The 72089-nt window shown below is 43.4% G+C and overlaps 1 protein-coding gene and 1 long non-coding RNA gene across 4 annotated transcripts; both read right to left on the bottom strand.

Moving 5' to 3' along the window:
• Positions 1-800: 800 nt before the first annotated feature.
• On the bottom strand, positions 801-38383 carry LOC132513513 (uncharacterized). Of its 3 annotated transcripts, XR_009538490.1 has the most exons (9): positions 38209-38383; positions 35752-35791; positions 32207-32340; positions 28698-28773; positions 24422-24511; positions 22510-22609; positions 11292-11345; positions 2594-2667; positions 801-2035 (listed from the first exon to the last, which is right to left on the bottom strand). It is a non-coding gene; the product is annotated as an uncharacterized LOC132513513 (long non-coding RNA). The 3 variants fall into 3 exon arrangements; XR_009538492.1 differs by lacking the exon at positions 35752-35791; XR_009538491.1 differs by lacking the exon at positions 24422-24511.
• An 11374-nt stretch (positions 38384-49757) lies between these two features.
• Positions 49758-53010, bottom strand: ZCCHC12 (zinc finger CCHC-type containing 12). Its single transcript, XM_060137571.1, has 4 exons — positions 52802-53010; positions 52396-52447; positions 52027-52166; positions 49758-51600 (listed from the first exon to the last, which is right to left on the bottom strand). The coding sequence occupies exon 4, from the start codon at positions 51489-51491 to the stop codon at positions 50280-50282; it is 1212 nt and encodes a 403-aa protein (XP_059993554.1). The 5' UTR covers positions 51492-51600; positions 52027-52166; positions 52396-52447; positions 52802-53010; the 3' UTR covers positions 49758-50279.
• Positions 53011-72089: the final 19079 nt, after the last annotated feature.

The raw sequence follows: 72089 nt of genomic DNA on the forward strand, positions 1-72089 counted from the left end.
CTTGGCAAAGAGAAGCTCAGGAGGCTTTGCTTTGGTTAATATAACAAGCTCCCAGTTTGGGGGGGGGTTTGTTTGTGTGTATGTGTGTGTGTTGTTTGTTTTTAAGGAAGGCTGGCAGAGATCAGCCCTGAAGGAGCAACTGTGTTACAGTGGGGTAACTGTGTTACACTCTTGATAGGACGCTGAGTCAGCTGTGGATCTGCCTTGCCTGTAAGATACTCCTGTGCCACTGTACTCACAGGATCAGATTTTGAGGAGTCAGAACAACCAAAGTTTGGTATTTCCAGACAGGATGGAGGCAGAAAATAAGATTTTAAAATATTCTCCTTCCTTTGCATAAAACCTTGGCATATCAGTGTGTGGCATACTCTGTGCAGCACTGGTCCTCAAGGAAAACAAGATGCCACTGGAGAACACTGCCTGTTATGGTAGGCTGAATCATGATTCCCCAAAGATGTCCACATCCTAACCCCTGGGATCTGTGGAAATGTTACCTTACATGGTAAAAGGGACTTTGCAGGGGTGATTAAGCTAAGGATTTAAGAGGGGGACATTATCGTGGTTATCCAGGTGGGCCTATTCTAATTACAGAGTCCATATAAGAGACAGACAGGAGGGTCAGAGTTAGAGGAGGCAATGTGAAGCAGAGGTCAGACAGTGAGAGAGAGGTTTGAAGATGCTACGTGCTGGCTTTGAAGATGGAGGAAGGGGCCAGGAGCCAAGGAATGCAGGTGGCTTCTGGGAGCTAAAATATGGCGGATTTTTTAAAAAATAAATTTATTTATTTATTTATGGCTGCCTTGGGTCTTTGTTGCTGTGCGCGGGCTTTCTCCAATTGCCTTGAGCAGGGGCTACTCTTCGCTGCAGTGCGCGGGCTTCTCACTGCGGTGGCTTCTCTTGTTGCGGAACGCGGGCTCCATGTGTGCGGGCTTCAGTAGTTGTGGCTCGTGGGCTCTAGAGCGCAGGCCCAGTAGTTGTGGTGCATGGCCTTAGTTGCTCCGTGGCATGTGGGATCTTCCTGGACCAGGGCTCGAACCCGTGTCCCCTGCACTGTCAGGCAGATTCTTAACCACTGCGCCACCAGGGAAGTCCCAAAATGGCTTATTTTAAACTTCTGATCTCCACAACTGTAAGATACTAAATTTGTGTTGTATTAAGCCATGAAGTTTGTGGTAATTTGTTATAGCAGCAACAGGAACTAAGACACTGACAGAGGGCAAGTGACATGATCAGGGTAGGAGGCCAGGGGGTATCGCAGAGTAGTAGGAACATGGCTACTGCACAAGGACATGCTGAAAACATGCGACTTCAATCTGGAAAGGGGAAACCTGAGAGGAGACTGATTCGAGGTCTAGACCACTGCTGAAAAACAGAACTTTCTGCGATGATGGGAATGTTGTGCACCTGCATTCTCCAGTACGGTAGCCACTAGCCACACGTGACTACTGAGAACTTGAAATGTGGCTAGTACTACTGATTTACTCAATTAATTTATATTTAAATTGTAAAAGCTTCATGTACCTAGTGGCTACTTGTATTGGACAGAGCAGGTCTCTACCATTAAAAAGAGTGTGGATAAGGTAAATACAAACTTATTCATTAAATCCTGCAATGCTAGAAAACTAGCCCCAAATAGCTATATCATATTAAAGAAGCACCGACACTTCTCTGGAGATCAGATTTCTCATAACCTCTGCCATAATATAACCACAAACCTAGAAAAGAAAAAAACATCTAAACAGCATGTCACATGGCCATCATAAAATCCATGAACTTCACAGGAGGTGTATGGGGTCAGTCCTTGGTCAAACACCTGTACATTAGAAGAACCTAGAATACGCTGATCTCAGCCTCTGACACCAAAAAGAGTAAAGCTGGAAAGTAAACGAGATAGAATTTCAAAAGCACAGAAATCTGGGACCCATTTAATAGGGAAAGACATATTCCTACATGCCTCAAAGGCCCAGGGCAAAAGCAGATGGTCATAATGGCCATTCTGAGTCACAAAGGAAGGTTATATTATGTTCTGAATTATCTGTTAAAGAAGACAAACAGTGAATGATGTAATCTTTTTTTTTAACATTTATATGGGAGTATAATTGCTTCACAATGGTGTGTTAGTTTCTGCTTTATAACAAAGTGAATCAGCTATACATATACATATATCCCCATATCCCCTCCCTCTTGCGTCTCCCTCCCACCCTCCCTATCCCACCCCTCTAGGTGGTCACAAAGCACCGAGCTGATCTCCCCGTGCTATGTGGCTGCTTCCCACTAGCTAGCTATTTTACATTCGGTAGTGAATATATGTCCATGCCACTCTCTCACTTCGTCCCAGCTTATCTTAGAAAAAAGAAAGAAAAACTCAACAAAGGAAATGGGTAAATGCAAAACAAAACAAAACAAAACTATCTTTCCAGTGTCATGCAAAACCCCTACTTTTAAGGTTCCAGCCACTATGCTGTATCATCCACTCCAGCTCCTCTTCACTGTCACTTACACAGGAATGATATGCACCAGCGTTGGTAACTCACTTCAAGAACTCTCTCACCATTACCATCAACACCATTCTCACCTCATCCTCCTGCCTTACCTGCCACACAACTTCCAAATTTGGATCAATGCAGTCATCGACCTCTGCTGTTTCTATGTCCATTGTGCTGAGCCCTGGGGGAGGAAACAACACAACAGTGCAGATAGGATCATCTTGAAAAGCACAGTCTCTGTGGAATATTACATAGCACTTATATACACAAGAAATCTATATGTGCTGAAATGGAACAATATTCAAGGCACCTTAAATTCAAAAGCAAGTGATATCACAACCCTGAGTATGGCAATCACCAAAAAGATAGATTGTAACAGGTGTTGGTGAAGATGTGGAGAAACTGGAACCCTTACAGGCTGCTTGTGGGAATGTAAAATGGTGCAGCCACCTTGGAAAACAGTGTGGCAGTTCCTCAAAACGTCAAACATAGAGCTACCATATGACCCAGCAATTCCACTCCTTGGTACATACTCAAGAGACATGAAAATATACGTCTACACCAAAACTTGTACTTGAATGTTCAGAACAGTATTATTCATAATAGCCAAAAAGTGGAAACCACCCGGTGTCCACTAACTGATGAATAGATCAACCAAATGTGGTCTATATGCACAATGGAATATTATTCAGCAATAAAAAGACTGAAGTTCTGACTCATGCTATAACATAGGGGAACCTCAAAAACATGTGCTAAGTGAAACAAGCCAGTCACAAAAGACCACCTATTATATACTTCCATTTATATGAAAGTCCAGAATAGGCAAATCTGTAGAGACTGAAAGGAGATTAGTGGTTGCTCAGGGTTATGGGTGGGGATTGTGGATAAGGGAGTGATAGCTAAAGGGTACAGAGTTTCTTTCTGAGGTGATGAAAATGTTCCAAAAACTGATGATGGTGGTGGTTGCACATATCTGTGAATGTAACTAAAAACCACTGAATTGTACACTTTTAATGTGTGAATTGTATGGTATGTGAATTATAGCTCAACAAAGCTGTTTCTTTTTAAAAAAAAAAAGCAAGTGCTAGAATAATGCATGTACTATGAGTTCATTTACATAAAACCCCAAACTACATATGCATGTAATATAAACATTTGTGAATGTATGTAAATATACAGAAGATGATTTGGAAGGCTACCCACCCATCTGTTAGCATTGGTTACTTCTGGAGAGGGAAACAGGATTGCCTTCTGTACTATCACACTTTCCTGTTTCTCCTCCTACCACCCTAGTTGTTCCTTCAAGTTGCTTTTGTAAGCGTTCCTTCCCCTGCCCGTCTCTTTTGAATCTCATTCTACTCTTCAGGCTCTTCTTGAAGTAATCCTCAGATCATACATTTCCTATGGCTTCAACAACCTCCATCCGTATCCTGACTCATTCATTCAGCAAATATTCATTGAGCACCTACTAGGTACTGTGCTGGTACCTTTGATTCCTTCCTCTCCCTCATCTCCCATCCCTCATCCAGCAAACTCCACCAGTCCTCTCTCCAATAAACATACTCTGTCTCTCTACTTCTCTCCATGCCCGTGGCCTCCACTGTAATGCAGGCTACTGTCATCTCTCCCAGATCACTGCAACAGTCTCCTCCCCGGTCTCCCTGCTTGCATAGGCCATTCTCCACACAACAGCCAGAGCCCACTTTTAAATATATAAACCAGCTCATATCAGTCTCCCTGCTTTGAAGCCCTCCAAGGACTTCCGAATACACTTTGCATAACATCTAAGCTCTCTACTTTGACCTAGTAAGATACAGCCCTTGCCTAAATCTCTGATCTCATCCCATCCTTGTTTGCTATGCTCCCAGCTATAATTTGCTCCCTCTTGAGGGTCTTTGAACTTGCCTAAAATGTTCTCTCATCATCCACGTCTCAGCTCCAGTGTCAGCTCCTCAGGGAGGCCTTCCCTGATCATCCCAACTAAGTAGGCCCCGAGTCTGGTCAGTGTCGCATCGCATCTCCTGTTTTACTCTCTCCCAGCGCTTACTGTCATCTGCGGTTGTTTCATTTGTTGGTTTGCTTGTTCATTATATTTTTTCCCTGCCACTTGCATGTAAGCTCCATGAGAGTGGCAACTCTATTTGCCTTGTTCCTGATGAATCTCTAGCACCTAGAAGGTACTCAATGAATATCTGCTGAATGAATGAGTCGGGAGATGGATGGAGGTTGTTGAAGCCATGGGAAATGTATGATCTTAGGATTACTTCAAGAAGAGCCTGAAGAGTAGAATGAGATTCAGAAGAGACGGGCAGGGGAAGGAATTCTTACAAAGGCAGCTTGAAGGAACAACCAGAGTGTCTGACCCTCAGGTGTTTGGCTGAAGCAACTAGACACATGGTAGGTGCCATTCACTGAGGCTGGAAGACAAGGGGAGGAGCAAGCGGGGTTGGGGATTGCTTCAAGAACTGAGTTCTGGACATGCTAAATTTGAGATGTGTATGAGTCACCCAACTGGAGATCCTAAGTAGATGGCTAGTTAAAGAAGTCTAGATAGACTTCAGTGAGGTGGTCAGGGCTAGAGATGGAAGTTTAGAAATTGAATTCATCAATACAGATACAGTATGTAAAGCCCTGGGAATAAATAACCTAGGAAGAAAGCAGAGAATGAGAAAAAGGGGGCCTGATGCAGAGTTCTAATGTCTCCCACATTTGTATCTCCAGTCCTCACCTCCTTCTTCTAGGAGTTCCAGAACCACTATCAAATGCCTTACATAAACCCAGTGTGTCCCAAAATGACTCCATCGACTTCCTCTTCAAAACCGGTCCTCCTTCTGTATTCACCAGTCAGTTGGACCTCTTCATAACATCTCCAGTACTGTTCCCCACCTTTCCATCCCCGTGACAGTTACCTTAGGTCATCAATCTCATCATCTCATGCCTGGATGACTACAATAGTTTCTTAGCTGATATCTCTGCCTCCAGTAATTGACCCCCAACTGCTGCCAGTAGGGTCCTTCTAAAATCCCTTGATCATGGTACTTCCTTTCTTAAAACCTTTCAATGGTTTCCCATTGTTCAAGATAAAGTACAGGACTTCCCTGGTGGCGCAGTGGTTAAGAATCCGCCTGCCAATGCAGGGGACACGGGTTCGAGCCCTGGTCTGGGAAGATCCCACATGCCGCGGAGCAACTAAGCCCGTGCACCACAACTATTGAGCCCGTGTGCCACAACTACTGAAGCCCACGTGCCTAGAGCCCATGTTCCGCAACAACAGAAGCCACCGCAATGAGAAGCCCGCACACCGCAATGAAGAGCAGCCCCCGTTCACCGCAACTAGAGAAAGCCCATGTGCAGCAACGAAGACCCAATGCAGCCAAAAATAAATAATTTATTTTTTAAAAGAAGATAAAGTACAAATTCTTATACCTAACGTATAAGGTCTTTCAGGACCTGCTTCCTGCTGACCTTTTCAATCCTGTCTTCCGCTTACTCCCTCTCCCTTACATCCCAGGCATACCAATTTATCAACTGCCTTTAGTTCTCTGGATGCATCATCCTTGTTTATTTCTACAAACATGTACCTGCGATGCACCCCACCACTACCTGCTCTCCAGCTCTATGAAAAGTTTTGCCCTCCAACCAAGCCAACTTGCTCTCTTCTCTCTTGATGTCCCCTCAGCATCCTGAGCATCTTCCATCTTTATTTTCTGTAGTATCTTATTGTATTTCTATGTTCACGTAGCTCTCTCCCTCTACTAGCCTACAAGCTTAATGAGGGCAGGGATGGTACTTCCTTAGCTTTGTTTTGCCAGCACCTAATATAGTGCCTAGCATATAGTAATCACATCAGCCAATATTTATCAAGTGCTTATCAGTGCCAAGTAATTCTATAAGTGCTTTACATGTATTGATTCATTTACAACAACCCTATAAGGCAGGTAGTATTATGCCCAATTGACAAATAGGAAATAAAGACAAATAGGAAATTAAGTAACTTTGCTCAAGTTACACAGCTAGTAATGGATACAAGCCCAGTCAGTCTAGCTCCACAGTCTGTGCTTGTAATCACTAGTCTCTCAGCAAATGCCTGTTCAATGAATGTGGAATTGGAAATGTGGGACATGTGACTTTTTTTCATGTTATTATTCTGACCTTGACTATTTCATCTTTTCTTTCATTAAAAACTCTCATTTCATTCAGAGCTCAGACACAATAAAGTTACAAAATCAAATAACAGACCCTGTGCTATGGAGCTCAAGGGAGTCAATAAGGGCAAATGTCATTATCCTCACACCTCCAGGCACTTAGCAAGTCAGGTTGATTTACTCATGTTCAGCGACGAGGGCCAAAGCACAGAAAAGTAAGATAGGACGAAACATCATAACATCTTAACATCAAAACATCCTGACAGCAACCATTTACTGAGAGCCTCATAGATGCCAGGCACTTTGTTGAGAGTTTTACATGGATTACCTCATTCAATCTTTCCAACAGCCCTCTGTGATGTCCGTACTGTTAGGCTCCCCATCTTACAGATGAGGAAATAGGCTCAAAGACGTTGGATAACTTGTGCAAGGTTGCAGAGTTAGTAAATGGCAAACCAGGATTTACGCCAGGGCTGCCGGCTGCAGTCCGTGCTTTATTTTTTTTTAACATCTTTCTTGGAGTATAATCGCTTTACAATGGGGTGTTAGTTTCTGCTTTATGACAAAGTGAATCAGGTATACATATACATATATCCCCATATCACCTCCCTCTTGCGTCTCCCTCCCACCCTCCCTATCCCACCCCTCTAGGTGGTCACAAAGCACCGAGCTGAGCTGATCTCCCTGTGCTATGTGGACCGCCCCACTCACCCTTGTCAACCATGACTCTAGGGCTGCAGTGCCCCCATTGGATAAACTAGCCATACACGGCTAGGTCAATTTATTTATTTACTTTTTAAATTTTATTGAAGTATAGCTGATTTACAATGTTGTGCTAATTTCTGCTGTATGGCGAAAGTGACCCAGTTATAGATATATATATATATTCTTTTTCATATTCTCTTCCATTATGGTTTATCACAGGATACTGAATATAGTTCCCTGTGTTATATAGGACCTTGTTTATCCACCCTATATATACTAGTTTGCATCTGCTAATCCCAAACTCCCCATCCATCCCTCCCCCACCCCCTCTCCCCTTTGGTAACCATAAGTTTGTTTTCTATGTCTGTGAGTCTGTTTCTGTTCTGTAAATAAGCTCATTCGTGTCATATTTTAGGTTCCACATATAAGTGATATCATACATATGGTATTTGTCTTTCTCGTTCTGACTTAGTTCACTTAGGATGATAATCTCTAAGTCCATCCATGTTGCTGTAAATGCCATTATTTCATTCTTTTTATGGCTGAGTAATATTCCATTGTATACATGTACCATACCTTCTTTATCGACTCCTCTGTTGATGGACACCTAGGTTGTTTCCATGTCTTGGCTACTGTAAACAGTGCTGCTATGAACATTGGGGTGCGTGTATCTTTTCGAATTATGGCTTTCTACAGATATATGCACAGGAGTGGGACTGCTGGATCATATGGTAGCTCTATTTTTAGTTTTTTGAGGAACCACCATACTGTTTTCCATAATGGCTACACCAATTTACATTCCCACCAACAGTGTAGGAGGGTTCCCTTTTCTCCAGACCCTCTCCAGCATTTATTGTTTGTGGATTTTTTGATGATGGCCATTCTGACCAGTGTGAGGTGATATCTCATTGTAGTATTGATTTGCATTTCTCTAATGATTAGCAATGATGAGCATCTTTTCATGTAGGTCAATTTAAATTAATTAAAATTAACTACAACTAAAAATTCAGTTCCTCAGTCACACCAGCCACACTCTAAGTGCTCAAAAGCCACACGTGGCTAATGACTGCCACACTGGGGAGCGCACACAAAGCACATTGCCCTCGCCACACAAGGCTGCATAGGTCAGCGTGGCACTTCGGTGAGCTGCTTCCAACTGCTGCCCCTTCTCACCACCCTGCCAGTCTGGCTCTTCTCACGTCAGCGTCTTGGGGAAACTTTGAGGCATACGTTAAGGTAATAACTTTCATTATCGTCCCCTCCATCATTCACCTCCTCAGTAATATCACCCTTTCTATCCACTGCCTGCAGTTCACCCTCGTGCCCCATCCCAGTCGCACCCTCCCCTCTCCAGTTCTGGGGAGACAGAGGCCCCGTTGTTATTCATTCTCATTGTGCCTCCAACCAACCCAGATGATCCAGTGCAGGACAGGCACTTTACAGCCACAAGAAGCAGAGATCCCTGACTGTCGTCCGCAGCCACACCCTGTCTCCCCACCTGCTACTGGCTCAGCTCTCCAGAGGGAGGGCTCACCCTAACCCTGGCCCAGCCGGCTGCTGAGGTGCAGCCTCCTGTGGCCACCACGACTCCAATATGATTTTGGAGCTGGTGAAAAGGACCTGGAACCTTTCTAAGATCACATGTTACCCAACGTCAATGAAATCTAATAGGATGCTAGAAGGCAGGCTGGTTATATATGATCTGCTCTGCACACAGGGACGAGTTGGGAAGAAAGGAGACAAAGCAGCCAGGGATAGAGGAGCTAAATAAGATACACTCAATTACCCACGGTCATGGAGAACAGACATGGCAGCTTATTAAAGCCAGTCAATAATCCCAGAGGCACTCTGGAATCCATCATACGACGCAGCCATAACCTACCTCTGAACCCCAGCGGATTTATCCATCTAATTAATTTTTCTCAGACTGATATTAAAATAAGTATATATTTTCCAAGCTGATTCTAACTGATGTCTAGAGAAGTGGGCAATGGCATGCATACTGGGAAGGGTAAAGACAGCCTAAAACGATTAATTTGCCACCGAAAATCTCAATGTATGTATTTGAGAGTCACCTGTACACACTGTCCAAAGAATTCTGCCTGTCAAAGCAACTAAAGGGTTGAGCCACCTAAGACTCTTCTCGGAGGCCCACATCGAAGATGTAGGAAATGGTCAAGTCAAGCTGGATGTCTCTCAGTCCATAATGCCCCCAGTCACAAAGTCAGAGACACCCTGCTGATTCCCAAAAGGTTCTCATGCAGAAGCAACTTCACTCCAGAGCATGCCACTTAACAGCAGGGGCTACAGTAGGGAAAGGAGGGGTGGGCAGGCTCTGTCCCCATCCCCGTGACGTGTGGGCCACACCACCTCTGAAAACACAGCTGTAAAACAGGGACAGTAAGCGCCACTCAGGGTTCTGCTCCAGTCATGCTTGAAGTGGGTAGAGCAGAGTGATAATGGAGCGTGGAAAGGACAAGGGGGCAGAAGAATCAACATTCCTGAAAGCAAGAGCACTCACGAGACATGTATTGGTTTCTGTTTTCCCTCCGAAGGGGAGAAAGTAGGTCAACACACTCAAAGAACTGTGACCAGGAACAGTGGGTCTGAGAGGGAGCCACTGGCTGAGCCCTGCCAAGGCGAAGCAGTGAGACACATGCCTTTCACTTTCAGGCATTTGTCTGAGGTCACTTGGCCTCGGGAAAAACTCGGGCTGTGAATCCCTTGGTGTGTATTCTCTGCAGGCCCTCGGAGTTGGGTGCAAGGGGAGCCTCGCGTTTTAAGACAGACATCTAAATGATTGGCTGGCGTGAGCTGGCAGGCACAGGAATGTTCATGAGCAGACTGCCTGCTTTGGCTCTCAGACAAGGTGGACAAGGCTCGGGGCAGTGTGGCTAAATATAGACAGCACAGGGGGCCCAGAAAGCAGGAGGGCTCAGTTTCATCCCCAGGTCTCTCGGTTAACCTGAGGCAAACTCCCTGAGTGTCTTTCTTTCATGGACTGACTTATTCTTGGTAAGGCAGGAGCACTGAGGAAGCTTTCCCAGGCCTAGAGCAGGGGGTCACACTGAGTCTGCTGCATTTTCTTGCCTCATCTTCCCTCAACGACCCAAGTCTGGGGAAAAGACCGTTTGTGATCAGGTGGGAGGTGGAGTCGCCGATTCACGTATGGAAACAGGACAAGCTGTGATGACCCGCTGGCGGCCTCACGAGGCCCCCTCAACAAGGTTGCTGCCCAGTCAGAGCCAGAAGGAGGCTGACTGACCCCTGGTCTAAAGGTAGAGGTGGCAGAGAAGCATACCAGAGGCGCCAAATCAGAACTCTTGCTGCATAGCACACAGCTACGAGGCAAGCAGTGTGAAACCCAAGAATTTAGGTAGGCAGTTTTAGGAGGAAGTTCAAAGCCCAGGCAGTTCCCGCCCTCTGCCACTGCTCATATGCCATTCCTTTCCTCAGCAAGACTCTACTTGGACAGAAGCAAGAACCCAGACCAAGGCGGCTGCTTGTCCAGTCCAGTTAGGGGGCAGTGTTCTTAGGAAAAACCATGGAGCAGGGGAGGCCGAGCCCAAGGAAACTCTTCAGCATTTCCCGCCCCAAGGCCCTCGGCCCTACCCTCATTCCTGGACACTTCTGCCAGAAGTCACTATATCCCTGGGTGGCAGGAATACCTGGGAGGAGCTGCTTTTTTTTTTTCTGATTATAAAACTGATAAGTGATTATTGTATAAAATTGAGAGCATAAAGGAAAATAGAAACTAGAAAATTTTAAAAATCACTATAATCCCATCACCTAAAGATTACTACCGTTAACAGCCTTTATGTAAATTTGGAGTAGTCAGGCCTGGATTCAAGCCCTGGCTCTATTGCTTACTTACAGTGTGACTTTGGTCAAGTTACATAAGCTCTCTGAACCTCAGCTTTCTTATCTGCAAAATGAGAATAATCATAGCACTCACCTTAAAGTGTTGTTTCAAGGATCCGAGAATTCCCGTGAAGAGGTGTAGTCGTCCCTGGCAAATAGTAAGTGATCAATAAGTGCTGGCCATCATCACCACCATCATCATCATCATTCTACGTGCCTGTATTCAAAACCCTCCATAGCGACGGCTGCATAATATTTCACCTTGTGATGGTACTATTTCCTGAGTGTTAAACATCTATCTTGCTTCCAAGATTTCGGTATTACAGAACTGCTGCAAGGAACATTCTTGCACATAATCTCTGATCATTTCCTTAACATGAATCTCCTAGAATTGAGTTTACTGGGAAAAAGAATATGAACATTTTTTAGGCCCTTGTTCCAGACTGTAGAATGGCTTTCTAGAAAGGTTGTACTCACTTACATGTCTAGCAGCAGGGCATATATGTACCTATCTCTTCATACTTTCACCAACACTGAGTAATAACATTTTTAAAAAGTCTTTGCCAATTTGATAAGGGAAATGGTGTTTTGTTTTCACTTGTAGGACTTTGACCATAAGGGAGGATACACATTTTAAGCTAACTCTCTGTTAAACTCTCTGGGAACACGTGAGTTCCTGTACGGGAGGAGTCCCTATACTTTAGTTTTGCTTTCTTAAAATATTTTAAGTCTCTTTCCCTTAGTAACTGACATACTTGTAATAAAAGCTATGCTGGTTTATAATAGCATATAACTGAAAGAAGAAAATGCTTGTCTTTTTTTAATGGACCTGTACATACACATAAAAACATACACAGGGCTCCCCTGGTGGCGCAGTGGTTGAGAGTCTGCCTGCCAATGCAGGGGACACGGGTTCGAGCCCTGGTCTGGGAGGATCCCACATGCCGCGGAGCAGCTAGGCCCGTGAGCCACAACTACTGAGCCTGCGCGTCTGGAGCCTGTGCTCCGCAACGAGAGGCCGCGACAGTGAGAGGCCCACGCACCACGATGAACAGTGGCCCCCGCTTGCCACAACTAGAGAAAGCCCTCGCACAGAAACAAAGACCCAACACAGCAAAAATAAATAAATTAATTAATAAACTCCTACCCCCAAGATCTAAAAAAAAAAAAAACACATACACAATTTTCCCCAGGCATGTGAGTAAATAAATTACTCTCCCTCAAACTTAGCATATCACTTGGATATAGTTACACGTGTTAGTTCAATTTCAAAGTCATGCCCCCAACGTCAGTATAATTTTAACATTTTCCATTCAAGCCTAAGTGTCAGTTATAAGTCAGGATTCTGATTTTCCATCTTTTTTCCCCCCTCAACCTGTTAGATAGGTCAGAGTTCTTAGTTGCAAACTACAGAATCCACTCTGACTAGTTTAAGTAGAAAGGAAATTTATTGAAGAATATTAGACAGTTCCAGGATCTCTTGAGACCCATAAAGTCAGGCTCTGAAGAAGCCAGAAGCATGGTGCAAGTACACTGGTAGCACTGCTCTGGCAAAAACACCACTGCCCCTACCCTGCAGAAGACAGCAGTGCCCCATGATCCTTGCCTTCCATTTGGAATTTTCAGGCTGCTGGTATCTCCCTTCCAACAGCCCCTAGAAGCCCATCAAAGAGAGCAATGGGCTGGAGAGATTCGAGCTGCTCGATGGGGCCCCTCTGCAGTCTGCTGGTTTCTGCTGTCCAGGACAGCAGGACTGACATGCCCTATGTTGGATACCGGAAAGCACAGAGAAGTTTTCTGCATGTTTTGCTGGTTCTCACCCAACTTTCCAGTAGAATGTAAACTTTTAAGGGCAGAGACCGGCTCGTCACTTTTAAGTAGTCACATACTGATTATTTATTAATTATCTGCTACATGCACCAACAAATATTTCTGAATGCCTACTCTGAATTTGCCGTGGTGCTGGGTGCTGGGGATATAAACTGTGGACTAGATAGAAAAGCGTCTTCTCTCACAAGCTTACATTCCAGCCAGCGCTGAGTGACAGCAAATATATAAACAATCATGATTTCAGGTGAGGCAAGAGGCAAGGCTACCTTCAAGAGGGTGGTCAGAGAAGGTCTCTATGAGGGGCTGACGGTGGGAATAAAATGCTAAGGATGAGAGGGATCCAAGCATTTGAAGAGTGAGGGGAAGAACAGTCCTGGAAGAAGGAATATCACACAAGGAGGACACAGACTGACCCACCGGCTCTGGGGCTGGAGCATGATGAGTGAGCAGGGCAGTGAAATGTTTGCATTTTAATCCAACATTGAGAAGCCACTGGAGGCTGTGAATGCAGGGAGTGACAACATCTGCTACACATTTTGAAGGATCACTCTGGGTGGTGAGGGGAGAACACACCATAAGGGAGACAAACAGAAACATTAAGAAGGTCAGTAACGCAGATGGAAGATGATGGTGGCTTGGAGCAGGGTGGTCGAAAGAATGGGAGGTCGGCACATTTGGGATACGCCTCAGAGTTCGAATCAACAGGAATTACAGATTGGCTGTGGGAGGTGAGAGGAAGAGGAGAATCAAGGATGATGCCCAGATCTGGAGGCTTGAGCAATAGAGCAACTGATGCTGACAGTTACTGAGATGGGAAAGAGTGGTTGGGGGCGGGGCGGTTCGCGTTCACATTTTGACAGGTTCACGTGCCAGTGTCTACGGGACTGGACGGGGTGAGTAGATAGTGACGTGTATCTGAGTGGAGCTCGGAGGAGACGCCAGGTCTTGTGTTGCCCCACACTGAGCACTCTGAGAGGGGACATGAACTGTACCAGACACAGCTTGGAAGAAGGAGTTAAAACAGAAGGTCTTGTCAATCAGTCCTTGTGTGTCTCCAGGGGAGCCTGGCATCATAATTGACCCTTGACCTACCCTGGGGACTATGGCCCTCAGAAGGCTTTTTTATGTCTCTGATTGACCTTGTTGTTTTACGTATCTGTCCAGAGAAATGGGGCATGTTTGTACCAGTTCAAGGAGGACCTCTCAGGAGTGTTTGAGAAGAGCCATGATGTACCTGCTTTCGATGCTGGAGTCCTGAGTTTTGTTTCACAAGCACCTCAGACCCTGAGACTTGGTGGACTTTCCTGGGCACAGACATGTCACAGGTGTCCCTGTAGTTTGCTGTGAGCTGCTCCTGTGTGGCCCTGGGTAGGGAAGAACTTGGAAGCCTGTGCCTGAGCGATGCATATATTTTTCCCACTGCCTTTCTCTGTATCCTTTACCATAAGAAACCTTAGCTGTGACTAAAACCCACTGTTGAATCTTATGAGTCCTTCTAGTGAATCACCCAACTTGAAGTGGCTGTGAGCCCCCCAAAACATAGCCTTTGCCCTCAAGGGGCTTAAGCTTTGGCTGAAGAGGAGAAAGGAAGAAACATGAAGCAACAGTGACCCAAGCAGCACAATATATTTATATAGCATAGTCCGCCCGAGGACAGGGAGTAAGTCTTTATTCATCTTTATATCCCCCAAAGAGGGCTGGGGAACTGCAAGGGCCTCGGTAAAAGTTTGCTGAACTTCGCGCAAGAGGTGGAACTTCCTGGATGGTGAGGATTTTCAATAAGCTAAGAAGAGAGGGAAGGCCTGCCAATTGGAGAAAACAACTTGATGGAGGCCCAAAAGCAAGAACAGGCAGGGTTTGTTTGTAGAAAGCTGTCCTCTCAGTCTCCCTGCTCCACAATGCCTGGCTCAGTCACCAAACAGTGGGCGTTTAATAAAGTCGGCCACTTGTCAGGTATCCGGGCCCAAGTTTGCTGCCACACCCTCTCCAGCCTCCACCCCTGCTTTTCTGGGTAGCGCTAAGGATGAGAGGTGAGAGCAGAGCTTATTCCTCCTGCACCCGCTCAAGTCACTTGCAAGAGAGTAAACTGCGGCTGAGATGTCTAGTTCCAAATCTTACTGCAGCACAGTTAGCTGGGCTGATCTCCCTGTGATTCTGAGATAAAATTCCAGATGGGACTACAATACCTCTGTTAATCCTGAATTCCATGTCAGTTCCAAAATCAAAACTCCCAGAACTTAGGCATCTCTAATATAATCTTGCCCAATTCCCTGGGCAGCTTTCAAAAGAAATAGATTCATGACTTCTTCACCACAAGAGAGGCTCAGGTGAAGGGAGATATGGAGACCAAAGAAAAGAGAAGGCACTCTCAAGAACGGACCAAAACATTTCTGTCTGCATGAACAGGAAAGAGAATGGAAGGACGAGCACTTGGACGTTATAGAGATCATCGAATGCAACCGTTGCCCCTCCCTCTCCAACAGATGAAGAAGAGATTTGTCTAGCATGGAAGCAACTGAAGTGTCCACCGACAGATGAATGGATAAAGAAGATGTGGCACATATATACAATGGAATATTACTCAGCCATAAAAAGAAACGAAATTGAGCTATTTGTAGTGAGGTGGATGGACCTAGAGTCTGTCATACAGAGTGAAGTAAGTCAGAAAGAGAAAAACAAATACCGTATGCTAACACATATATATGGAATCTAAAAAAAAAAAAAGGTTCTCACGAACCGAGGGGCAGGACAGGAATAAAGACACAGACATAGAGAATGGACTTGAGGACACGGGGAGGGGGAAGGGTAAGCTGGGACAAAGTGAGAGAGTAGCACTGACATATATACAGTACCAAATGTAAAATAGCTAGCTAGTGGGAAGCAGCCGCATAGCACAGGGAGATCAGCTCCGTGCTGTGTGTCCACCTAGAGGGGTGGGATAGGGAGGGTGGGAGGGAGGGAGACGCAAGAGGGAGGGGATATGGGGATATATGTATATGTATAGCTGATTCACTTTGTTATAAAGCAGAAACTAACACACCATTGTAAAGCAATTATAACTCCAATAAAGATGTTAAAAAAAAAAAAGAGAGAGAGAGAGAGAGATTTGTCTAGGACCACACAACTGCTCCAGGACCAGAACCCGGTTTTCCTGATTTCCAGTCCAGTGCTTTACCACATTTTAGTGGTATTCAGCCCTATTCAGTAGTTCTACTGCCATAAGAATCATCCCCAAAGAAGGGGGATGCGTTAAATTTCCAAATTAGCAACCATCCCTTGGTGAAGCACGTTAAGGGCCAGCACAGGGGAGGGAGCAAGAGGCTCAGCCGAGGCAGCACAATTGCAAGGGCTAAGTGAGACATGTTTCTCACTGCTTTACAGGCTCTGCAGCCTCACTGCTGCTTTGCTTTGAGCCAAGTCAATCACGCTCTGTGTCATGGGGTGGGGGGTCAGGCAGGGAGAGGAGTGAACAAAACAGACTTTCCTGCCGGCAGAGGTGTGTGGCCAGACTATTAATCGACCAGCGAAAGGAAGGAGGCAATTGCAGATGCACATGACGGCAGCAGAAAGCCCTGGCCCGACCAGCATCCCTCCCACCCAAGGCCTGCCAGTTCACAGCAGCCGGTCAGAAAGCTCATGGCCATGAGCACGGGATAGGTTGCCAGAGTGGAATATGCACATCAGCCTCTGCGCCCTGCCCAGACTTCTGACTCAGAGGTGGTGACGAAGAGGCTGGGCTGGTCCAGCAGCACAGTGAACCCAGACGACAGGCTGGCAGTGACTTCTTTGAGGACCGAAATCACTTCCTGTTTGGGAACCCCAAACCCTGAGCTGCACTCCCACACAGCTCGGGCCTCCACAGAGGATCACAGGTGGCTTCTAGGCCAATCGCAAAAATGTCAGAAAAAGCCTAGAGGTAGTTAAGGGAGCCTTAGATAAAGTCTGAAATGCGACGCCTCTACTGAGTACCAAATCCGAGAACGAATGAATTCAGGATTCAAATCACATTCTTACTCAATGCCTGAATCACTCTCACAAAACAAGACTGAGATTCAGCTCCTCTCAGGGCTTCAAATCCTCACCATAAAAAAGCATTATATTGTCATCACAGGAAATACCCCATAATTCTAGCTTAGGTGAGGTATGGCAGAGTTAGAAATAACTGGATTTGTACAGATAAGGGAATCATATCCTTTAAACACCAAAACATTTAAACAGTATCTTTGATGACATGAAATATACGTGTATATATTACACGCTTCCCAGATTTCTTAATTCACTCGATGTTCTTCTGGCTAACTCAGAGTAATCGGAATCAACATGCTTTATTATGTTATGCCATTTTGTTTTTCTGTCTCTTTTCAGGATATCAGGCCTTCAGCCAGCACTTCCTCTGTCAGTATCTCTGAGCTTCTTCCCCCCCCATCCCCCACTCCAACATCTCTTCCTGTTGCTTCTAATCTGTACAGCTAGGAACCAGATTACAAAACTCTTTATGGCTATGTTACAAGCAAGGCACTAGAAAATAAAGTGCCTTGGGGAATAAAGTTTGTGGCTTTAGTGCTATCTCTGTGTGTTTGAGGGAGTTTGTGGTTATTCTTTCCAGGTTTGGGGAAAATTTCCAGAGAACAGAACCTGGCCTGGGGTTAAGTTCTGTGCTACTGAATATTTGCCTGGGATCAGGCCAGGTCTCAAAATCCCCTGTGCCCACACCAACTCCCTGGCTCAGACAGCTCTGAGTGACAGAAAATTGGGAAGAATAACCAAGAATAAACATGAGGCCGTGCCAGATTCTTCTTTCAGAAAGTGAAGTGCTGACAAAGTAAGGGCTTGGGGAATCTGCTCTAACCTCCAACAGAGGAGCATCCCTGCACTATCCCCAAAACTGTGAAGCACTGAGGAAATTAAAAAGGTGAATTCTCAGAACTAGAACAAAAAAATCTTAAAATTTGTATGGAGACAAAAAAGACTCCGAATAGCCAAAGCAATCTTGAGAAAGAAAAACGGAGCTGGAGGAATCAGGCTCCCCGACTTCAGACTATACTACAAAGCTACAGTAATCAAGACAGTATGGCATTGGCACAAAAATAGAAATATAGATCAATGGAACAGGATAGAAAGCCCAGAGGTAAACCCACGCACCTATGGTCAAGTAATCTATGACAAAGGAAGCAAGGATATACAATGGAGAAAAGACAGTCTCTTCAATACGTGGTGCTGGGAAAACTGGACAGCTACATGTAAAAGAATGAAATTAGAACACTCCCTAACACTATACACAAAAATAAACTCAAAATGGATTAAAGACCTAAATGTAAGACTGGACACTGTAAAACTCTTAGAGGAAAACGTAGGAAGAACACTCTTTGACATAAATCACAGCAACATCTTTTTTGACCCACCTCCTAGAGTAACGAAAATAAAAACAAAAATAAACAAATGGGACCTAATGAAACTTAAAAGCTTTTGCAGAGCAAAGGAAACCATAAACAAGACCAAAAGACAACCCTCAGAATGGGAGAAACTATTTGCAAATGAAGCAATGGACAAGGGATTAATCTCCAAAATATACAGACAGCTCATGCAGCTCAATATCAAAAAAACAAACAACCCAATCCAAAAATGGGCAGAAGACCTAAATACACATTTCTCCAAAGAAGATATATAGATTGTCAACAAACACATGAAAGAATGCTCAACATCACTAATCATTAGAGAAATGCATATCAAAACCACAATGAAGTATCACCTCACACCGGTCAGAATGGCCATCATCAAAAAGTCTACAAACAATAAATGCTGGAGAACATGTGGAGAAAAGGGAACCCTCTGGCACTGTTGGTGGGAATGTAAATTGGTACAGCCACTATGGAGAACAGTATGCAGTATGGAGGCTCCTTAATAAACTCAAAATAGAACTACCATACGACCCAGCAATCCCACTACTGGGCATATACCCTGAGAAAACCATAATTCAAAAAGACACATGCACCCCAATGTTCATTGCAGCACTCTTTACCATAGCCAGGTCACAGAAGCAACCTAAATGTCCATCGACAGATGAATGGATAAAGAAGACATGGCACATATATACAATGGACTATTACTCAACCATAAAAAGGAATAAAATTGGGTCATTTGTAGAGACGTGGATGGATCTAGAGCCTGTCATACAGAGTGAAGGAAGTCAGAGAGAGTAAATTAATATCGTATATACATGGAATCTAGAAAAATGGTACAGATGAACCTGTTTGCAAGGCAGAAATAGAGACACAGACGTGAAGAACAAACGTACGGACACCAAGCAGGGAGGGTGGGGTGGGATGAATTGGGAGATTGGGATTGACATATATACACTATTATGTATAAAACAGATAACTAATGAGAACCTGCTGTATAGCACAGGTAACTCCACTTAATGCTCTGTGGTGACCTAAATGGAAAGGAAATCCAAAAAAGAGGGGATATATGTGTACATACAGCTGATTCACTTCTCTGTACAGCAGAAACTTACACAGCATCGTAAAGCAACTATACTCCAATAAATAAATAAGTAAATAAAACATATGCGTACACAGATTTTACCAGAAAAATAAAAATAAAAATAAATAAACATAAAAAGGTGAATTCTCATGCTTAGGCAGATCCAGAGAGAAACCCAAGGACATAAAAAAAATGCACTAATCAATTTTTAAGCACATGATACCTTATTGTTAACTATAGGCACTACATTGTACTGCAGACCTCTGGAACTTTCTCATCTTGTACTATATATCTGTAACTTTATACCTATTGAACACCAACCCCCTTCCCATATCCCCATCCCCCCATCCCCTGGCAACCACCATCCTTACTTTTGACTGTTTTAGATGCCTCATATAAGAGGAATCATGCAGTACTTGTCCTTCTGTGACTGACTTAGTTCACTTAGCATAATGTCTTCTAGGTCCATTCACATGTCCAAACTCACCAAATTATATATATATTAATTATTTGCAGTTTTTTACATACCAATTACACCTCAGTGAAGCTGGAGAAAAAATAACTAAGCCAAGGGCTCTACCTTCCAGCAAAACAAAAATGCACTAATCAGAAGTAAGGTAAATAAAGTGAATTTTGAAGTTTCTTAACTATGGTAATACTTGAGACCACTGAGGTCTTTCTTTAAAATCCTGGGAGAAAAATAACACATGCAATTTATAATGTAGTACCAATAGCCATCATGTGTTCCATGTTTTTACAATTTAGAAACCATTTTCATAGTCAATACTTCATTTGATAAACTGCAGAGAAGGCCATTCTCTCTCACATCCTCAGCCATCACTTGTTACTTTAAGAAGCAACATTTGAAATTTTCTACTGTCTATATTATTGACAGCTAAATCCCCACTGTGTCCACATCCTCTGTAGACGAGGATTACCACAGGGTCCTGCTGGGAGAGCTGGGTCAGGCCCCAAAGGCCCAGCTACGCATAAGATATAAAAGGAGGATTGCCTAGATGCTGGGGTCCCTGCCTTCTGGGGACCTATAACCTCAGCGTCCTGCCTCTGCCAGACCATTAACACCCACACGATGCAGGGCAGTCTCCTTCAGCCTGTCCCAGTGTCCTTTTTAGCCCAGGATGGAGGTAATAATGCAGAATCCACAGGTCAGCATTTGATTACTTTGGCCTGGACATCAAACAACCAGCAGGATGATGACAAGGTTCATCTCTGAAACTTGATTTGACCATTCTTAAGGTAGAAGGGATAAAACTTGCCTCTACCTAGTTCCCAGATATTTGGAGATGATAAATGAAGTACTACAATGACATATTTTAGTTTTCAAGGTGAATTACTTTGAAGTCCTTGGAAAGATCACAGAAGGCTGAGAGAGTCTAACTGGCTCAAAGTTAAGTATCTTCGATCACTCACCAGTTTTACTAGAAATCATACACAACATCTCAAACTAAAGATATGGAAAAGAGAAAAAGCTTAGGTTTTGATATTGGGAAGTAGGAGGAAACTTAGTGAGGAAAGTGTCAATCAACAGCAGGAGTATGAAACAGGAAGAGGTGGACATGAAAAAGTCAAAGTGAAGAATTAAAATTTTGTTTCTGGGAAAGAAAGGGGGGAATATAAACAGCAACCATCGAACGATGTTCTCCCATAAAGAAAACACAAAGAAATTTTGTAAAGTGGTTCAATCCGGAATAACTGATAAACAATTAAAAACACATCATAAAGGACATAATGCTTATATGTGTGAAATAAATTTAAATGGAAAACTCCAACCAAAGTGAATGCTGTACTGAGTCTCAGAAATCTTTTAACCATAATGAGTTTGGCTGTGATTCTAGAAGGTAAGGGGATGTGATTTGTATCTCAGAACTGTCTATTTGGGTGAGTCTCATCCAGATTCGAGCTAACAAGACCCACACAGAGTATCGCAACGAAGCCAAAGGAGAGAAAGGAAAAACTAATCATCCTGCCCCTCTTTCAGATACAGCCCTGCCTAACCCCTACCTCCTTATGTTGCTACCCCTTCACACCCTTCTAAGCCAGCCAGCTAACCAGCCAAGCAGTCACCCTGCAGCTAACTTACTTACGTCTGGTCTAGGGCCTACCCTGCAGAAAGATACGCATGCCGGAGGCAAGGAAGCTGAGCTGCAATTCTGGCAGATGTGCACTCCTTGGATTGGTCTACACTGATTCCAGCCACCCCTTCCTCTGGAAGACACTAAAGGCAGTAAGGGTAAATTATTATTTCCTTAGTTTGCTCACGCCTGTGATTCCAAGGGAAAATAACAACAACAGAAGAAAATTGTTGCAAGGGCTGGGCAGCCGAAGTCACCAAGTACCACAGGATCGATTTTTATACACACACACACACACACACACACACACACACACACACACACACACACACGCACACACACACATACACTCTAGTATACTCTAGTGGTTATGGTTCAGCTAAACACGCTAAGTCAAGACAGGAGAAGGCAACCACTTTTTTACTCTCAGGTCCCTTCTGGGAATTTGGTCCTCACTTCTAGTGAGAAATCTGGAAATGGCTCCACTGGTCATCCTCCTCCTGGGAGAAGGACCATCTGAACTGTGGAAAACTTGGCTTTGGGAGGGGAGTGAGTTCCCTATCTCAGTGATACTCCTGGACACTGGGGGAATTCTGCTCCCTCAATCTTGTCAGAGGGTTTGCCGTAAATTAATTTATGGTGACTCAACCCTGGGGCAGTAGGCCCACTAGAGACATGGACAGCCTGCCCCAACCTTGTGAGAACTTCATAAACACAACTCTTGCACTTTCTCATCAAACACTCCCTCAGCTCCAGTCAGACCTGGAACCTGGGACTAGAGTGACAAAGGTGTCTGACCTGGGGGCAATTCTTCTGTTCATATGAGTGTGACTCTCAGGACAGAGCAGAAGTGAGAATGTGTGCTTCATGGTGAGCGACGAGGGAGGACAAGGAAAAGGACTGTACCTGTCAGACAGGTGAGCGCTGCCCATCCTGTCCCCTTTCCTTAGATAAAACAAGCGCTGTCTGTCAGGTTGGAGAGCTGGTTTGGTCTTCACAGTCCAGGCTGTTACAGAATTAGAAAATCAGCATCACTCATACATTCCCTGAGAGTGGGGTGGGAAGTTAAGGGTCAGTTGGTACCCAGGGGATGTAGCAGAGACTGTTAACAGCCACCAAATACACCAAGTATGCTTCTACGTACCCCCTGCAGTTAGACTGGGGCGAAGTGATTGGTTCCTGCCACTGAAATATGTGAAGTGACGTGTGTCAGGGCTGGGATGAGGCAGCTAAGGCATACGGGTTTCCAGCTGCCTCTTCCTCTGCCATGATGCCCCTGGAGGTCACGCGTGCCAGATGGCATTGCAACAAGATTAAAGAGAGCCAACCAGTCTGCATCAAACCTTGTTTACGTGAGCAACAAATAATCCTGTGTTGTTTATTTGTTACTGCGTCAGAGTGTACCCTATCCTGACTAATACAGGAGCCAAAGTAGCGGCCCATCCCCAAAGCCAGAGACTTTAGTGCACTAAGTTTAACCTAGTCACACTTACTCACAAACTCTAAGAGGATGATTGGATCTCACATGTTTTCCAAGACTTTCTTCAACAAAACATTGTCTCTGAGGGAGGATGGTTCAGCCTAAAACAATAACTTCAAGTGTAAAGGCCACCTTTCCCAAGACATGTGTCTTCAAAATATCATAAAGCATCCAAAATGCATTCAATGGCTCATGAAATCTCTTCCCAGGCACCTATAACCTCCTGCTGTTTCCCATTTGACTAACACCACTGGACACAAATGCTGGCTTATAGCCTCTATAAACAGAAGTTCCTCATAAATTCTGGTTCCCATAAAAATCAAACAAGAGAAAAGTGAAAAAAGAGCCACCAGTAAGTTTCTCTCTGTCGAGACCATCTCAGTTTCGTGAGGGCCCTGGTTCAATTCACTTTTCAAGTTTGGAATAGGAAAAAAGAGGAGCTTCCCTCACTCGTTGTCTCTAAAACGTCTGGATCTCTCTTGGAGAGCCAGCAAGGCCAGCATGAGGCAGAAGGCACATCGCTTTAGAGCTTCAACTCAAAGGGCTGGGGATGCTTCCGGCTGGGCGCTATTCACAAGCTGCTGAAAGCCCTACCTTTCAGAGCACCTACCTACTCAGATGACAAGGACCCCGTATATGACTACTTGTTGTACGTGACCAAAACGTGTCTTTAGAAACACGTCTTTCAAAGGCAGTCACATTATCAGTGTAAGTTTCAGAAATTACACACATATATTTTTCTCGGGCTGGGACTGGATGGAAATGTTCATGTATTCAACCCCTAAGAGAAGGACTGTCTGGTGGTTAGGGGCTGCACGAAAGCCACGGCCTGGGCCCGTGCTCCGCACCCGGAATCTTCTGGCGGGAGGGGATGGTCAGAGAAGTACTTACTCTCTGACCCAGAAGGCCTCTTCTGAGCATTGCCCAATGCTCCTGTTATACAACATGCAAAATAAATAACCAATCTTAAAAGTCAGGCGGCCAAAACTCTACTCAATAATAAGCCCTTTTACAAGCTGCTTATCACTTGCCAAAATCAGCTCCAGAGGAACACCAGGAACTCTGAATTCTATTGTTCTTATGAACTACTTGGGGAATATAGACAAGCTTCACTGGCTTTATTGGTTTTCTAAGAGACAAAAGACAAAGGTTTTCATCTACCCATGCTCTGACCTTGATCTCAAGAATGCAAATACAGCCCCATCCCACCATCTCAGAGAGGTCCCTATTACAAGTGTGAGTTAGAAAGGGGTCCTGATCTTTTCCTAGAAAACACGCCGCTCTCTGCTTTCCCTCTCACCTGATTGTTGGGGTGAGGAAGGGAAGATAAATGCCAACCTTTTCAGAAAATTCACTGGGAGGGAGCGAGAGGGCAGGACAGAGGCACCTGGAATGCGGTCTTCTGCCTGCGAGGGCTCTCTGGCTTAACTACAAAAGGAAAGAGGAGTTTTGCTCGAGGAAAACTGTTCAAAACCATTTTTGGTACACTTAGGTTGGCCTGATGATACGTTGTTGTTGGCCCAGAATGGTTTCTCTAGGTTTCCAAATACACGGTGGAGCCTCTCGTTAAGGGGTCTCGTTAAAGAAATTGATGGGAGAAATCTGTTATAAAACTCATTTCTGATGAACCACAAAAGGGATTTTGATACCCATTTGGCATTCTTATTCCAGGATCCTCAACCCACAGATGCAAAGCTCAGGATGTACCTGCTGTAGAAAACCTTACTGCCCTCCCATTTCCCCTCATTGCTCCCTTCCTCTGCCAGACTCTATACATACTGACTTGTTGCCTTCACTAGCTGAGAGGTTTTCTTAGAGCAGGAACCAAGCCGTACTCCCCTCTGCATCTCTATTGTCTAGCACAGTCCACGGAACATGGTACGTGTTTATTAAATCATTTAATTAATGATAAGATTAACAATAAATATAGTTAATATCCAAATGTTCAGTAACCGTGTTTAACTTCCTGTATTTTTTCTCATTTTCCAGATGAAGAAGCTGAGGCAATGAGGGGTTAAGAAGCTAATAAGTGGCTAAGCAATGACACAAACTAGGCCATCAGGCCCTAGAACCTTCATTCTTAACCGCTACATGGAGCAGTACACAGCAATAAATAAGCGAGCTGATGAAAGGGCTATACACATATGAAACCGTTAAACATGAACCTGGTTTAGTCACACAAAAATGTGTTAGGCACCTAGCACTCTATGCCAAGCCCAGTGCTAACATAAGGGCATCATCTAATTCCTCAAGGAGAAGAGAGACAAATAACGAAAGCTTATTGAGCACTTACTACATGCTGGGCGCTGTTCTAAGTACTTCACACATATTCTTTCCTCTTTACAAAATCCCTATGAGGGCACTACTGCTACTATTATTTTATATTGAGATAAGACAGGTGAGAAACTGAGGCACAAGGAGATTAAGCAATTTGCAAGAAGCACTATTTAAACCCAAGCAGCCTAGCTCCAGAGCCCGTGCTCTTATCCACTACACTCTGCCGCCTTTTCTGTTTACAACCACACACAACTCAGTGTAACATGTGCGAGAAGAGAGAAAGAGAAAAAGTGGTATCGAAACTCAGGGAAGGAAATGGTTCGTTTTGCCTGCGACAGGGCTCACAGAAGGCTCTGCAGAACAAGTGACACTTGAGCTGGGCCTTGAAGACATGAGAATCGGAAACAAGTTCAAATAAAAACAGGACATGGAGACCAGTAAAACTTGTATGTGTTTTCAAAGCCATCACCACTAACACACAGAGCTAGGAAGCAAGCCTGGCCCGACAATGGCTTCTGAGGCCACTTCCTGCCGAGGAACAGGGATGTCATTCGCGGAACTGTGACCTGAATTTTTATGTCACTTTTCCCACTTGGTTCAAACTCTACCTAGGGTTTTGTCATGCTCACAGTATCTATAGAAATTTCTTTTCCTCTCCCTTCTCTAGATAATAAGAGATAATAATGTTTCCGGAAGCGGATCTACAGGCTGTCTTCTGTGTAACTGAGGCCAGATCCTTCAAGGTTGGCAAAGGAGGCTGGAATCACCCAGTGGACGAGGGGGATGGCTAGAGCTCATGGCCCCAACCATTTCCACACGTGGAGATACTCTCCCTTTCCCTAACTGCAGAGGGTCTGAGTCCAGTTTTAGTAAAGGCTGCCCACGGGTTTCCTTAGAGTTTGTTCCAGTCAAACCTACTGGCAACTTCCCCTCCCTCAACATCTAGCTTCTCTGACGATTACTGGCTACTATGCCCAGAAACACATGTGACTACGGACTAGTGAACTCCAACGACCAGTGAGTACTCCTGGGGCAAATGTTCCATTATTTCTCCCATTCTGAGTTTATTTTTGTGGATGGTGTGAGGGAGTGTTCTAACTTGATTGGTTTACATGTGGCTGTCCAGCTTTCCCAGCACCACTTGCTGAAGAGACTGTCTTTTCCCCATCGTATATTCTTGCCCCCCTTTGTCGTAGATTAATTGACCGTAGGTGCGGGGGTTTATCTCTGGGCTCTATTTCTCCCATTCTGATACCTTCTTTTGACCCCCTCTCCCACACACCATTCCAGTTACTGCCTCATCTCCCTCCTCTTCTTGACAGCAAAACTCTTCAAAAGATTTGTCTATATTCCCTGTGTACAATTTTTCTCTTCCCCTTCTCCCTTGAACCCACTCCAATCAAGCTTTTGTCCACTGAAAAGGCTTTTATCCGGGCCACTACTGGCCTCTATGTTGCTAGAGTCCACTGAATATTCTCGGTCCTCATCTTGCTTGGCCAACCAGAAGCACTTCTCACAGCTGATCATCCCCCCTTCCCAGAAGCACCTTCTTCACGTGGCTTCCGGGGCACCATTCTCTTCCGGTTTTCCTTCCATCTTCCTGGCCACTCCTTGTCAGTCTCCTTTGCAGGTTCCTCATTGTCTTCCAAACCTCTGGCTGTGGGAGTGCCCCAGGGCGGGTTCCATGGTCCCCTTCTCTTAATCCTCACTCCCAGTGATTTCATCCATCTCACAGCTTTAAATACTATCTAGATGCCTATGACTCAAGAATGTTTACCTCCAGCCCTAACCACGCCTGTGAGTGCCAGGCTCATACATCCCACAGCTCACTCATCTAAGTTAGACTTAGATGTCTAACTGGCATCTGAAATTCAACATATCCCAAAGTCAACTTCCAATATACTCCCAACCTTGTCTACCCACAGTCTTTATCACTGCAGTTAGTGGCAACTCCATCGTTCCAGCTGCTCAGGATGAAAACCTTGGCATCGTCTCGAACAGAAACACTGTGTTATACAACTCCAGAGGGCACGAGCCACATTTTATGCAATGCTATTGGTGTTATGTAACATGGTGACCCTGTTTTCCTTGATTCCTCATTCACATCCCACATCTGATCTGTTAGCAAATCCAATTGGCTCTACCTTCAAGATATACCCCCAAATCCAACAACTTCTCCCAAATTCCACTGCTACCAGCCTGGCCCAAGCTTATCCCCTTAAACATAACGTATTATCCAAAAAACAAGAGTGATCCTTTTAAAACATGTCAGATCACACCATTCTTACTCAAAATCCCCCACTGCTTCCCATCTCACTCATAGTAAAAATCAAAGTTCTTACAATGGCCTTCAAGACCTTGCATTATTTGTTCTTTTTAGCACTTATCCCTATCTAATATACTACATATTATTATCTATCTAACTTACTTATTATCTGTTGCCCACATATGAAATAAGCTCCATGAGGTCAGAGACTTGGTCGGTCTTGTTCACAGATGAAGCCTCAGCATCTATAACAATACCTGACACAAAGCATATGCTCAGTATATATCTGTAGAAGAAATAAAAGATTGGGAAGAGGGAAATCTTCACACATGGGCCAGAATCATACCAGAACCCAATATAACAAGTGAAATGGCATTTGGGTCAACTGGTGCTGAGACCAAGTCAAGTCCCAAGAGACGTATGTGCAGTTCTTACTTCCTATTATTTGTTTTCCCATTGCTTTGATATTTTGCCTGATGAAGTCTCCTTTCTTTTGCCTTTAAAGAAAAAAAAAATTGACCTAGCTATAGTAAGGAGCTCCCCCTGGTGGGAGCAGCCCCATCAAAGGAATGGCAAAGAAAATCATAGAAAACAGGCTTTAAGTTACAAAGGAGATCGCTGGAGACAAAGGAGTGACTCCAGCATTTCACAGGAAAAGTCCTTACTAGAAACAAGAGAAACTAAAGATTAGATTCAAGGTACATGGGGGAACTTGTCAACTTATTTTACTGTTGAACATCTTTTGCATCTGATGATGAGAAAGAAAATAATTCATTTAAAGTTGAACAACCTAAGTACCTTCCCTCAAGGAATTTAAAATCTGGTAGAGGAGGTAAGTCATGAATACAAATAAGTACAGGGGCTTCCCTGGTGGTCCAGTGGTTAAGACTCCACGATTCCACTACAGGAGGCACAGGTTCAATCCCTGGTCAGGGAACTAAGATCCCACATGCCACTCAGCCAAAGCAAACAAACAAACAAAATAAACAAATAAGTACAAAGCAATGAGTATAACTGTGAAAGAGTGAATGGGGGCTAAATAAAAGGAATAAACTAAGAGCTATGACTTACCTAGGAAAAAGAAGGATTACTTTAGGCTGAGTAAATCCAGGAAGACAACTTGGAGGAGGTGGTTCTTGAGCTGAGCCTTGAAAACTAGACAAATTTTTATTGAGCGTAAATGTAGGGAAGGGCACATCATGTGGAAACCCAAATTGACCAACGGGACCCTGCAGAGGTCACAATTTGAGTGACAACACAGAATTCAAACTCTTTCGTAAAAAGAGCAGAGAGGGATTCTCAAGAGAAAACTCCTTGGCAGAGGTAGACACAGGAGGGAACCAAAGAAAGCTCCTTTCCTTGTTTTCCCTTGGGTGAGAGGAACACTATTAAAAACTACAGAGGAGGGGCTTCCCTGGTGGCGCAGTGGTTGAGAGTCCGCCTGCCGATGCAGGGGACACGGGTTCGTGCCCCAGTCCGGGAAGATCCCACATGCCGCGGAGCGGCTGGGCCCGTGAGCCATGGCCACTGAGCCTGCGCGTCCGGAGCTTGTGCTCCGCAATGGGAGAGGCCACAACAGTGAGAGGCCCGCGTACCGCACAAAAAAAAAACAAAAAAAACTATAGAGGAAAAAGAAGATAAAATACAATCTCCATGATAAATGGTCTAGCTTCCATACTAGAGGATTTAGAATCCACAAAACTAATGAAAAAGTCCACATAGACATGCAGGGTCTATTCTGTTCTATATTTTATCTGAAGGTAATGTGCAGAGAACATCCTTTTCAAATGAGGCTGGTCTCCCTTCTATTCCCTCCTGTGCAATGTCCTTCCTGTGGAGATGCCAAAATGCATGCTGAATCCATCCACCCCTCTCAATTTCCACTGCCATCCCCCTAGTCTGAGCCACCATCATCTCTCCCCTGGTCTAGTGCCACAGTCTCCTGACTGGTCCCCCCACTTATAGTCTGGCCCCTCTGTAAGCCACGCTGCACACGGCAGTCAGATCAACCTAGGGATATTTGGGGGTGAGGTAAATAACTCACGTTTCATTTTCTTTTTTTTAAATTTATTTTTATTTATTATTTATTTATTTATTTTGCTGTGCCAGGTCTTAGTTGTGGCACGTGGCATCTTCATTGCTGCGTGTGGGATCTGTAGTTTAGGCAAGCGAACTCTTAGTTGTGGCCTGGGGGATCTAGTTCCCTGACCAGGGATCACACCCGGGCCCCCTGCATTGGAAGTGCAGAGTCTTAGCCACTGGACCACCAGGGAAGTCCCTCATGCTTCATTTTCAACTTTTCATTTTGGAAGTACAGACAATGAAAAAAGGGGCACAATAGCACAAAGAATTCTCATATACCTTTCACTCAGATTCTCCAAATGTTAACATCTTCCATAACCACAGTACAATATTATAAATCAGGAAATGAACATTCATACAACACTATAACCTAATCAACAGACTATCTGATTTTCTCCAGTTGCCCCAACACTGTCCTTTTTCTAGTCTAGGATCACACCTGTCTCCTTCAGCTCCTTTAATCTGGCAGAGTTCACTAGTCTTTCTTTCTTTTCTTTTTTTTTTTTTTTTTGGTCTTTCATTACCATGACACTTTTGAAAAATACGACTGGTTTCAATTTTGGGTTTGTCTGATGGTTCCTCGTGACTCAATTTAGATTATTTGTTTTGGCAAGAATACTACAGATGTGATGTTGTGTCCTTCTCAGTGCATCCTACCAAGAGGCACATGGTATCAGTTTGTTCCACAACTATTGATGTTAACTCTGATCATTTGGTTAATGTGGTGTCTGCCAGGTTTCTCCCCAGTGAAGTTACTATTTTGCCCTTTGTAACAAATAAGCATTTTGTGGGGAGATACTTTGAGACTATAAACATGTATACTGTTTTTCATCATACTTTTGTCCATTTTGTGGAGAAAAGGCAACCCTCTTGTGCTGTTGAGTGGGATTGGAAACTGGTGCAGCCACTATGGAAACAGTATGGAGGTGCCTTAAAAATTAAAAATAGAACTGCCATATGATCCAGCAATTTCACTTCTGGGTGTTTATGTGAAGAAAACAAAAACTCTAATTTGAAAAGATATATGCACGCCCATGTTCATTGCAGCATTTACAATAGCCAAGATATGGAAGCAGGGCTTCCCTGGTGGCGCAGTGGTTGAGAGTCCGCCTGCCGATGCAGGGGACATGCGTTCGTGCCCCGGTGCGGGAGGATACCACATGCCGCGGAGCGGCTAGGCCCGTAAGCCATGGCCTCTGAGCCTGTGCGTCCGGATCCTGTGCGTCCGGAGCCTGTGCTCCGCAATGGGAGAGGCCACAACAGTGAGAGGCCTGCATGCCGCAAAAAAAAAAAAAAAAAAAGATATGGAAGCAATCTAAGTGTCCATCGACAGAAGAATGGATAAAGAAGATGTGGTGTATACAAAAACAGACACACACACACACACACACACACACACACACACACACACTGGAGTGTTACTCAGCCATAAAAAAGAATGAAGTTCTGCCATTTGCAGCAACGTGGATGGACCTAGAGAATATTATGCTAAGTGAAATAAATCTGACAGAGAAAGACAAATACTGTATGATCTCACTTACATGTAGAATCTAACAAACAAAATGAAAACAGACTCACAGATACAGAAAACAAACAGGTAGTTACCAAAGGGGAGGAGGGTGGTGGGAGCAAAACAGGAGACGGGAATAAAGAGGAACAAGCCTCCGGTTATAAAATAAATAAGTCACAGGGATGTAATATACAGCATAAGGAATATGGCCCGTAATATGTAATAACTTTGTATGGGAACAGATAGTTACTAGACTTATCATGGTGATCATTTCATAATGTATGCAAATGTCAAGTCACTCTACGGTACAACTGAAACTAACATAATATTGCATGTCAACTACATTTCAATTTAAAAAAAGAATTCCAATCTTGTAAGTAACTTAGAGTCATCTGAAATTGGGAATACTGACACATGCTAATAAATCTCAGAAGAGAATGAAGTTTATAGATTACAACATCAATTTATTAATTTAACAGTAAAGTGGGCATTCTTTCCCCACAGGCTTGCCTACTAAGACAGTTTTCTGGTGAGCCTAGAACAGGGATCCACAAACTCTTCCTTTTAAAGGGCCAGACAGTAAATTTTTTTGATTTTGTGGGTCATATACTCACATCTGTCACAATTACTCAACTCTGCCACTGCGGGGCAAAAGCAATGATAGACAATAAGTAAACAAAGAAGTATGGCTGTGTTCCAATAAGACTTTATTTACAACAATAGACGTCAGGGTTTCTAGAGCCCTGGCCTAAAATAAGAATAAGAGGAGTAGTAGTTACATGATTCAAATGCTTGATCACATCAGGCTTTTGTAGCCTGATGTGTCCATCAATGGAGGAGATAAACCTGTCTCCGCTATCAGATTAGACACGCTGCTTAGCTGGACACTGCCAACGTTTGCCTCTCTAGTCCTCCTTTTTAAATGCCAGCCACCCTTCAAAAATCCCACCCCATCCTAAAGCCTTGAGTGTAAGAAAGCTCTACTTACCAGTAAAACTCTCAGGGAAATGCCAGCAGCCTCAGTTTACATTCTGCGGCTATTTCACGGAGAGAACCTTGATCCTTTGTTACCTTCGGGGTGGGGCGGGGGGAAGAGCACCCTCCATTCTTACTTGTGTTCCCCTGGAAAAAAAGTGACAGATTTGGCAATATTAATACTTATAAGAGGCACTAGCGTGTAAGCTCCATGAAGAGAGAGATTACTTTTTAAATTAGAAAGAATCTCTTATTTTTACAAAAGCAGTGTATGTTTGTTCATCGTGGAAAATTAGAAAACAAAAATTAATAGAAACATTACATTTCTACCACCCAGAAATTACCACTGTTAACAGCTTAGTATATATCCTTCCAGATCTTTTTCTAAGTATATATAATATGTATATGTACTTCCTACCAAAATGAGGTAATGCGTGTGCATAATGCTTTTTCTCAACTAACGAGCTCCACCATTCCACGTTAAGAAGTTTTCATCTCATCTAAGACCCATCCATATTCATATCCGCTTACTTTTCCCCAAAATGTCCTATAAAACTAGTCTGTTCAAATTAAGATCCAACCTCAGATCACACATTGCAAGCTAAGTCTCTTTTCATTTAGAACAGTATCCTTTTTTCAGCACAGGAATTTTGTTTCCCAATGTATCCTCAATGCCTTTAACAGTTCTCGGTACACAGGAGTAGATCAAATATTTGCGTAATTAAGTAATTAATAAAACACTTAGGAGATGGGGGGCTTTCGCCCTCGAGCTTATCTCAACCACCCATACCCTTTATAGATAATAAAAATCTTCACTTTATAGATAATAAAAATCAAGGCCAGAGAAGTAAAGTGACTTCCCAAGGTCACCCAGCAAGTACATGGCAATTTCTCGGTTTCTTCTGTTAAACCAGGAGTTGGCAAACTTTTTCTGTGAAGGTCAGATAGTAAATATTTTAGGCTATATGGGCCAAGAAGCAAAATCGAGGATATTACGTAGGTACTTATATAATGACAGAAAAAAATTTCCATAAATTCTTTACTGATGAAACTCAAAATATAATAATAACTGATTATACGGTTTTGTAATACAGGTCTACTAATGAAAAAATGGAATTGAAGAATAATATTTTGTTTTATTGTGGTTGAAACTTAGTGTTCCCTATCATCAAACTGATTGTAAATGTTCATCTGAAAAAACATTCTTAGCTGCCAGGTCATAGTGTGCCAACCTCTGTCCTATACTATGCTGCTTGTCTGTGATTTGGCTTTTTCTTTGAAAGTCTGAATGAAAATAACATTCTTCCTAATTGACGGTTGTAATTGGGTTCTGGCTTATTGAAGTTATATGGTATGAAAATACCAATGAGGAAAACAACTCCTTGGCTGCTCCTTTAAAATGTATATCTTGTCTTACTTCCGTTACTCTGGTACCTAACTGTTGGTAATGACTGTCTTCTTTCATTTAAATGGTAAGGTAGGTTGCACTGTGACTGTGGCTTTCACGATTAACCATGTGATAATATTAAATGGGGCTGGGACTTCCCTGGTGGCGCAGTGGTTAAGAAACCGCCTGCCGGGCTTCCCTGGTGGCGCAGTGGTTGAGAGTCCGCCTGCCGATGCAGGGGACACGGGTTCGTGCCCCGGTCCGGGAAGATCCCACATGCCGCGGAGCGGCTGGGCCCGTGAGCCATGGCTGCTGAGCCTGCGCTCCACAACGGCAGAGGCCACAACAGTGAGAGGCCCGCGTACTGCAAAAAAAAAAAAAAAAAAAAAGAATCCGCCTGCCAATGCAGGGGACACGTGTTCCAGCCCTGGTCCGGGAGGATCCCACATGCCACGGAGCAGCTAAGCCCCTGCGCCACAACTACTGAGCCTGCACTCTAGAGCCCGTAAGCCACAACTGCTGAGCCCGGGTGCCACAACTACTGAAGCCTGCGCGCCTAGAGCCCATGCTCCGCAACAAGAGAAGCCATTGCAGTGAGAAGCCCGTGCACTGCAATGAAGAGCAGCCCCCCCTTGCTGCAACTGGAGAAAGCCTGCGCGAAGCATCGAAGACCCAATGCAGCCAAAAATAGATAAATACATAAATAAATAAATAAAAATATTAAATGGGGCTGACTAATTGAGAAATCACTGCAAGTGAGGATGGTGATTGTTTGGCCTATGTCAAGGTTGATAATTTTTCTTCTAAAATAAAAATATGCTATGCTATTTAAAGATATAGAGGTAAATATCCAAAGAGTTAAAAGAACAGAAACTATTGGTTTGGGGGAAGCAGGGAATGGGGAGGAAAGCTGGGGACTCCTCTTTTTAAAAATAACCAACCTTGTAGAAGTATTTGACTTTTTAAAACTATGTACATGTGTAATTTTGATAGAAATACACAAAAGAAAACCAAGGCACATTAAAGCGCCTTCTAGAAAAGGCCTTTTTAATACTTTCCTATACACAAAAACAAACTCAAAGTGGCTTAAAGGCTTAAATATAAGATATGACACCATAAACTCCTAGAAGAGAACATAGGTAAAACATTTTCTGACATAAATCATAGCAATATTTTCATAATTCAGTCTCCCAAGGCAAAAGACATAAAAGCAAAAATAAACAAATGGGATCTAATCAAACTTACAAGCTTTTGCACAGCAAAGGAAACCATAACAAAACAAAAAAGACAATCTACGGACTGGGAGAAAATATTTGCAAACAAAGGATTAATTTCCAAAATACACAAACAGCTCATACAACTCAGTATCAAAAAAACAAACAACCCAATCAAAAAAATGGGCAGAAGACCTAAATAGACATTTCTCCAAAGAAGACATACAGATGGCCAACAGGCACATGAAAAGATGCTCCACATCGCTAATTATCAGAGAAACACAAATCAAAACTACAAAGAGCTATCACCTCACACCGGTCAGAATGGCCATCATCAAAAAATCTACAAATAATAAATGCTGGAGAGGGTGTGGAGAAAAGGGAACCCTCTTGCACTGTTGGTGGGAATGTAAATTGGTGCAGCCACTATGGAAAACAGTCTGGAGGTTCCTTTAAAAACTAAAACTAGATTTACCATATGATCCAGCAATCCCACTCCTGGGCATATATCTGGAAAAAAACATAATTCGAAAAGATACATGCACGTCAATGTTTATAGTAGCACTATTTACAATAGACAATAGCCAAGAAATGGAAGCAACCTAAATGTCCACCGACAGATGAATGGATAAAGAAGATGTGGTACATATATACGATGGAATATTACTCAGCCATAAGAAAGAATGAAACACTGCCATTTGCAGCAACATGAATGGACCTAGAGAATACCATACTAAGTGAAGTAAGTCAAACAGAGAAAGACAAATATTACATGATATCACATATATGAAATCTAAAAACAATGATACAAATGATACAAAACAGAAACAGACTCACAGACATAGAAAACAAGCTTATGGTTACCAAAGGGGAAAGTGAGGGGAGGGGTAAATTAGGAATATGGCATTAACAGATACATACTACTACCTATAAAATAGATAAACAATAAGGACTTACTGTATAGAGCAGGGAACTATATTCAGTATCTTGTAATAACCTATATTGGAAAAGAATTTGAAAAATATATAACTGAATCACCTTGCTGTACACCTGAAACTAACATAATATTGTAAATCAACTATACTTCAATTTAGAAAAGAATACTTTCCTCCATCCTCCCCCCCCCCAGACTAGGTTAGGTGTCCCTCTTCTCTGCTCCCCAGAGCATCCCTTGCTCAGCTCCATCAGAACACTTAACACACTGTACTGTAATTATCTGTTTCTCTACCTGTCTCCCTGAAGGGACTATATATGAGCTCCTTGCAAGGAGGGACCATGTATTATTCATTTCAGCTCCTAGATTAAAATATTAAAATAGGTATCCATTAAAGTGAAGTGAAACTAGCTAAATACCACTCAGTCTGGGCAAATTAACATCACAATGAGATACCAAACAAAAAGACAAAACAAGTGTTGGTGAGTATGTGGAGAAATTGGAACCTTCATACATTTACCGACGGGAATATTAAATGGTACAGCCACTTTAGAAAACAGTCTGGATGTTCCTAAAGAAGTTAAACATGCAGTCACCTTATGACCCAGAAATCCCACTCCTAGACCAGGGAACAAGTGAACATGGTCCTTGCCCTTTCCAGTGTAGAGACAGAGAATGAACCCAAGCTTACAGGGCAGTGTGTTAAGAGTTATGACAGAGGTCTGCTAAGGGCACTATGGCAGCACCTGAGCAGGGCAGTGAAATCAAGAGAATTGAAAACATATGTCCTCACAAATGTTCACAATAGGATTACCCATGATAACCAAAAAGTGGAAATAAATGTCCATCAACCGATAGATGGATAAGTAAATGTGGTATACCCATTCCATGGAATGTTATTCCGCCATGCACACATATATACAATGGAATATTACTCAGCCATAAAAAGAAACGAAATTGAGCTATTTGTAATGAGGTGGATGGACCTGGAGTCTGTCATACAGAGTGAAGTAAGTCAGAAAGAGAGAGACAGGTACCGTATGCTAACACATACATATGGAATTTAAGGAAAAAAATGTCATGAAGAACCTAGGGGTAAGACAGGAATAAAGACACAGACCTACTAGAGAATGGACTTGAGGATATGGGGAGGGGGAAGGGTAAGCTGTGATGAGGCGAGAGAGTGTGGCATGGACATATATACACTACCAAACATAAGACAGATAGCTAGTGGGAGGCAGCCGCATAGCACAGGGAGATCATCTCGGTGCTTTGTGACCACCTGGAGGGGTGGGATAGGGAGGGTGGGAGGGAGGGAGATGCAGGAGGTAGGAGATATGGGAACATAATGTATACGTATAACTGATTCACTTTGTTATAAAGCAGAAACTAACACCATTGTAAAGCAATTATACTCCAATAAAGATGTAAAAAAAAAAAAGCAATGAGGTACTGATACATGCTACAGCATGGATGAACCTGGAAAACATCATGCTAAGTGAAAGAAGCCATTCACAAAAGACCACATATTGTAAAATTCCATTCACATGAACTGTTCAGAAAAAGCAACTATAGAGACACAGGGCAGTTACATGGTTGCTTAGGACTAGAGGTAGGAGGAGAGATTAACTACAAACAGTCTTTTGGGAATTTGGGGAGGGGTGATAAAAATGCTCTAAAACTGGATTCTGGTGATGGTTACACAACTCCATAAGTTTAGTAAAAACAAGTGAACATGTAAAATGATTGAATTTAATGGTATGCAAAGTATAAAGGCTCTTTTTTAAAAAAAATCCCTCAATCTATTACATTATTTAGTTTCTCTCTAAATTAACTTTTTTCCTCCATGACAAGACCTGGTAAGAACTGTGGTAAATGAAGTTTCTGAGGCATTTTTGTCGGTTGGGGTTTGGGGCTGTGCTGACAGAAACATCAAAGTCAGCCTCTCTGAATATTGCGTGATGAGGTGTACAATGCGTTTCCGGTTGGGTGATCCCACTGTGTAATCTGGACAATCTGTGGTCTGCCAGTTTAAGTGTGAGTGCGCCAGGCCCCTACTCCAAGCAATAAACTGTAGTCAGGTAACAAATTCACTTCTTGCAACTCTCAAGCCTTGTTCACAACCAGGTGAATTATTCTATTACAGCATATCTGTGAAAATGTTAGTGGTTTTTGCTTGTGTGTTTGGGTATTTTTTTTGGCAATTTGGTCAGTGCTTACTAGGCAAGGATGTCCTGCCAGAACAGCTGATAGATACTAACTCCTCCCCTCCAGACCCGCCCCCTTGGATACTCCAGAGGAAAGCACACCTATCTAAGGGCGATGGGGGACGTGCCAGGGGATGGAACAGCACCTCTCCGAGCTAGGGGAAAGGCTGGGACCGAGTCCCTCCTTCTTTGCGTTGCGGAATGGGCAAAAACTGCCACAAAGTAAGGGTGAGGTGTCTCCTCCCAGGGCCTCCTGGTGCCCGGGAAACTCACGCGTCTTCTTGCAGGGTCGCCAGGAGGTTACAGATAATTGCGCCCAGACCTCAGTCGCTTTCGCCGCTACAGTTCCACCGTGTGGTCCGCGCACAGCGAAAGAAGGCGATGAAGACAAGCAGCCTGAGCAGGCTTGCAGCCGTCCGGAGTTCCAAGCCGCGGTCCCCTACGCCCCAGCGCTCGGCTCCCTGACCACGTGACCGCCACCCCTCCCCGCACGCGCGATTATGTCTTGGCGCCCCCTGGTAGCCGGAAGCGGGCAAAACCGGCGCTGTTATCACCAGCTGGTCGGAGCATGCGTGGACTGGCGAGTGGCTTCCGGTCCGCGGGGCAGCCCAGGCAGAGGCGGAGGCATCTGCGGCGGAAGTGGCCGCGCCGCTGGCCCAGGGCGAAGCCGCGATTCCGAGGGGAGCTGACCCAGATCCAAAGTGGAGTAGTTGGAGGCGGCCTCCACCCCTTCCTCCTTTCTCCCCAAAGGGAGAAGGACCCCAAAGAGGACAGAATGGTCAAATAATTATCTCGAACCTGGATGCCAGCTCCCTTCTGCAAAAACGGAACAGAATAAGGAAGCTTTGTTGAAGATGGTTTTTGTTGACGTTCCGAAAAAAATGCATTTGTAGCCGCATCGATATGAGCTAATTATTACCTCCCTGAGCCTCAGTTTCCTCCTCTTATAAAATAGGGATAATAATAGTACCAACTTCACAAGGTGTTTGTGAGGATTAAATAAAATAATCCACCCAAAGGGTTTACCAGACTGTTAAAGCTAGCTATTTAGTTGTTTCTCAGGATAAGAGTATTATCTTTCCTCGAGATTCAGAGAAACGAAAGGATTTTGACACTACCAAACAAACGCATACCTAAGGTGAATTATTCATAAAAATGTTTTGTATATGAGGAAACAGTCCATCCGCACACTCAGCCTGGACACAGAAACAAAAGCACGCCATACTATGTACATAAATGTGTCTTGCTAGTCCACTGTCTTCGTTGGCATTACTTTTCCAGGACTCCTCTGTCCAGGCAAACAGTTTCTTCACTACAGCAACGTCCCCAAAGATCCCTCAACTCTTCAATGGAAAGCAGCAACAGTTTGCTCTCTGAAATTCTTTAAGTCCCTCTCCTCAAAATCCTCCCCTTGCAGCTTCCACCAGTCCCAGACTGTTGGTATCATGATCCTTACCCAATCCTAATCAAGCCCCAGAGTTGAAAGACCCTCTGCCTTAAGCCATGCTTTCATTTCTCAATAAATTCTGCCCTTTCCTTCCTCCCTGAAACAGTGGCAAAGCTTTGTGAGGTGAGGGTTCTCCCTTACAGAGGTAAGTGATAAATTCAGCATTGTCCTATCAACAGGTGCATTGGTGATATTTGGGGAGCCAGCACTTGACGGTTTTGAAGTCCCCACTGACATCCAGTGCCCCTGAGACCTCAGCACCACAGCTCAAGACCTTCAACTTGGAAACAGTGTGCTCCTCCCGCCTCTTGGACCTCCAGCTTGGGGCTCTCTGACCACAGTGGTAAGGTACGTAGCTTTCACATTGGTTAGAGCTCTGATCCCTCGGAGCTTCCAGTTGCTGAGGATACTAGTCCTACAGCCTGCACATGACCCCCTGTGAGAAGCCTGACCCCGCGGATTATAGGGCCCTCCTCTGTGTTCTGACTGTCCCCTGGCTCACCCCTGCCGTGGCTCTCACCACTCTTGTTTTATTCTGATGAGCTACTGCACTTAATAGTAAGCCAAGTGGGGCAGAGGATCCCTGCATTGTAATTGTGAGGTCAGCCTGTGATGTGGCTGGGGCCTGGGTGATTTTATGATAATGTCTTCCTCTACATCCACCACGCTCACCCACCATCCTCTAGCTGAGCTTCAGTTCTCTCCTTTCATTCGTATCTTCTAATGGTAAAAAGAGTTTTATCATTTTCTTTTCCTAAGCCTTTCAGATTTTACATTAACGTCCCTCATTTTATTTTCAGAAACGTTTCCACCAATTCTTTTGCTTTGTCTATGAAAATAATCATACTTACTACAATTAATGATCATTATTTGTCAGCCAGTAACAGCACAGTGTTTATTTCTTGTATTTGGCGGGGGGGGGGGGTGTTTTTATATTTGCTCAGACTTTACCACCCCCTTACTTCTCTTTTTGCCAATCTTTATTTTCTACTTTTGAAATTATTGCACTTATTAACAGAAAAAGAACAAAATTTACTCAATAAATTGTACATATATCTACACCCACAAAGTTAGAAAAAGGATTTAAAAGAAATATGCCACAATGTTCAGTATTCACCTATGGTTTATTTTTTCTTCCTGTATACTTTTATGGCTATTTAAATATTAACCATGTAAAATATTTTGTATAGTTTTGTGACATTCTAAATACTTTTATAACAACTCTAAAATTATTTGGTGAATAAAAAGTTTTACCAAGCATTCTAGCAGACAGAGAAGGAAAAAGTTTATGTGTCATTTCTTGAGTTTCAGAGATCAGTGATACTGAAGACATTCTATTTTCAATTATGTTTCCTTGAGCTAAATTAGATCTTGGTCCATTCAGGATATTTAAAATCAACCTCCATCATGTTCCCTCTAGTAAAATTTAAGTTCTTTTACTTATAGATTTTCAAACAGCTTTAACCTGTGCTTGATGAACAGGAAATTGATCAGATGTTCATATCTGCCTGGTACCCCTGCCCCAATAACTGATCTTCCACTGTGATACAGTTTTTCTCATTAATGTCAACACTTCTACTTCAGATATATGACGGAAAGTTCATAGGCTTTGGTGCCAGACTTACCATCTGTTTACTGGCATATGACACCTTAATCCTGTTGCTGTCTCTTGCTGAGACCCAGTTATCGCCTCTAAAATGGGGTTAATAATTCTTACTATATTATTGACATGTTCAACACATAGCGAATGAAAATAATATTCATTATTTTACTCTTTTTTTACATCTTAGGTTATTTATTTATTATGCATGCAAGTCTTACATATTTTTATTGAAGTATAGTTGATTTACAATATTGTGTTAGTTTCAAGTGTACAGCAAAGTGACTCAGTTACATATATATTTTTCAGATTATTTTCCATTATAGGTTATCACAAGATATTGAATATAGTTCCCTGTGTTACACAGTAAATCCTTGTTGCTTATCTATTTTATGTATAGTAGTTTGTATCTGTTGATCCCATACTCCTAATTTATTCCTCCCCCCTCCCTTTCCCCTTTGGTAACCATAAGTTTGTTTTTATGTCGGTGAGTCTGTTTCCGTTTTGTAAATAAGTACTATTTGTACTATTTTTTAGATTCCACATATAAGTGATATCGTGTAGTATTTGTCTTTGTCTGACCTCACTTCGTATGATATTCTCTAGGTCCATCCATGTTGCTGCAAATGGCAATATTTCATCTGTTTTTATGGCTGAGTAATATCCCATTGTATGTGTATATATATAACCACATCTTCTTAAATCAGTCATCTGTTGATGGGCACTTGGGTTGTTTCCATGTCTTGACTATTGTAAACAGTGCTACTATAAACATTGGGGTGCATGTATCTTTTTGAATTAGAGTTTTCCTCTTTTCTGGATACATGCCCAGGAGTGGGATTGCTGGATCATATGGTAGCTCTATTTTTAGTTTTTTAAGGAACCTCCATACCGTTTTCCATAGTGGCTGCACCACATAATTATTATTCTTAATTATCCTTTAATAAAAGGGAAAGAGCAAACACTACCCAAAACATTCATATTTTACAGGGAAGTTATCTTTAATATTTACAAATGCACATGGAGTGATTGGGACTTTGAAACACCTAAACCTAAGGTCTGATGATGTGACATGTATGTAGCCACAAAGAAACCCATCTCTCACTTTCTGCCATGCTAGGAGTGAATGGTCCAACTAATAAGTGACAACCTGGGAGAGTGAGAAACAAGCAATTGATCTAGAAAGTCTCCCAGGTTTCTGATCTCAACTAGATGGGTGGTGGTTCAGCAGTGTACACTGTTCTCTCCTTGACTGACTCCCCTCCAGTAAAATTTGTTCCAGGAAAGGAGCAATAATAAAGGTTGCCACTCGCTGAGTACCTACTGCGTGACAGGCACTTCATTCATTCTAGCCACAAACATTTATTGAGATCCAGCTTATGTTCCAGGCAGTGTTCTAGGAGCTGAGGATACACCAGTGAACTAAGCAGACTAAAATGTTTATAGTCTAGTGGGGAGAGGCGGGAATAAACGATTAACATAATAAATCAGTAAATTATGTAGTATGCTAGAAGAGAGGCATGTGATGGGCAAACAGCAGGGAAAGGGAAATGAGAATGCTGGTCCAGGTGTGCAGTTCTATTTATTTTTTTTAATTGAAGTATAGTTGATTTACAGTGTTGTGTTAATTTCTGCTGCACAGCAAAGTGATTCAGTTATATACAATTCTTTTTTATATATTCTTTTCCATTATGGTTTATCATAGGATACTAAATATAGTTCCCTGGGCTATACATTAGGACCTTGTTGTTGATCCATTCCATATATAATAGCTTACATCTGCTAACCCCAACCTCCCACTCCATCCCTCCCCAAACACCTCCCTCTTGGCAACCATCAGTCTGTTCTCTATGTCCATGCATCTCTTTCTGTTTCATAGATAGGTTAATTTGTGTCATATTTAGATTCCACATATAAGTGATATCATATGGTATTTGTCTTTCTCTTTCTGACTTACTTCACTTAGTATGATAATCTCTAGTTGTATCCATGTTGCTTCAAATGGCAATATTTAATTCTTTTTTATGACTGAGTAATATTTCACTGTATATATATTACCACATCTTCTTTATCCATTCATCATCATGTCGATGAACATTTAGGTTGTTTCCATGTCTTGGCTATTGGATTAGAGTTTTGTCTGGATATATGCCCAGGAGTGGGATTGCTGGATCATATGGTAATTCTATTTTTAGTTTTCTGAGGAAGCTTCATACTGTTTTCCATAGTGGCTGTACCAACTCACATTCCCACCAACAATGTAGGAGGGTTCCCTTTTTGCCACACTCTCTCCAGCATTTGTTATTTGTAGATTTTTTAATGATGACCATTCTGAGTGGTGTGAGGTGGTACCTCACTGTAGTTTTGATTTGCATTTCTCTAATGATTAGTGATGTTGAGCAGCTTTTCATGCGCCTATTGGCCATTTGTATTTTTTTTTTTTTTGGAGAAATGTCTATTTAGGTCTTCTGCCCATTTTTTTGTTTGTTTTTTTGTTTTTGTTGAGTTGTATGAGCTGTTTGTATACTTTGGAAATTAAGCCCTCATCGGTTGCATCATTTGCAAATATTTTTTCCCATTCTGTAGGTTGTCTTTTTGTTTTGCTTATGGTTTCCTTTGCTGTGCAGAGCTTGTAAGTTTGATTAGGTCCCATTTGTTTATTTTTGTTTTTATTTCTATTGCCTTGGGAGACTGACCTAAGGAAACATTGGTACGATTTATGTCAGAGAATGTTTTGCCTATGATTTCTTCTAGGAGTTTTATTTTTTAATTTTTTTAACATCTTTATTGGAGTATAATTGCTTTACAATGGTGTGTTAGTTTCTGCTTTATAACAAAGTGAATCAGTTATACATATACATATGTTCCCATATCGCTTCCCTCTTGCGTCTCCCTTCCTCCCACCCTCCCTATCCCACCCCTCTAGGTGGACACAAAGCACTGAGCTGATTTCCCTGTGCTATGCGGCTGCTTCCCCCAGCTATCTATTTTATGTTTGGTAGTGTATATATATCCATGCCACTCTCTCACTTTGTCACAGCTTACCCTTCCCCCTCCCCATATCCTCAAGTCCATTCTCTAGTAGGTCTGTGTCTTTATTCCCGTCTTACCCCTAGGTTCTTCATGACATTTTTTTTTTCTTAGATTCCATATATATGTGTTAGCATACGGTATTTGTTTTTCCCTTTCTGACTTACTTCACTCTGTATGACAGACTCTAGGTCCATCCACCTCACTACAAATAACTCAATCTCGTTTCTTTTTATGGCTGAGTAATATTCCATTGTATATATGTGCCACATCTTCTTTATCCATTCATCTGTTGATGGACACTTAGGTCATATCTTATGTAGTCTTTAAGCCATTTTGAGTGTATTTTTGTGTATGATGAGAGGGTGTGTTCTAACTTCATTGATTTACATGTGGCTGTCCAACTTTCCCAACACCACTTGCTGAAGAGACTGTCTTTTTCTCATTGTATATTCTTGCCTTCTTTGTCAAAAGGTTAATTGACTGTAGGTGTGTGGGTTTATTTCTGAGCTCTCTATTCTGTTCCACTGATCCATATGTCTGTTTTTGTGCCAGTACCACAGTGTTTTGATTACTGTAGCTTTGTAGTATTGTCTCAAGTCTGGGAGGGTTATGCCTCCTGCTTTATTCTTTTCCTTCAGGATTGCTTTGGCAATTCTGGGTCTTTTGTGGTTCCATATAAATTTTAGGATTACTTGTCTTACTTCTGTGAAGAATGTCATGGGTAATTTTATAGGGATTGCATTAAATCTGTAGATTGCTTTGGGTAGTATGGCCTTTTTAACAATATTCATTCTTCCAGTCCAAGAGCATGGGATATCTTTCCATTTCTTTGAATCATCTTCAGTTTCCTTTATTAATGTTTTATAGTTCTCAACGTATGTCTTTCACCTCCTTGGTCAGGTTTATTCCTAAGTATTTTACTTTGGGGGGTGCAGGTGCGCAGTTTTAAATGGGCTGTTCAGGAGGAGGTGCCATTTGAGCAAATACTTGAACATGGTGGGGAGTCAAGGCACAGGGATATCTAGAGGAAGAGTTACAATAGCCAGGGCAAACACGTGTAGTGAGAGTGTGCCTGGATTCTGTACCAAGGTATTGAAAACTTCCTGTGCTCTGCACAGGGGTTATAAGCCTCCTGGGGAGGACAGATAATTAGACAAGCAGTTACAATACAAAGTACTACCTAAGCTGTAAGGAATGACCTTTAGTGGAGTCAGAGAAAGCTGTCCCGAAGGAGTGCCAGGGGAGATGATACTAGAAATTTGACAAGAGTTTTGCCAGATGAAGGGGAGGACCAGGCTGATAGACACAGCACATTGGGAGTCACAGATAACACATAAGCCCTGGTGGACTGGTGGTCTTCTAAGCCCCTTTCTAGAGGGACCACTCTTCATTTGTCTGGTTGGGCCCAATGATCTGAAAGCACTCCCAGAGTTTTAAAAGCGTAGCATTCCATTCCAAGTGCGGAGCCTAATTTATTCAGCCAAACTTTACTCGTGGTCTTTCAAGTTGTTTCCAGTTTTCCACTATTACAAAAAAATTAAAAGCTAGAATAAACATCTTTGTTCATAAGAATTTTTACACTTGTTCAGTTACTTTCTTAGCCTCAATTTCGGGAAGTTAAACTGCTGGATTCAGGGTTTTCACATTCAACCTTTGATACATTTTCCCCTTGGCCTTGTAGAAAGAATGTGTCAATTCTCAGTCCTGCCAGCAGTGTGGGAGAGAGACTCTAGCCCACGTCCTTACCAACAATTTGTTATTTTTAGTATCTTATCCCAGAAATTGGATATAAAAATAAATACGAGGAGAAGATGGTTTCAGGCTCTGAGATGGAAGTTTCCTAAAATGATAACTTTTTCTGTCTTGTTCAATAAAAGAAATGAGACCAAGGCCATCCTACTATGCTTAGGGTGTGAGTGTGACAATTCAGAAATCCATACCCAGGATGCAGCCAATAGAATGATCAGATGTCTTGTACCTGTTACCTTAGGAATGACTTTACAACACAGTGGTAAAGACTGCAGTCTCTGGGGAGGGGCAAATCTGATGTTCAGTTCCAGCTCCAACTTTTACTAGCTGTCTGATCTTAGGCAAGGTCCTATAACCATGTGTGTGTCAACATGCTGGTCTGTAAAGTGGGGATGGTGAGTGTGGTACATATCTGAAAGAGCAGTTGTGAGAGGCCATGATAAACTGTGACCTCTGATCTGAGATGAGATGCTGCAGCTGGAGATCCATACACCCTGTCAGGATGCAGTGGGAAACCCAGCCCCACTCCCTGTGCCCCCTTTTATCCTGTCCCTGAGATCCCTGGTAGTGACAGGATTGGCGGGTTACCTGGATCGTAAAGAACTCCTCAGACCTCAGTCATGTCTCCTTCCAGCCACGCACTGGGGAGCCTGTGTGACCCTCTGGGATCAGCTCCCCTGACCCCTAGCTCCCATCTGCTGCTCAGGGGAGTTGTTTGAGTGGGGGAAGACTTGGCTGGTCTTGACCTGTCTGAAAGGATAGGAGTGCCTCTGACATGTGGGGGAAGGAGACCTCCTCTGGGGACACCAAAAGTAGGAGAAATCCACCTCGGCATTCAGTAAGTGTTCCCTTATCACCCCATCATCAATCATCATCATTACCACCATCATCACCATCACTAAAACACTCAGGCATTTCTGAATCCACTCTTGTACCTGTCAGGGGCCAGGTTCGGCGTAGCTCCTGGAGCCCAACTGTCATGGTGTCAGATTAACACTGAATCAGCACTGCCTGCGTAGCATGGACTGCATTTAATTTTCCCCGTCCTTCCTTCTGTAGCAGAATAATGCATTCTAGCCGAGTAATAATAGCTACCATTTCTTGAGAGCCTACAATGGACCAGCCCTATGCCAGTCACTCATACACTGGGCACCTGGGGAAGACAGGTCTTATTATCCTGAATTTATAAACTTCAGTTTCCTCATACTTCATATGCAGATAATAACACCTACATCGTAGGGTGCTGTGAACACAGGAGAGTTAAGACGTGTAAGAAGCATAGCCTTCTCACCTGGGAGAGTGACCTCTGGCTCCACCACTAACTAGCTGCATGCCCCTAGGCAGGTTTCTTCACTTTGCGGAGTGTTTCCTCATCTGAAACATGTGCTAATCGTAATACCTATTTTATGGAGTTGATCTGAGGCTTAAAGGAGCTAATGTGTTTAAAGGACTTGGTACAGGGTGCCTGGTACTCAGTAAGCTCTTAATAAATCGCAGTTGTGATGATTTTGATTACTATTATAGAAGGATCAGGAAGAAGGAGAAGATTCAGCAAAGGAGACTCAGAACTGGGCACCAAGAAGGTCGGGGAGGGGGGAACCGTGAGAGAGGGTCTCATGGAAACCAAGGGAAAAGAGTGCCAGGAAGGAGAGAGACATAATACAGAAGGGTACTCGGAGGCCAGTTTCTTCTGACAAGACAAAAGGGTGATTTTCATCTCCTAGCGACCAATGAGAAATGAAGGCAGAAAGGAAGAAAAGAAGCCTATCGTTTGAGATGAAGTCTTTTTTAGGCTAACCCCATTAGTCTGATCTGAATGCCCAGGTCTCGGTTCCATGTCTCCTAATTAGTGAGAATACATATTTCTTGAGTAAAGGAAAAGCCAGTGTCACACAAAGTGAAAAAAGAAATGTCAGATCACATCAGGTTGGCGAAATAAAAATGTAGACAATCTCAAGTTCATACAATAAAGAGGAGGATGGAGGAGGGAAGAAAAGGGGGGTGAATCACAGAACAAATTTTCAAGGCGGTGGTCTATACTGAACTCCCAAGCTAACTCCAGTGAAAAGGAGGGTAGTGAGACGGGCAGAATTTATTTATCATTTCAGGTTTCTCTTCTACCTGGTGCCAGAAAGAAATTATGGCAACATAAAGTGGGTCTTTGGGCAAATATTCAACAAGTATTTATAAAGTAAAATTAAGACGAGCAGAAAGGGAGAGGTATGAGGAATTAAGGGTTAAAAATCTATGTGAGCTGGGAAATGGTGGTGGTCCCTGTGGCTTTGGGGGCCTGAGTGGAGCTGCCTCTTGCCTGAAGGTGATGGGGGGGGTCCTCTTTGGCTCTGGAGAGATAGAGGTGGCTACCAAGGTCCCAGAGCTGCCATGGATGGATGCAAGGAGAGGGCCTCTAGAGGCTGCGCTCCTGGCCGGTTCTCAGCTAAAGGGTCCGAGGCAGAGAGGCCCTCCCAGTCTCCCTCTGGCCAGGAGGGTTAAGGAGGCCGAGGCTTAAGGCAAACCTGGGATGCTAGGGGTGGGGGAGGAGTAATGGCAGAGCTAGGGAGGCTGAGCCTCCAAACCCCTGCACCGAGAGTGTGTGGCAGTGTGTGTGGGGGGCACTGGGGGGTGTCTTTCAAGGCAGGTTCAAGGCGTGGCAGCCCAGGGAAGGCTGCACTGGCTTCTTACAGCGCCTGGCATCTCCCCCTCCCTCCGCCCTCACCTGCTAACATAATTAGAAGCCCACTGTCTCTCCCTGGGCGCCTCAAGCTGTACCATTCCTGGCACACACAGCCCAGAGTTCTGTATGAAACCCTGGAGTCTGTGATTCCCACCGGGCTTCCTGTCCCTGTCAGGCTCCATGTGAGTGTCCCTGGTCATCGGGCCCTCAGCCGCTCTGCTCTTGCTCTGTGCTTAGCCCCTGACACACCATCTCCCGCTGCTGCGAGCGCTGTCCTCTCGGCTCTGTGGAGCACCGATTTCCTGCAGGACAGCTGCTTCAGGTCCCCAGGTGTGCGCGTTCGTTTCGCTCCACCCCATGGCTTAAATGCAGTCGTCCCCCTCCACCACCCACCCCCAGCCCTGTCCTGCTCACAGAGGTAGGAACTTATACACCTACAAGAAACATAGGGATCCTCAGGGTCTGAGGTCAGATACGTCCTCTTTTACCACCCTCGGATATGAGATCAGGAGAGGGGACAGGGCAGGTTCCTGGGAAGGTTCTCCGCCCCCCCCCAACCCCATCCCACCTCTCCAGGCCATGAATGCCCACCACTCCACTAAAATAACGTGGAGAGCTTCCAGGCTTTCTGATCCCCGTGTTCCTTCATGCGTCCTGGCAACTATATTGCTTTTCGCTCCTCCCCAGCTATTCTCAGTTCCTGGGGTGAGTGGGGTTGGGCTTGGAGTCCTCGGGCTGCACGTGTCCTCTAACATGTAGCTTCAGGGCTTCCAGGCTGAGGCTCAGGGCGCTGTGAGGAGCTGAGCCTCCTGGTGCTGGGCTCCCTTTCCTTAACTGGGGAGTGGGAAGAGGGCCATGTCAGCCCCCAGGAGAGATTCCCAGTTGTGACCAGGATGCGGTGAAGCAGCGGCAGCAGCGATCTCAGAAGTCCACCCAGAGGAGGGAGGGATGCCCCTCCCCAAAGTGGTCAGGAACGGAGCCGCTGGGCTCCTCATTTTGGGCTATTCAGCACCAGACTCCCCCGCTCTCAGAATCCTCTGGATACATTAGAGAAGAAAGCATTAGCGTGTCGTCAGCTAGCGGGTGCCACAGTTTGGCTCTGTGACCTAAGGGACAGGTCAGCTGTGGTAAAGGGGCTCTGTCCATTTACCTCTGGGGAATATGTCAGCCCATTTCTTCTTCCTTTTTCCCCATCTGCAAAGGGAAGTTAATAAAAACCCCACCTCAGGGTATAACCCCACCGTTTATAGCTTTTTACTATATTTTTCTTATTCCTTTTTCCTTTACTTCTTCCTAAAATAATATCAGAGACATTAAGATAGATGCTGATATATATTTATTGACATAGAAAGACGCCCACAACATATATTATTTGGTGAAAAAATACACTTTAGAACGGCACTTATATTTGATCACTTTTTTCTATACATATATCTGTCTGGGTACATAGGTATAGGGAACTATCTAGAAGGACATTCATCACAGGGTTGACAATGGTTATATAAGGGTTGGAGGGTTTGGGGTTACTTGTACTTTTTGTACTTCCCTTTATTGTTTTAATATTTAACAATGAATTATACCAGTTTCACAAAGAGAATAAAGCCATCAAGGAAAGGGGCACACACAGAAGGTAGACCCTTGGGCAGCAGGGGATTGGAAGCAAGGACGGAGGTCAGGCCATCTCCCTCCACTGTGCTAATATTCAAGACCCTTTGTCTTCCACCCCAAAAGAAAGCCACCTTGTGGATTCATTCATGCAATTAGAAGCACCACCCGCCATTTTTCCCATTGCTGGACTCTGTATATAGGTTAGGGTTCATTTAAAGCTGGGGGCTAGCACCTCACTGTGGCTCAGAAGGGTCACTGGGTTGGCCAGGGGCCTCTCTTGACCCCTCCTCCTCGGTATGCGTCAGCTCCTGCAGGGTGATGATCAGGTTCTCAAACATCTGGGCCTTGTTGCTCTCATTGTCACAGGTTTCCTTTGAGTGGCCCTCCTGTCCACAGTACGAACAGTGGATTGTGTTTTTTCGCTTCCTGGTTCTACGCACATCCCCAGGACCATCATTCTTATACCCAGAACCCCCGCTGGTACAAGGAGATTGAGCCCTGGAATTGCTGGGGGAATCAATGACTAGCACTTGATTCCGAGGTCTGGCCCTGCGTCTGGGGAGAGGAGAACTCGAGAATGAAAGTGGAGGGTCCTGAGACTCCACCAGGATCACATCCTCATCTGAGTCATCATCGGGGGTATCATCTATCTCTATCACGCTGCAGTCGGCATTACCGATCACTATGGGTCGGGAGCCCCCAAATGCCACTGGGCTAGTTGCCCTCTCCACCATTGACTCAGATCTCTTGGCCCGCTTCCGTTTAATAAAAGTGTCATCCCAATCCTCTTCCTCCCTTATCATTCTGATTAACTCCAGGAAGCTGGGGAGACGTTCCTGCTCATTTGCATACATCCTGAGAAGATTCTTCAGCCTGAAGCGCAGGTCCCCATTCAGCTCAGCCCCTAAAAGGAGCTGGTGCAGGCGACTCTGGTTTGCATCTTTCTGAGCTATGATCCCTGCCTGAATAGCATTCTGGAGCTGCACCTCTAAACGGATCACGTAAAGGGAGGCTTTCTCCCCTTGTGCCTGCAGGGTGTTAAAAAATCTACCATGAGCGGTCACACTGCTTTCAGACTCCCCAAACACCAATTTCATGGCGTGCAAGAAATCTGCCACACTTAGATTGGGGTTGGCCGCCTGCAGCAAACGCATGACCTCCCGCGCGGGGCCCCTCAGGGTTTTCATCAAGCGCTTGAGTTTTTCCTCCTCAGACATATTCCAATCTGGTAGGACCCCATTGACTTGGGTCAGCCAGTTTTCAAAGGTTTCTTCCCCCTGGGCTGGCATCACCCTCCCCGAGAACAACTTCATGTTTCTCTCTGCCATGTTGGCCATTAAAGGACCAAGACTTCTCTCCAGGGACCTTAGCATAGAATGGGCCCAAGGCGGCAAGGGTGCGTTCTGCCGCCGGCTGTTACCCACGCGCGCAATGATGCTAGCCATGACGGACGATGACCGGGTTTCTGAATGTAACAAGATGCTCAGGCTTTTTGGAAGAGCCTAATCTGCAGGCGTGCTGGGGGGCTCTGCCTTCCTCTTATCTCGGTAGCAACTGCAAAAAAAGAAAACAAAACAAAAAGCGGGAGGAGGAGTTAATAAGGGACGGGCTGCAGCTGTATTATCTCCCTTCCTGAATATCCTGCAGTACATTTTATATCTGCCCACTGCCCTAAAAATATCCTCCAGAAGACTGGCAGTTACAACCTCACGGAGCCAGCCGGTGTCTCCGTGTTAGCAGGGTGCTTTTTACAGCCTCATCCATCCCCTCCCGCCAGTCCTTCAAGAGGGACGGCAACTGTTGCTTCTAATTCTAAGTGTAACAGTGTATGGAGCTGATATTGGGCTCTCAAAATAGAGCACAGCGGTCACAGATTTGTGGGAATAAATAAGATCTCATTAACCTCTTGGTCTCCGGTCTCAACCACACCCCTTTCTTAAAGTCCCCTCTCCCCCGCCCCATTATTTTTCAGATTCTTACAGGAGCTCAGGAGCAAGCGCGCGCCTTTATTTCACTTCCAGCTTCTGCAACCGGTGGCCTCCGTGAGAAAGCTCGCCTCTGGGGTACGGTCGATCGCTGTCCCCCGGGGGTCGCCGATCCGGGACCTTAGGGCGTCAAGACTGCGCCGCCGCAGAGGGCAGGGCAGGGAGGGAAGGGTCAGAAGCAGCCTCATCCCTCATCCCGCTCCCACCCCGCGCCCGCCCCCGCCCCCGCCCCCGCCCCCTCCCCTCCCCCCTCCTCCAGCGGCCTCCGTAGTACCCAGACGGAAAATTCCTTCTCCCACGTCTGAATACAAGCCAAAGCAAGCCCCCCTCCCATTACAATTCCCCCGGGAAATCGTCGCCCTACCAGCTCTGCAATCAGCCGCACAGAATTCAAGTTCGGATTCGGCTTTGGTCGCCTGCCAAGGAGAAAGGGAATAGGAGTTGGACGCTCACACCCACGTATTCCTCCCCCAGGAAGGGATGAGGAGATGCAAAGGGGTTCAAGGCAGACACTTTGCGATTCTCCCCCCAATACCAACGCGCCCCTTGCCACTTCCCCCCGAAAACGCCCGCCCTCTCAATCCAGGCAAATCCTACCCGTTCGGCAGCAGCCAGTGGAACCCCACCTCCTCCCTCAGCGCAGCCGGGCCGCGGGAGTGCTCCTCCCCCCTGCCGCACACCCCTCGATTTCCCAAACGGGGAGCCGCCCAGTCCTGGTAGGGCTTCCCCCTCCTCTCTCCTCGCGGGGCAATCGCGCCCCCTTGCTTTACCTGTGTTCGGCTGGTGGGCAGCGGACGCTCCGGCGTTGACAGCTGTGATTCCGCCTTCAGTCTCCGCGGCCCTGCAGGGCGAAAGGACGGACGCCTCCTCGGCCGCTGAGCGACCCGGGACCGCCCGACGGAGCTGCTTCGCACGGCCACCCAGCGAGTGGTAGCCGAGTCGAGGCCGCACAGTTCCCACGGCAGCCGTGGCTGCTTTTATCTCTGCCACCCCCCCACCCCCCCCCACCCCCCGAGACAAAAGAGCGTGACGAGCTGGCAGGCGGGGCCAATCAACGGAGCGCGGGGGCGGACGCCCCGCGGCGCCTCGGGCAGGACGCAAATGTGCGCCGGCGGCCGAGGGGCTGGGGCGGTGACCCGCAGGTCCCCGGGACGTCAAGTGCAGCTTGGCTGCGGGGACCGGAGGAGTTTTCGAGTCTTCCCCTCTCCCTCTCTTCCTCGCCTCAACCCTGGGCCTTGAAGCCAGGTGCATTAAACATGAGGCGGAATGGATTTCAAATAAGCAATAAAAGTTCTTCACCTTCGTAGAGGCGGAGTGGAGAAAAGAAAAGAGCGTTAGCGCTTTCTTTGTGCAGACAGCTCGCACAGACTTTTTTTTTTTTTTTTTACTGTGAAGGAGGTGGCAGTACCACGTCCATTTAACAGTGAGGGGACTTGGGCACTCAGGCTCTTAACCAATACTCACTAAAGTATGCGTGCATGGCTGGCTGCCTCAATCATTTGGGGGAGCTTGTTGGAAATGCAGATTCCTGGGCCCGGCCTCTGGGAGATTCTGACTGACGAGGGCTAGATCTGGGGGTGGGATTTCGTACTTTTAACCAGCACTGTAGTTGATTCTGAGGTGTCAGGAGGATGGTGGATAATAGACCTGCCTCCAGCGTATCTGTTCACAGCGTACCTATGGTGAAATGCAACGCCAGGGCAGATGTTCCTCCTGGAGTCCATGATCTTCCTGAAATTGTATGCAAAGATTTTGGACTCTGTAGGAGGCTGAATAATGTCCACCCCAACATATCAAGTCCTAATCCCTGGAACCTGTAAATGTTACCTTATCAAGTAAAAGAGTTTTTGCAGGTGCGGTTAAAGTAAGACTCTTGATGTGGCGGAGATCATCCGGGATCATCTGAGCGGGCCCCACAACTGACCACAAGCTTTCTTATAAGAGAGAGAGGAAGAGAGAGGGCTGATGCACACAGAGTAGGAGAATGTGACGTGAAGACTGCGGCAGACATTGGGGTGGCGTGGTCACAAGCAAAGGAATGCTGGTAGCCACCAGAAACTGGAAGAGGCAACAAGGAAGAGAGTACAGCTCTGCCCAGAGACACTGATGTAGAACTTCTGGCCTCCAGAACTAGGAAAGAATAAACTCGTTTTTTAAACCACCAAGTTTGCGGTGATTAACTACAGCAGCCACAGGCAACTAATACAGACTCCTGTATCTTGCCGAGTCCATAGCTCTGTAGATGTTTTTGAAAATATCTATTTATTTATTTTGGTTGTGCCAGGTCTCAGTTGCAGCAGGCGGACTCTTAGTTGCGGCATGCGGGCTCCAGTTCCCCGACCAGGGATCGAACCCAGGTCCCCTGCATTGGGAGCACAGAGTCTTACCCACTGGACCACCAGGGAAGTCCTGGAGCTATTTAAATAGTGGTTAAAAACCATTCCCCTACAGTCTTTCTTCATTCATATCTTCCTCCTTCCATTTGTACTTGAGGACGAAGTGCAAGAAACGAAACACAATTTGCTTACACACAGCTCTCTGCTACTGATACAACTCTTCCATTTCTCAACTTGAAGACAGGTTGCTAGGCTGCTCTTCTGTGAGCTAAGGACAGGTTGAGGGGACCTGTCCTTCGCTGGATTTGGCATCACTGGCCTCAGAGGAGTAACTCCATGGAAATGGCATGCAGGGCAGCCCGGAGTGAATCGGCGGTGAAGCCAGTGGCTCCATGTATTAGGGTGCTGGGGCTGCCATAACAAAGTATCACAGACTTGGTGGCTTAAACATAAGAAATTTATTTATTTTCTCACAGTTCTGGAGGCTGGAAGACCAAGATCAAGGTGCCCACAGGGATTGGTTTCTCCTGCCGCCTCTCTCCTTGGCTTGCAGATGGCCGCTTTCTTGTTGCCTCTTCACAGGGTCATCCCTCTGTGTGCTCTAGTCCCTGATGTTCAAATTTCCTCTTCTTATAAGGACCCCAGTCAGTTTGGATTAAGACCCACCCTATCAGCCTCATTTTAACTTAATCACCTTTTTAAAGTCCCTATCTCCAAATACAGGAGAAGTATTGGGGGCTAGGGCTTCCACATATGAATTTTGGGGGGGATGCATTTCAGCTCACAGCACTCTATTTTCCCTTACTTCTGGTTCTGGGAAAACATGTCTCCTTCCCTTCATGTAGAGTGTGACTAGGAGGTCCCTGTGGGGCTTTTGGGGGTCAGGGTGGTGGCAGCGTGCACTGCACAAGTGCAAAGTTGTTGCTGCTGTTTGCTTTTGACTGCTGACATTTGGTGCTTTTTTTCTTTATTATTATTTTATTTTTGGCTGCGTAGGGTCTTAGTTGCCACATGCGGGATCTTTCACCGTGGCCCGCGGGCTTCTCTCTAGTTGTGGCATGCGGGCTCCAGGGCACGTGGGCTCTGTAGTTGCGCGTGAGCTTTGCTGCCCCGCGGCATGTGGGATCTTAGTTCCCCGACCAGGGATGGAACCCGAGACCCCTGCATTGGAAGGCGGATTCTTTACCACTGGACCACCGGGGAAGTCCCTTGACTGCTGACATTTGGAAGCAAGTGAACAATCTGGTGTCCTTCGGCTGCTGTTGGGTTCCTCTTTAGCCTGCTAACGTACGTCACCTGCTCCTTTCTGCTTTCTTATTTCCAACCCCAATACTTAGAATGCCTTGGAGTAGACAATCCCAATTTGGAGATGAAGCCCCCTGCATCTCAGGAGTGTGGCCTTTCTCTCATGGACGGAACAGTGGGGGGGGGGGTGGCACAGGGTAGAGGGTGGTGGAGGTAGAGAGAAGGCAGGTTGGCCACCCGGAAGAGTCAACGGTGATGCTGGCGGTAGCTAGCTCATGGGTTACCCTCAGACTCCTCCTTCGGCTCGCGAGTGCTGTGAAATCTGACCCTAGCCTCAGCACACTCTTGTTCTGAATTTAAATAGCTTCATCACCAAATCAGGTGATCTGCAGTTGGACATGGTGGCATCATAAAAGACAAAGACTAGATCTCAGACAAAATGTTGGAAGGAAATGGATTGTGTATCAGGTGCCTGGGTGGGGTCATTAGAACAAAGACAGGGTCGCTCCATGTAGGGCTAGAGGAAGAATGTTGGATAGTGAGCAACCCTTATCTCTGGTCTCATGTTGCCGGGTGTCGGGGGACACTTCCAATTGCAAAGATTCAGCTCTGGTCGCTCTAAGGAGGTCACATTTTATTTTCCAATTGCAAAAACATAAAGCTTAAAAACCTGTAGGTTAGGAGCTAAGGCTTTCAGTTGAAACAGTATTAGCTACCTTCGGCTGCCTCCTCTGTGCCAGGAATTTTCCCTCTGTTATCTCATTTAAGCATCTCCGGCAACTTTGTTGAGATAGACATCGTTCTTTCATCAGAGGAGCTGAGGGCATGCAGGCGCTTCAGACTAGGGCTTTGGCTAATCAGAAGTCAAAGCTGGGATGGGGATGCTTACAGGAGACCCTGACCATAATAAACTGGGACCCTGAGGCAGCATCTTTCATGAAAATCTTCAACAAGAGGGTGAAATAAGGATATCTTTAAACAAACAAAAAGTAGGAGAGTTTGTCGCCAGCAGATTGCACTAACGGAAATTCTAAAGGATGTACTTCAGGAAGAAAATGATTTTAGAAGAGCTAAATGCAGGAAAGAATGAAAAGCCAGAAAAGTGATAGTATGTGGACAATGTTAAGTGAACATTGACGACAGAAGAAATCATAAAAACGTCTATTCTGCTTTTAAAAAATAAACTTAAAGTACCGTACAATAAGGAAAGATGGGGCTTCCCTGGTGGCGCAGTGGTTGAGAGTCCGCCTGCCAATGCAGGGGACACTGGTTCGTGCCCTGGTCCGGGAAGATCCCACATGCCGTGGAGCGGCTGGGCCCGTGAGCCAATGGCCACTGAGCCTGCGCATCTGGAGCCTGTGCTCCACAACAGGAAAGGCCACAACAGTGAGAGGCCCGCGTATGGTAAAAAAAAAAAAAAAGAAAAGAAAAAGAAAAGACGTCAGAGAGGCATAAATGGAGTTCAACTTTCCTAAGGGCCTTGTATCATATCGAAAGTGATTTAGGTATTTATTAAATTTATACTTTGATAAGGTAATTACATGTGTAGGAATTAATAGGATGTAACTATTAAAATAATAGCAACAGAATATAAAATTCCAAACTAGTAGAGAGGAAAAATAATTGAATAAAAAAATTCTGAGTCAATTTTTTAGGTCAAGAAAGAAGAGGTTACAAACACATAGGTGGAGGTTAGAGGGGAAGATGGCAGAAGAGTAAGACGCGGAGATCACCTTCCTCCCCACAGATATACCAGAAATACATCTACATGTGGAACAACACCTACAGAACACCTACTGAACGCTGGCAGAAGACCTCAGACCTCCCAAAAGGCAAGAAACTCCCCACGTACCTGGGAGAGGGGATTAAGAGAGTTGCTTAAAGGAGCTCCAGAGACGGGCGTGAGCCGTGGCTAACAGCGCGGACCCCAGAGATGGGCGGGAGACGCTAAGGCTGCTGCTGCCGCCACCAAGAAGCCTGTGTGCGAGCACAGGTCACTATCCACAGCCCCCTTCCGGGGAGCCTGTGCAGCCCGCCACGGCCAGGGTCCCGGGATCCAGGGACAACTTCCCCGGGAGAATGCACGGCGCACCTCAGGCTGGTGCAACGTCCCGCCGGCCTCTGGCGCCGCAGGCTCACCCCGCACTCCGTGCCCCTCCCTCCCCCCGACCTGAGTGAGCCAGAGCCCCCGAATCAGCGGCTCCTTTAACCCCGTCCTGAGCGAAGAACAGACACCCTCCAGCGACCTACACGGAGAGGCGGGGCCAAATCCAAAGCTGAGCCCCTGGGAGCTGTGAGAACAAAGAAGAGAAAGGGAAATCTCTCCCAGCAGCCTCAGGAGCAGCGGATTAAAGCTCCACAATCAACTTGATGTACCCTGCATCTGTGGAATACCTGAATAGACAACGAATCATCTCAAATTGAGGAGGTGGACTTTGAGAGCAAGATTTATGATTTTTTCCCCTTTTCCTCTTTTTGTGAGTGTGTATGCTTTCTGTATGCTTCTGTGTGAGATTTTCTCTATAGCTTTGCTTTCACCATTTGTCCTAGGGTTCTTCCGTCCGGTTTTTTTTTTTCTTTCTTTCTTTTTTAAAAATTTTTTTCTTAATAATTATTTTTATTTTAATAACTTTATTTTATTTTATCTTACTTCATTTTATTTTATCTTCTTTCTTTCTTTCTTTCTTTCTTTCTTTCTTTCTTTCTTTCTTTCTTTCTTTCTTTCTTTCTTTCTTTCTTTCTTTCTTTCTTTCCTCCCTCCCTGCCTCCCTCCCTCCCTCCTTTCTATCTTTCTTTCTTTCTATCTTTCTTTCTTTCTACTTTTTCTCCCTTTTATTCTGAGCCGTGTGGATGAAAGGCTCTTGGTGCTGCAGCCAGGAGTCAGCACTGTGCCTCTGAGGTGGAAGACCCACTTTCAGGACACTGGTCCACAAGAGACCTCCCAGCTCCACATAATATCAAATGGCGAAAATCTCCCAGAGATCTCCATCTCAACACCAGCACCCAGCTTCACTCAACAACGAGCAAGCTACAGTGCTGGACACCCTATGCCAAACAACTAGCAAGGCAGGAACACAAACCCACCCATTAGCAGAGAGGCTGCCTAAAATCATAATAAGTCCACAGACACCCCAAAACACACCACCAGACATGGACCTGCCCACCAGAAAGACAAGATCCAGCCTCATCCACCAGAACACAGGCACTAGTCCCCTCCACCAGGAAACCTACACAACCCACTGAACCAACTTTAGCCACTGGGGACAGACACCAAAAACAACGGGAACTACGAATCTGCAGCCTGCAAAAAGGAGACCCCAAACACAATAAGATAAGCAACATGAGAACACAGAAAAACACACAGCAGAGGAAGGAGCAAGATAAAAACCCACCAGACCTAACAAATGAAGAGGAAATAGGCAGTCTACCTGAAAAAGAATTCACAATAATGATAGTAAAGATGATCCAAAATATTGGAAATAGAATAGAGAAAATGCAAGAAACACTTAACAAGGACCTAGAAGAACTAAAGATGAAACATCAGCGATGAACAACACAATAAATGAAATTAAAAATACTCTAGATGGGGGCTTCCCTGGTGGCGCCGTGGTTGAGAGTCCGCCTGCTAATGCAGGCAACGTGGGTTCGTGCCCCGGTCTGGGAGGATCCCATGTGCCGCAAAGCGGCTGGGCCCGTGAGCCATGGCCACTGGGCCTGCGCGTCCAGAGTCTGTGCTCTGCAACGGGAGAGGCCACAACAGTGAGAGGCCCATGTACCGAAAAAAAAAAAAAAAACCTCTAGATGGGATCAATAGCAGAATAACTGAGGCAGAAGAACGGATAAGTGACCTGGAAGATAAAATAGTGGAAATAACTACTGCAGAGCAGAATAAAGAAAAAAGAATGAAAGAACTGAGGACAGTCTCAGAGAACACTGGGACAACATTAGACACACCAACATTCGAATTATAGGGGTTCCAGAAGAAGAAGAGAAAAAGAAAGGGACTGAGAAAATATTTGAAGAGATTATAGTTGAAAACTTCCCTAATATGGGAAAGGAAATAGTTACTCAAGTCCAGGAAGCACAGAGAGTCCCATACAGGATAAATCCAAGGAGAAACATGCCAAGACACATATTAATCAAACTGTCAAAAATTAAATACAAAGAAAGCATATTAAAAGCAGCAAGGGAAAAACAACAAATAACACACAAGAGCATCCCCATAAGGTTAACAGCTGATCTTTCAGCAGAGACTCTGCAAGCCAGAAGGGACTGGCAGGACATATTTAAAGTGATGAAGGAGAAAAACCTACAACCAAGATTACTCTACCCAGCAAGGGTCTCATTCAGATTTGATGGAGTAATTAAAAGCTTTACAGACAAGCAAAAGCTGAGAGAGTTCAGCACCACCAAACCAGCTTTACAACAAATGCTAAAGGGATTTCTCTAGGCAAGAAACACAAGAGAAGGAAAAGACCTACGATAACAAACCCCAAACAATTAAGAAAATGGGAATAGGAACATACATATTGATAATTACCTTAAATATAAATGGATTAATGCTCCCACCAAAAGACACAGACTGGCTGAATGGATACAAAAACAAGACCCATATATATGCTGTCTACAAGAGACCCACTTCAGACCTAGAGACACATACAGACTGAAAGGGAGGGGATGGAAAAAGATATTCCATGCAAATGGAAATCAAAAGAAAGCTGGAGTAGCAATTCTCATATCAGACAAAATAGACTTTAAAATAAAAACTATTAGAAGAGACAGAGAAGGACACTACATAATGATCAAGGGATTGATCCAAGAAGAAGATATAACAATTGTAAATATTTATGCACCCAACATAGGAGCACCTCAATACATAAGGCAAATACTAACAGCCATAAAAGAGGAAATCGACAGCAACACATTCATAGTAGGGGACTTTAACACCCCACTTTCACCCATGGACAGATCATCCAAAATGAAAATAACTAAGGAAACACAAGCTTTAAATGATACATTAAACAAGATGGACTTAATTGATATTTACAGGACATTCCATCCAAATACAACAGAATACACATTTTTCTCAAGTGCTCATGGAACATTCTCCAGGATAGATCATATCTTGGGTCACAAATCAAGCCTTGGTAAATTTAAGAAAATTGAAATCGTATCAAGTATCTTTTCCGACCACACTGCTATGAGACTACATATCAATTACAGGAAAAGATCTGTAAAAAATACAAACACATGGAGGCTAAACAATACACTACTTAATAATGAAGTGATCACTGAAGAAATCAAAGAGGAAATAAAAAAATACCTAGAAACAAATGACAATGGAAACACGACAACCCAAAACCTATGGGATGCAGCAAAAGCAGTTCTAAGACGGAAGTTTAGAGCAATACAATCCTACCTTAAGAAACAGGAAACATCTCGAATAAACAACATAACCTTGCACCTAAAGCAATTAGAGAAAGAAGAACAACAACAAAAAAAACCCCAAAGTTAGCAGAAGGAAAGAGATCATAAAGATCAGATCAGAAATAAATGAAAAAGAGATGAAGGAAATGATATCAAAGATCAATAAAACTAAAAGCTGGTTCTTTGAGAAGATAAACAAAATTGATAAACCATTAGCCAGACTCATCAAGAAAAAAGGGAGAAGACACAAATCAATAGAATTAGAAATGAAAAAGAAGTAACAAGTAACACTGCAGAAATACAAATCATGAGAAATTACTACAAGCAACTCTATGCCAATAAAATGGACAACCTGGAAGATATGGACAAATTCTTAGAAATGCACAAACTGCCAAGACTGAATCAGAAAGAAATAGAAAATATGAACAGCCCAATCACAAGCACTAAAATTGAACCTGTGATTAAAAGTCTTCCAACAAACAAAAGCCCAGGACCACATGGCTTCACAGGCGAATTCTATCAAACATTTAGAGAAGAGCTAACACCTATGCTTCTCAAACTCTTCCAAAATATAGCAGAGGGAGGAACACTCCCAAACTCATTCTACGAGGCCACCATCATCCTAATACAAAAACCAGACAAGGATGTCACAAAGAAAGAAAACTACAGGCCAATATCACTGATGAACAGAGATGCAAAAATCCTCAACAAAATACTAGCAAACAGAATCCAACAGCACATTAAAAGGATCATACACCATGATCAAGTGGGGTTTATCCCAGGAATGCAAGGATTCTTCAATATACGCATATCAATCAACGTGACACACCATATTAACAAATTGAAGGAGACAAACCATATGATCATCTCAATAGATGCAGAGAAATCTTTCGACAAAATTCAACACCCATTTATGATAAAAACCCTGCAGAAAGTAGTCATAGAGGGAACTTTCCTCAACATAATAAAGGCCATATATGACAAACCCACAGCCAACATCGTCCTCAAAGGTGAAAAACTGAAAGCATTTCCACTAAGATCAGGAACAAGACAAGGTTGCCCACTCTCACCACTCTTATTCAACATTGTTTTGGAAGTTTTAGCCACAGCAATCAGAAAAGCAAAGGAAATAAAAGGAATCCAAATCGGAAAAGAAGAAGTAAAGCTGTCACTGTTTGCAGATGACATGATACTATACATAGAGAATCCTAAAGATGCTACCAGAAAACTACTAGAGCTAATCAATGCATTTGGTAAAGTAGCAGGATACAAAATTAATGCACAGAAGTCTCTGTCATTCCTATACACTAATGATGAAAAATCTGAAAGTGAAATCAAGAAAACACTCCCATTTACCATTGCAACAAAAAGAATAAAATATCTAGGAATAAACCTACCTAAGGAGACAAAAGACCTGTATGCAGAAAACTATAAGACACTGATGAAAGAAATTAAAGATGATACAAATAGATGGAGAGATATACCGTGTTCTTGGATTGGAAGAATCAACATTCTGGAAATGACTCTACTACCCAAAGCAATCTACAGATTCAATGCAATCCCTATCAAACTACCACTGGCATTTTTCACAGAACTAGAACAAAAAATTTCACAAATTGTATGGCAACACAAAAGACCCCGAATAGCCAAAGCAATCTTGAGAACGAAAAACAGAGCTGGAGAAATCAGGCTCCCTGACTTCAGCCTATACTACAAAGCTACAGTCATCAAGACAGTATGGTACTGGCACAAAAACAGAAAGATAGATCAATGGAACAGGATAGAAAGCCCAGAGATAAACTCAGGCTTATATGGTCACCTTATCTTTGATAAAGGAGCCAAAAATGTACAGTGGAGAAAGGACAGCCTCTTCAATAAGTGGTGCTGGGAAAACTGGACAGGTACATGTAAAAGTATGAGATTAGATCACTCTCTAACACCATACACAAAAATAAGCTCAAAATGTATTAAAGACCTAAATGTAAGGCCAGACACTATCAAACTCTTAGAGGAAAACATAGGCAGAACACTCTATGACATAAACCACAGCAAGATCCTTTTTGACCCACCTCCTAGAGAAACGGAAATAAAAACAAAAATAAACAAATGGGACCTAATGAATCTTCAAACTTTTGCACAGCAAAGGAAACCATAAACAAGACCAAAAGGCAACCCTCAGAATGGGAGAAAATATTTGCAAATGAAGCAACTGACAAAGGATTAATCTCCAAAATTTATAAGCAGCTCATGCAGCTCAATAACAGAAAAACAAACAACCCAATCCAAAAATGGGCAGAAGACCTAAACAGACATTTCTCCAAAGAAGATATACAGACTGCCAACAAACACATGAAAGAATGCTCACCATCATTAATCATTAGAGAAATGCAAATCAAAAGTACAATGAGATATCATCTCACACCAGTCGGAATGGCCATCATCAAAAAATCTAGAAATAATAAATGCTGGAGAGGGTGTGGAGAAAAGGGAACACTCTTGCACTGCTGGTGGGAATATGAATTGGTACAGCCACTATGGAGAACAGTATGGAGGTTCCTTAAAAAGCTACAAATAGAACTACCATATGACCCAGCAATCCCACTACTGGGCATATACCCTGAGAAAACCAAAATCCAAAAAGAGTCATGTACCAAAATGTTTATTGCAGCTGTATTTACAATAGCCCGGAGATAGAAACAACCTAAGTGTCCATCATCGGATGAATGGATAAAGAAGATGTGACACATATATACAATGGAATATTACTCAGCCATAAAAAGAAACGAAATTGAGCTATTTGTAATGAGGTGGATAGACCTAGAGTCTGTCACGCAGAGTGAAGTAGTCAGAAAGAAAAAGACAAATACCGTATGCTAACACATATATATGGAATTTAAGAAGAAAAAAAAATGTCATGAAGAACCCAGGGGTAAGACAGGAATAAAGACACAGACCTACTGGAGAAAGGACTTGAGGATATGGGGAGGGGGAAAGGTGCGCTGTGACAGGGCAAAAGAGAGTCATGGACATATACACACTAACAAACGTAAGGTAGATAGCTAGTGGGAAGCAGCCGCATGGCACAGGGATATCGGCTCGGTGCTTTGTGACCGCCTGGAGGGGTGGGATAGGGAGGGTGGGAGGGAGGGAGACGCAAGAGGGAAGAGATATGGGAACATATGTATATGTATAACTGATTCACTTTGTTATAAAGCAGAAACTAACACATCATTGTAAAGCAATTATACCCCAATAAAGATGTTAAAAAAAATACATAAATCTTAAAAAAAAATCTAGAAATAATAAATGCTGGATAGGGTGTGAAGAAAAGGAAACACTCTTGCATTGCTTGTGGGAATGTGAATTGGTACAGCCACTATGGAGAACAGTATGGAGGTTCCTTAAAAAACTACAAATAGAACTACCATATGACCCAGCAATCCCACTACTGGGCATATACCCTGAGAAAACCGTAATTCAAAAAGAGTCATGTACCAAAATGTTCATTGCAGCTCTATTTACAATAGCCCAGAGATGGAAACAACCTAAGTGCCCAGCATCGGATGAATGGATAAAGAAGATGTGGCACATATATACAACGGAATATTACTCAGCCATAAAAAGAAACGAAATTGAGCTATTTGTAATGAGGTGGATGGACCTAGAGTCTGTCATACAGAGTGAAGTAAGTCAGAAAGAGAAAGACAAATACCGTATGCTAACACATATATATGGAATTTAAGAAAAAAATGTCATGAAGAACCTAGGGCTAAGGCAGGAATAAAGACACAGACCTACTAGAGAATGGACTTGAGGATATGGGGAGGGGGAAGGGTAAGCTGTGACAAAGCGAGAGCGTGGCACGGACATATATACACTGCCAAACGTGAAATAGATAGCTAGTGGGAAGCAGCCGCATAGCACAGGGAGATCAGCTCGGTGCTTTGTGACCACCTAGGGGGGTGGGATAGGGAGGGTGGGAGGGAGCGAGACGCAAGAGGGAAGAGATATGGGAACATATGTATATGTATAACTGATTCACTTTGTTATAAAGCAGAAACTAACACATCATTGTAAAGCAATTATACTCCAATAAAGATGTAAAAAAAAAAAAACATAGGTGGAAAAAAAAAAAACATAGGTGGAAACAATACAAGCCCAAAATAAAACGATAGCTTGAAACCTAAATATACTAATAATTTTATTAAATGTTTGTGGGCTAAATGCTCACGTTAAAAAATAGTGTCAAATGGGCTTAATAAATACACCCATATGCTGTTTAAGAGAGACTAATCCAAAATATAAGGATACTGATAGGTTGACAATAAAAAGATTGAGAGAGCTAAATCATGCAAATAACATTTAAGTGATAGAAAACTTGTATACCTGTGTTTGTATCAGACCAAATACACTTAAAAGCAAAAAGCATTATTAGAGATATAGAGGGTTATTTTATAATGATAAAAAGTTCAATTCACCAGGGATGATTATGCACTTATAACAAAACCTCAAACTACATAAAGGCAAAGTTAACTTACTAAAAAGACAAATAGACAAATATACAGAATGGGAGGTCTTACACCTCTCTCAGTAGTTGATCAAGGAGAGAAAAAAATGTCTCTGAGGATATAGAATATTTGAATAATACAATTAATAATTTGAGCTAATAGCCAATGTATAGAACACTGCCCACCAACAATTATAGAATACACACACAGAACATTTATAAAATTTGACCATGTACTAGGCCAGAAAGCAAGTCTCAATAATTTCAAAAAATTGAAATCTGATGATAATGCAAATAAGTTATAAATCGATAAATATAAAAGATAACTGGAAAATCTCTGTGTGTTTGGAAATTAAGGTACACACTCTGAAATAACTGATGGGTCAAAGAAGAATGACAGTAGAATTTAAAACATTTGTAGTTGAACAATAATGAAAATATATCAAAACTTGTGGGATGTAGCTAAAGCAGTGCTTAGAAGGAAAACTATCTTTCAGCAATGATGAAAGGCCAAGAAAGTTCATGAGTTAAGTATCCATTTCAAGATTTAAGAAAGCAAAAAAGATATGCCCAGCAAAATTAGGAAAACATGAAATGATAAAGATAAGAATATAAATTAATGACATAGCAATAAAGACAAGTCAAGAATGTCCTCTCTTGACACTTCTATTCAGCATTGTATTGGAGTTCTAGCCAGGGAAATTAGGCAAGAAAAAAGAAATAAACAGCATTGGATTGGGAAAAAAAGAAGTAAAACAATCTCTATTTGTAGATGACATGATTTTGCATATAGAAAATCCTACAGAAACCACGAAAAAACTTCTAGGATGAATAAATTAGTTCAGCATGATTGTAAGATACAAGATCAAGATACAAAAGTCAATTGTATTTCTATACACTAGCAACGAACAATCCAAAAATGAAATTGAGAATGCAATTTAATTTACGATAGCATCAAAAAATAAAATATTTATGAATAAATTTTAGAAGTGCAAGACTCCTACAAGGAAAACCACAAAACATTGTTGAAAGAAATTAAAGATCGCAAGAAATGGAAAGCTATTTCATCTTCATGAACTGGAAGACATAATATTGCTAAAGTGGCGATATACAGATTGATCCTTGAGTTCAGTGTAATTCCTATCATAGTCCCAGTTGGTGTCTCGGTAGAAGTTGACAAACTGATCGTAAAATTCATGTGGAAATGCAGGGGACCCAGAATAGCCAAAACAATCTTGAAAAAGAAGAATAAAGTTTGAAGATTCACACTTCCCAATTTCAAAAGTTATAAAAAGCTACAGAGTCAAGACTGCCTGGTATTGGCATGAGAATGGATATACAGATCAGAATAGAACAGAATTGAGAGGCCAGAAGTAAACCCATACATTTGTGGTCAATTGATTTTTGACAAGGATAGCAAGACCATTCAGTGGGGGAGAAGAATAGTTTATGCAACAAATGACACAGGGACAACTATATATCCACACACAAAATAATGAAGGTGGACCTCCTATCTCATACCATGCACAAGAATTAACACAAAATAGACCATAGACCTAAATATAAGAGCTAAAATGATAAAACTCTTAGAAGAAATCACAGAAGTAAAAATTTGCGACCTCGAGTTAGGCAAAGACTTACTTCTGTGACACCAAAGCACAAGCAACACAGGTAAATTAGAAAACATAGATAAGTTAGACTTCATCGAAGTTTAAATATTTTGTGCATCAAAGGACACTGTCAGGAAAGGGAAAAGACAATCCCTAGGATGAGAGAAAATATGTGCAAATCATGTATCTGTATCTAGAATATATAAAGTACTTTTATAACTCAATAATAGAAAGACAAATAACCCTATTAAAAATGGGGCAAAAGATCTGAATAGACCTTTCTCCAGGGAAGATATAGAAACGGCCAATAAACACATGAAAAGATGCTCAACATCATTAACCATCAGGAAAATGCAAATCAAAACCACAATGAGATACCACTTTATACCTACTAAGATGCCTGTAATAAAAAAGACGGACAATAACCAGTGTTGGGAAGGATATGGAGAAGTTCGAATTCTCAAATATTGCTGGTGGGAATATAAAATAATACAGCCACTTTGGAAAACAGTCTGGAATTTCCTCAAAACGTTAAATGCAGAATTACCATACCATGAAAAATTCCGCTCCTAGGTGAATACCCGAGAGAAATGAAACCATATATCAACATACAAACTAGTACACGAATGTTCATAACAGCATTACTAGTAATAGCCAAAAAATTGAAACAACCCAAATGTCCATCAACTGATGGATAGTTAAAAGGAATGAAGTTCTGATACACGCTATAACATGGATGAAACTTGGGAACATTATGCCACATGAAAGAAGCCAGTCACAAAAGGCCACATATTGTATGATTTCATTTATAGGAAATGTTCAGAATAGGCAAATCCAGAGAGACCGAAAGTAGAGTAATGATCAACTACTGAGAGAGGTGTAAGACCTCCCATTCTGTATATTTGTCTATTTGTCTTTTTAGTAAGTTAACTTTGCCTTTATGTAGTTTGAGGTTTTGTTATAAGTGCATAATCATCCCTGGTGAATTGAACTTTTTATCATTATAAAATAACCCTCTATATCTCTTTGCACATATTTTCTCTCATCCTAGGGATTGTCTTTTCCCTTTCCTGACAGTGTCCTTTGATGCACAAAATATTTAAAAAGAGGGTGACTGCTAATGGGTACAGGGTTTCTTTCGTGTTTTTTTTTTTTTTTTTTTTGGCTGCATGACGCGGCATGCAGGATCTTAGTTCCCAGACCAGGAATCGAACCCGTGCCCCCTGCAGTGGAAGCACGGAATTTTAACCACTGGACCTCCAGAGAAGTCCCCAGGGTTTCTTTTTGAGGAGATGAAGATGTTCTAAAATGATTGTGATGATGATTGTACAACTCTGAATGTATTTTTTTACATCTTTATTGGAGTATAATTGCTTTACAATGGTGTGTTAGTTTCTGCTTTATAACAAAGTGAATCAGTTATACATATACATATGTTCCCATATCCTGAATGTATTTTTTAAAAAAACACGGAATTGTACACCTTAAAAGGATGAATTTTATGGATGCGCACTGTATCACAATAAAGCTGTTTTAAAAAAAGAATACTTACGGTATGGCTCCATTTATGTAAAGCTCAAACACAGGTGAGACTATATTGTTCAGACATGCATTCAGAGATGATAAAACTAAAAGAAAGCAAGGAACTAGTAAATATATAAATATTAAATAAAGTCAAGATAGTGGTTACCCTGCGGTTGAGGGAGAAGTATTGATTAAAAAGAGACCTCCAGAGGGCTTCCGCAATGTTCTACTCCTGACCTTGATTTGTGGTTACATGGGTGGGTTTTTTTTCTATTTTTTAAAATGTATATACGTGCTTTATGCGCATTTCTGTATAAATACCCTATTTTGAATAACACGATAAAATTAAACTCATTTGCATGAGTTTATGTGGACTACACTAAATTGTTAAAATGTTGGACTGAGCCAGGTTATTTATTCCAGATATTTAAAGAAAAGAGTTGCTGTATTAAGTGTCCGTGAGATTAAGAGAGGGTGTAGAGGTGGAGAGGGAGTAGGGTAGAGGAAGAAAGAAGAGGATTTGACTTTCCTAAGAAGTACTACCCCTTGGGATCCTGAGCAAAGCACTAAAGATGGGGTAATAGTGGTGAAGTATCCAGGCTCTGCAGCCAAAGCAACTACGTTCAAATTCTGCATCTGCCACTTAGTTCTTAGTTTCTGACTCCTGTGCCTCGGTTTCCACATCTGTAAAGGCAGTTTATAATCGCATCTAGCTTAAATGTTATTGTGAGGGTTAAAGAGCTAACCCTTGTAAGGTCTTGAGAACGGTTTTTGACACACAAGTGCTCAGGAACTATCATTTGTTATTATTTCTTCCTAAAGCTCTTAATAAGGTGAAGAAATTAATTCTGAATCCCTGTTGTACGTCTGCTATTGTCCTACTTTCCATTTTTCGTAGATACATGAAAATATTAAAATTTCATTAAAAAAATCTACATTTCTGACGTTTCACTCTTTCAGACTGGTTCTTCTTCCTCAGCGCAAAGGAGTAGTCAGGTGTTAGACGTATGCCAACTCCCTTAATCCTCAAACCTATCCTGTGAATTGCTACATTCAATAGAAACTGACACTCAGAGAGGTTAAGTAAGAAGCCTAAAGTTGTACAGCTTGGAAGAGATAAGGTCATGTTTTGAAAAGAGGTCCCTCTAAGTCCAAAGTCCTTGCACTTCCCACTGCATCATGTTGCCATGGGGTTGAACATAACCATTAATCCATAGGATTAATATACTGGGCTTGTTTTTTTTCCCTTACCATTGCTAGTGTCAGAGTTGGCCCTTTGTGTAGCTGGAGTAGCCAGCCTCTTCCATGGCCTGGTGTTGAAGCAGCTTCAGTGTTCCGTTAGCCTGAAACTATTTCCCCTGACACGCTCTATAAACAGGTCAGTGCTGAAATAATAATACTAACATGTATTATGTGTTTACTGGGCCAGGTACTGGTTTAAGTGCTTTGCATGTATTAACTCATTATGTCTCCAATCTCCCCCCACCCCCACAGGATGCTGCTCTTATTATTCTTATTTTAACAATGAGGCATCTGAAGTTCAGATAGATTTTGATATCTTAATTTGGTTCAGGTCCAATATGTTAGAACATTTAAGACATTATGTTCTAGTTCAACTGAGTGTATATGGAGATTTTTAAAATTGGTTTAATTCTTAAAAAACTAAAAATGAAAGAAATCAAAATCTAGTATTTCAAGAGTTCAGGAAAATTAATATTTCTTTATCTACTTATATCTATTCTTTTCCGAAAGGGGCAGTCTAATTTGGAGTTATTTTTTTAAATTAATTAATTTATTTATTTAGTTTATTTTTGGCTGCATTGTGTCTTCATTGCTGTGCGCGGGCTTTCTCTCTAGTTGCAGCGAGTGGGGGCTACTCTTCATTGCGGTGCGCGGGCTTCTCATTGCAGTGGCTTCTCTTGTTGCGGAGCATGGGCTCTAGGCGCGTGGGCTTCAGTAGTTGTGGCAGGAGGGCTCAGTAGTTGTGGCTCACGGGCTCTAGAGCGCAGTCTCGGTAGTTGTGGCGCAGGGGCTTGGCTGCTCCACGGCATGTGGGATCTTCCCGGACCAGGGCTCGAACCTGTGTCCCCTGCATTGGCAGGTGGATTCTTAGCCACTGCACCACCAGGGAAGTCCTTGTAGTTATTTTTTTATCTCTATTTCTATGTTTCCTGATTTTCTGATTGTTGTTGTTGTAATTATTATTTTGATTTTAGACACACACTTTTCACTTTAACTGACATGACAATTCAGGATTAAAGATTCTCCTAGGGATTGTCTGTGTAAAGCTTGGAGTCTCCCTACTGCACTATCATTCTAGAAGACAGAGGAACCAAGAGGATTGCTCCTTCTTTGCCCAGCCTTGTGGGTTTCATATTTTTTAGAACAGTTAACTCCTAGCTAATTCTGACTAATCCTTCAAATTTCAGCTTAAATGTCACATCCTTAGAAAAGTTTTTACTCCCTTCAAGACTAGGTCGGGTTCCCTTGTTACCTGCTCTCACTGCATCAGGAACCTTTCCTTCATAGCAATGATCACATTTAGTATGATTATTTTTCTGTCTTTACAGTTAGACTGTAATACAACTTTTTGAGGGGTCCCATCTGCTTTTGCTCCTCAATGTATCCTGAGTACCTAGCACACTATAGCCACTCAATAAATGTTTGTTGAACGAATGAATGAAAAGATGAAGGTCCAGTTCCATTACAGAAAAGGAGGTTAGCAAAAGAAAACATCAACGAGGAAGTGGTGCCCCTGCAGGCAAAAAGTAGGATATTCTACAGCAGTATCAAAAGTCAGAGCCAGCCAGTGACTCAGCCAAAGCCAGGGATTTGGTGGGTCCAGCAAGGAGTTGCGGTCCAGGCCGGAACTTTGGTCAGTAGCTACAGGATAGCAGGAGCAGCAGGAAAGATCTCAATTCAGTGCTGGGATGCCAGACTGGAAGCAGTCTGTGGTCAAGGTCAAACCCTTCTGGAAAGAAAGGATGCTACAGAACACGTGCCCCCATGGTTTCTTCATTGGGGACCGAGAAATCAAGCTAGCTAAAAAGAATTCGAGGGCGAATTCCCTGGTAGTCCAGTGGTTAGGACTCGGTGCTTTCACTGCCATGGCCCCGGGTTAAATCCCTGGTTGGGGAGCTAAGATCCTGCAAGTCTCAGGGCGTGGCCAAAAAAAAAAATTCCAGGAAGAACTATAAAAGACTTTTTTTAAACATCTTTATTGGGGTATAATTGCTTTACAATGGTGTGTTAGTTTCTGCTTTATAACAAAGTGAATCAGCTATACATATACATATGTTCCCATATCTCTTCCCTCTTGCGTCTCCCTCCCTCCCACCCTCCCTGTCCCACCCCTCCAGGCGTTCACAAAGCACCGAGCTGATATCCCTGTGCTATGTAAAAGACTTCT

Source organism: Lagenorhynchus albirostris, chromosome X (genome assembly GCF_949774975.1).
Source record: "Lagenorhynchus albirostris chromosome X, mLagAlb1.1, whole genome shotgun sequence".
In the NCBI taxonomy this organism is placed as follows: Eukaryota; Metazoa; Chordata; class Mammalia; order Artiodactyla; family Delphinidae; genus Lagenorhynchus; species Lagenorhynchus albirostris.

Excerpts from the sequence above, each read along its gene's own strand:
- ZCCHC12 (XM_060137571.1), bottom strand. The coding sequence starts at position 51,491 with ATGGCTAGCATCATTGCGCGCGTGGGTAACAGCCGGCGGCAGAACGCA.